The sequence below is a fragment of the Schistocerca piceifrons genome, chromosome 9, assembly GCF_021461385.2.
Source record: "Schistocerca piceifrons isolate TAMUIC-IGC-003096 chromosome 9, iqSchPice1.1, whole genome shotgun sequence".
NCBI lineage: Eukaryota > Metazoa > Arthropoda > Insecta > Orthoptera > Acrididae > Schistocerca > Schistocerca piceifrons.
In genome coordinates, this window is record NC_060146.1 from 197,711,788 (window position 1) to 197,783,876 (window position 72,089).

General features: G+C 41.9%; 1 protein-coding gene across 1 annotated transcript; it reads right to left on the minus strand.

The window, feature by feature from the left end:
- Positions 1 to 2,158: 2,158 nt before the first annotated feature.
- On the minus strand, positions 2,159 to 39,627 carry LOC124716851. Its single transcript, XM_047243404.1, has 3 exons — positions 39,431 to 39,627; positions 9,683 to 9,924; positions 2,159 to 2,728 (listed from the first exon to the last, which is right to left on the minus strand). The coding sequence occupies exons 1-3, from the start codon at positions 39,625 to 39,627 to the stop codon at positions 2,481 to 2,483; spliced, it is 687 nt and encodes a 228-aa protein (XP_047099360.1). The 3' UTR covers positions 2,159 to 2,480.
- Positions 39,628 to 72,089: the final 32,462 nt, after the last annotated feature.

Here is a 72,089-nt window from a genome sequence, read left to right on the forward strand (position 1 = left end):
CACTTGTGCCCAAATGGCCACTCCGAAAATTTTGAAACCACTTATAAACTGTTCTAATAAAAGGTGCAGAGTCACCGTAATGTTTATCAAGCTTCTCTTTAGTCTCCTGAGGCGTTTTGCCTTTCATAAAGTAATGTTTAATCACCACACGAAATTCTTCTTCGTCCATTTTTTGACAACCACTCGACTTCCTTGATTCACACGAATGCCAAACACAAACAAATAGAACAACATGGCTGAAACTTGGTGTGCGTTCTTTCCAAAGATGCTACTAACTAAACATAACCTCGATACATGCCGGTGGTGCCATCTCTCGGGCTTTGCACGGACTCTTCAAACGCCCCTCGTAACAGCTGCCAGGACTATGCTCCAGGGTATTAGCGCACGCAACAGCTGACGACGGAATACCTGCCTCGCTTCAGCAGGTTCTAGGTCGTTTGGAAGCCTGACGTGACGAACACATGCGTACATTTGGTAGCAGAAAGAGTTGAGCCAGATACAGCTGAGAAGTGTTAGGGCGCTATTAATCTGCACCATTGTAGGTAGGCTGGGGACGCCTGCCATACGATACATGACCTCAGAAAACAAGATCTGGATTACACTTGTTATCTAAGAGGCAAGAATATCTTGCCAGGAAAATTACGCAAATGTGGGAGGTACATATATACTCTGGCAGTCAGAAAGCGAAAGAAGATATTTATGGGGGGACGTTCATGAAATTGACCAAAAATGTCAATTTGCGATTTATTTTTTATTTGTTAGTACAACTCATGGACAATAAGTCCCAAAGTTCCAATGTTGAAATCGCATCCGACGTGCCTGAAAATTAATTGAAAGTGTGACGCAACCTCCCTGCCACGCCCACGTTTTGAAGCAGCACTTCAATACCAGCTCAGTGAACAACGATTCTGTGTATTACTTTCAACGAAACGTGTGCGGGATACATCTAAAAGGCCGTGATACATACTCTTTGGTTTTATAGGTCATTTTTGGCCGATCCTGCACTTCTCAAAAAGTGTGTTCATGGCGAAACCCAAAATCCAAACGAGTCTCTAAATTCACTCATATGGAAACGATGCCCTAAAACACATTTGCATCTGCTCCAGTTGTCAGAACTGCAACATATGATTCAGTTATCGTATTTAATGATGGGAACGTCGGGAGGATGAAGGTATTAGAAAGAACTGGCGTCAAGATAGGAAATTTTACTCAAGACATCACGAGAAAAAATGCAGCTGAAAAGTCAGGACCTGGTAAAGGAAAGAAGACAGTCAACAAGAAACTAGAAGAGAAGCCTTGACGGGAAAGACGACCCAGAGTACAAATGTGGTACCTTCTGAAGAAGTGACGTAAGGAAAAAAGTTAGGTTGAACTTTAAATTGCGTTTCCTGAAAAGTTTGTTTTTTAAAGTTTATGTCCCTTTTCCTCAGATTCTGTGACTGCTAGAGTTGTGAAATTTTGCACACATATTTCTGTAAACAAAAAATGTTCATGTGTGTGTGAAATCTTATGGGACTTAACTGCTAAGGTCATCAGTTCCAAAGCTTACACACTACTTAACCTAAATTATCCTAAGGACAAACACACACACACCCATGCCCGACGGAGGACTCGAACCTCCGCCGGGACCAGCCGCACAGTCCATGACTGCAGCGCCTGAGACCGCTCGGCTAATCCTGCGCGGCTTTCTGTAAACCTAATAAGAGCAAATTTTAAATTCTGATTTAAGCTGGGATATGGGGCAAAGTGCTTGGAAATTTGCATGAATTTAAAATTACTTGTCGAATTATAATTAAAAAATTATGAAAATTCTCCTATTTGACCTATTCCAAAAACCTCATGAGAGGAGCTTACAACATGTAAAGAGATGAAACAGAGAAATTTTTTGTGTAAATCTCATGAATACTTTCTGAGAAAAAGGAATATACATTATTTTTTAAATAAAACTTCAAATATGATTAAAAAGAGTTGAATATATATAATCAAAGTATTTTATGTGTAAATGTTTTACTTTCATGTATAGCGTGGTGCAAAATTTCATTTCCATACCTCTATTTCCATACCTCCATTTTTGAGATAGTGTGTGTTTTTCATCAACGTCCGCCCCCCCCCCCCCCTAAAGATATAAATGAGATTTCTGAAAGTTTTAAGCTCTCGATTTTAAAATCCCTGTATTTCAATGTGGCACTGTTTAAACTGTGATTGTTGGTCAGTAATCTTTCTGTTGGCTTTACGTTCTACTGCCAGTCAGCTCCCACTGTAGGTGAGTACCATCCATGGTGGTCCATGAGGGCGATCTTCAGAAGAAAAATGGCGACACTTCAGCAGAAGAATAGCTCTGGAAACAGAGTGGATAGCATCTGTAGCGTTCGATTCCAGACAATATTGGTCGTCAGGACTATAGAAAAGGCAGCGGGCATCGCGCACAGACTGAATCATACTAAAGGGGACGTCCTGGCAAATGCTGATCGAGTTGATAGTCATCCAGGCGAAGAGGCAGAGGTTGACGTTGGCCCTCTGCGTGTAGGCCAGGTAGCTGGTGACGGGTATGTGGGGCGACCCCTGTGACAGGTCGTGCCACAGCTGCACACGGCACTGCTCGCGCCGCTTAGTGGTTTCCGGAGGCAGGTCTTCCAGTGGGCACGTGGGGTGATCCAGGGCGTTGGCCAACAGCTGCATGCAGCCAGTGTCCACGGAGAGCTCCTATCCTCCATCTGCCACTCCTCTTCTGCGAAATAGTCACAGTAAGTAGGTGAGGATGGTGCTCATACACAAAAGATACCCAGACTCTCCTCAGGACAATAAGGTTGAGTTTCGTTTAACTAAATCTCTTCTACGTTCGGTAGTGATGGAAGCTGGGGAGATGAACTAAAATTTGTACCACTGCCGGGACTTGAACCCAGGTGTTCTTGCTTACTAGCCAAAAACGCTAATCATTACACCACCACAACACTATCGTTCCTCAAATGAATTTTATCCATAGTGAATGTTGTCGAACTCCGTGACTGTTCCTTTATGGGGTTGTAGAAAAATATCCGCTACCAGTCACAATAAAAGGTTGTTTATTTGTCACACGACCTTCTTCAGGTGTTTATACGTTCATGTACATGTTTGTACTGTTGGAAATCACTGTATAAATACAAAAAAAAAAACTTAATTTCTGGTGACTACACAGATACAAGTGGGCCAATTGTAAGTGGTAAGGCAGCATTTGACGAAAATATATCTGTACTTACAAAAAGATGAAGCACCATTATTACAGTTATGCTGTGGTGATAGTTTTTCCACTTAGTTACACACTTACGGTCATTTTCACGTCCATGTATCAGTATTATATTGACGTGAAAAGAAGACTGGGTTCAAGTTCCGGCCATGGCACAAATTTTAATTCGTTTCTCCAGCTTCCATCATTATCGTAGATAAAGATGAGAATAAAATGTCTCGGAGAAAATTAAATTATAAAATATATATGACTTTCGTATTTGATTTCTTATTTTACACGTCTAGTTGAGAAATGAATCTTCGTGGTCGTAGAACGAGTCAGTGCATGAAATTACATCAGGAAAGTTAATAACAAATAAAAAATTACGTGAATCCCATGCAGACAACAAACTGCTGAGTATATACTAGCCTAATCAATAGTACAACACAGAAATTTGGTCTGTATGCCAGCTCTCATCTCCGAGATCGCCGTCTCCTTACACTCCAACACTTGACTCATCTGCTTCCTTCGCTGTCTTACCAGCCCAAAATTCGTTGAGTCTACTGTCCGGCACAGCTAGACTACGCGAGCGTAGAAAGGAGAGCGAGTACAGGAGTTAGCAAGTAGAACACTGCTACCGTATGCACAACTACTGAAAATGGCGATTCTTATTTACCAACACATTGACTGATTAGTTACGGTACATATTGTGTGTTTTATATATATATATATATATATATATATATATATATATATATATATATATATATATATATATATTGTTCTTGTGGTCTTCAGTCCGAAGATTGGTTTGATGCAGCTCTCCGTGCTACTCTATCCTGTGCAAATCTCTTCATCTTCGAATAACTACCGTAACCTACCTCCTTCTAAATCTGCTTACTGTATCCATCTCTTGGTTTCACTCTATGATTTTTACCTCCACACTTCCCTACAGTACTAAACTGATGGTCCCTTAATGTCTCATAATGTGTTCTGCTAACCAATCCCTTCTGCTAGTCAGGTCGTCCCACAAATATCTTATCTCCCCCATTCTATTCAGTTCCTCCTCGTTAGTTACGTGATCTACCCATCTAATATTCAGCATTCTTTTGAATCAGCACATTTCAAAATCTCTCTTCTCGTCCAAATCGTTTATCGCCCACGTTCATTCCACCAGACATGGCTGCACTCCGTACAAATACTTTGATTAAAGAGGTCCTGTCACTGTAGACAAATTTCTCTTCTTTAGAAACGCTTTCCTCGCCATTGACAGTTCACATTTTATACCCTCTCTACTTCGACCACCATCAGTTATTTTGCTCTCCAAATAGCAAAACTCATCTAGTACTTTAAGTGCCTCATTTCCTAATCCAATTCCCTCAGTTTCACCTGACTTATTGTGACTACGGTACATTACGCTCGTTTTACTTCTGTTGATGTTCATCCTATATCCGCCTTTCAAGACACTGTCCGTTCTGTTCAAATGCTTTTCCAGGCCATTTACTGTCTCTGAGAGAATTACAATATCATCAGCATACTTCAAAGTTTTTATTTCTTCCACCTGGACTTTGATTATTACTGCAAATTTTTCTTTTGTTTCCTTTACTGCTTGCTCAATATATAAATTGATTAACTTCTGGGATATGCTACAGCTCTGTCTCACTCCCTTTTCAACCACAGTTTCCCTTTACTACCCCTAGATTCTCACAACTGCCATCTGGTTTCTGTACAAATTGTAAATAGCCTTTCGCTCCCTGTAATTTACCCCTGCCACCTTTAGAATTTGAAAGAGAGTATTCCAGGCAACATCGTCAAGAGCTTTCCCTAAGTCTACAAATGCTGTAAACTTAGGTTTGCCTTTCCTTACCCTATTTTCTATGAGAAGTCGTAGGGACAGTACTGTCTCGTGAGTTCCTACATTTCTTCGGAATCCAAACTTAGTTTCCCATAAGTCAGCTTCTATCAGTTTTTCTATTGTTCTGTAATGGATTCGTGGTAGTATTTTTCAACAGTGACTTACTTAACTGATAGTTCGGTTATTTTCAGGCCATTCAGTACCTGCTCTCTTTGGAACTGGAATTATTATATTCTTCTTGAAATCATAGTATTTCGCCTGTCTCACACATCTTGCTCACCAGACGGAAGACTTTTGTCATAGCTGGCTCTCTCAAGGCTATCAGTAGTTCTAACGGAATGTTGTCTACTCCCAGGGGTTATTTCGACTTTGGTCTTTCAGCGCCATGTCAGATTCTTCACGCAGTATCATATCTCCCATCTCATTTTCATCTACGTTCTCTTCCATTTCCATAACATTGCCCTGAAGTACATCCCCCTTGTACAGACCCGCTACATACTCCTTTCACCTTGCAGCTTTCTCTTCTTTGGTTAGGCCTCGCTCCATCTGAGATCTTGATAATCGTACAGGTGGTCCTCTTTTCTCCAAACATCTCTTTAATTTTCGTGAAGGAGGCATCTGTCTTACCCCTAATGAGATATGCCTCTAAATCCTTACATTTGTCCTCTAGTCATTGCTGCTAAGCCATTTTGCACTTCCTGTTGATCTCATTTTTGAGACATTTGTATTGCCTCCCGCATGCTTTATTTTCTGCACTTTTATATTTTCTCCTTTTATCAATTAATTCAGTATCTCAAGTGTTACCCAAGGATTTCTACTAGTCCTCGTCTTTTTACTCAATCTTCTGCTGCCTTCATTGTCTCACCTCTAAGCTACCCACTCTTCTTCTACGGTATTCCTTTCGCCTGTACTTGTCAATCGTTGCCCAGTGCCCCTCTGAAACTCTCTACAACCTGTGCTTCTTTCAGTTCGTCCCATCTCCTTAAATTACTACAATTTCCCACTTTATTCACTTTTAATGTCCAGCTCATAACCAACAAATTGTGGTTAGAGTCCACATCTGCCCCTGGAAATGTCTTACAATTTAAAACCTGGTTCCTAAATCTCTGTCTTACCATTATAAAATCTATCTGAAACCTTCCAGTGTTTCCAGGCCTCTTTCATGTATACAACCTTATTTCACGATTCTTAAGCCAAGTGTTAGCTATGATTAAGTTATGCTCTGTGCAGAATTCAACCAGGTGGCTTCTCCTTTCATTCCTAACCCCCACTCCATATTCACCTACTACTTTTCCTTCCCTTCCATTTTTTAAAACTGCATTATGACTACTTGGGCCTGCCATCCTATTACTTTATGCTGCCTGTAGTGCTCCACCCAGATCTTTAGCCAATACCCATGGCCACCACCAAGCAATAAAATTGTGCTATGCAGTTGAGGCCAAAGGCCCACAGGCATTTTGCCCATGCAGTACCACATGGAAATCTGACTGCATGGATTTCTTTCGTCTGCACATTGCTGTTATCTTTTGTTATCTTACAGCAATTACACTTACTTTTTAAAGAAAAATACAGGAATTTGGAAGTCGGAAATTATAAATTCATGGTATGATTTAAGACAAGAATAAAGGAAGACGGGAAAGAGTAGATGTAGATATACCTTGACCAACGCAATCTGGGGAAGGGGCCTTGGAACTGAACTTCATGTACAGCGCCCACATGAACATCCCTCTTTGGAAAAACTCACTTTGTTCAGTCCATGTGGATCTGATCTATGTCGGTGTTGTATGTTAGATGTTGATGTTTGTTAGATTACATAAAAACTCATACTACTGGCTTGTCTACTAAACAAATTCTGCGTGGCTTTGGAACAATATCCTAACTCAGTGTAATCTAATTAAGTTGTATAGTGTTCCTGCATAGCTGTAGGAGAAATGACAAGCCACCACCAACCTATAATTAATCTTGTAAATACATTTTGTAGAATAAAACTAGACTTTTGTGAGTAATGGACCCATTAATTTTGTATAATTGCGTAATATGCATGATCATTTTGTTTTGTATTTACATTCTTTGATTTTGATGGCAGACGCTCTATCCATCTGAGCCACCGCGGGCACAGAGGATAGTGCGTCTGCAGGGACTTATCCCTTGCACGCTCCCCGTGAAATCCACATTCCCAACATGTCCACACCACTACATTCGTAGTGCGCCTAATAGATGTTTGCCCATCATACTCATGTAAGCAGGAGATCCCGGGTACGAGTCCCGGTCGGGGCACACATTTTCAACATGTCCCCAATGAAGTACATCAACGCCTGTTTGCAGCTAGGGTGTCCATTTAATTATCATTTCATTTCTAGCAAAGCTGCATGGTCATCCACGGTAACTGTTCTTTCGGGAACAGATACTACCGTCATATATATTACATTCATATTACTACATTTACAATGATAACAATTGCCAAGTGAAACAGAATCTCAGTGAGAATTGCTTTATTGATTTGTAATGAATATTTTAGTTGATTTCCTTGTGAGTGATGATTAAGCCACATAGTATTCTTCACTGTACGTCTCTGTAAAGCTTCAGAATGTCATAAATTGACTCAATGTATTTTACAACTCCTACAGTTGGCTATGAAATCATTTATGTATGAAGAATTTTTCTTGACTGTAACTGGTTTGGACCTCAATAAAATCTTGATGATATGGTGGCACTTTCTCCTAATTTTAACTGAGACACGATTTCCTCCTAATTAATTTTGCAGAGTGCCAGAGGGAATTTTTAACGCCCGTCTGCCACATTTGAAGTAACAATTCAGGTAATTTCTGTTACTAGTTTTAAGCAAATAAACGTAGTCTACAAGACTGATCTTATAGCCACTACCCGTTTGCTGGATGCTTCATTTGGGTGTCCCTTAATCCCAGTGTGTAAAGTTTTCTGTTGACTGACACCTCCCATCATTTCTTTATTTGAATAATAACTGGTACAATAGCTGTTGAGCATGATAAAGGATGTTAGACACTAGTCAGTGCATAGTTTGTACATCTTCCTGCTTATCTCTACTAGGTTTCGTCTTGTTACCACATGTGGTAGTACATTCACACTTTGCAGTAGTTACAGTGATCACTGTGTATTTCGGCATGCCACTCTGAATGCGAAGTTGTTTCATGATATGAAATCACATGCAATGAAGCCTTCCTGCTACCTCATAGTGTGACACAACTTCTTATATCCAAAGAAATCTGAACCAGGAATCAGTGTTGATAATTGTGTATATTTACACGAATCAACAGAACCTGTAAATGAACTGGAGACAGAAATTCTTAATGGTGTAACGAAATTTTGTGCGGTTAAAGAATCAAGTGTTGCTACTGAATTCGTAGAATAATCTCTCCCTCTTTCCACTCAATGCATAAATTTTGAGTAATTAATAATAGCTCAGAGAAGTGGGTAAATTAACAGTTTAAAGAAACCTAATTCAAACTAATAATGGGACATGACCTGTTACTAGTTTGTCGATACGAACAATTCCCTACCGCCTTTGTACTGACTTGCACTGGTTAATGATAACTCGTGGGAGTGTTATCAGTTGCGTATTTAATTATTGAGAGTATGAAACTCATTTTGTATCAGTAATTAATTAGTCAAATCAAGCCAATTTTAGTAAATTACCCTGGTATCAAAAGCCTCAGCAAGCACTGAGGGGTTATTTTAAATAATAGAAATAAACAATAATCAGAAATTAGAAGCAAATATGCTCAGAAAGAGTTATATCGGATCATGTACCACAGTTCCAACCAAATAATCGAGCAAGAGGAAAGGTTACAGACTGTGATAAAACTGCCTATATAAAATTTTTGAGTGTTTCGAAGAGATAAAAAGAGACACTTCCTTTACGCGCCAAAAATTTCACAGGTGTTCGTTTTTCCATTAGCGATCCATGGAGGTTTGGACGTCATTGATGTTGAAAGAGCTGTTGATGAATATTACTTTAGATGTGTTGCTGATCTCCTATGAGTTTCTTTTTATGGCAAGATACGAAGCTTTTGGCGTGTGAGATAAAGATATACACTCCAGAAGAGCTTGTTGCGCGTTTTTCTGAATCTGTAGCCTTTTTTCGTGAATCGTCTACGTCTTTTGAGCATGTTAGACAATCATGTCAATTGGACACTGATGTAAACTGACGACATTTTCAGCAACAAACACGCCACAATGTACATGATACGGAAATTTGAACACACTCTGGGAACATCAGTTGCGTCAGAACCTTCATGGACCCCTAGTGGAGAAGCACTGAAATTTTCATCACATAGAAAAGTTTTTCTTTGATCTCCCCTACAACAACCAAAATTTAGTATAGGTATTTTTTTACATACAGAATGGAGAAGGAGTCAATAACAGTTTGAAATGAAGTAGTTAGCTTGTAACAGATCCCTATGGAGAGAAGCTAGCCAGACAAAAATTGAGAACAAACGCTAAAAATTATGTAGCGAGACACAGACAATCTCGGAAAAACTGAACCTGGATATGCAGAGGAGTTTTTGAACCTCACTGTCACAGTTAAATACAATCGACAGTCGTAAGTGTATAAACTTACAGTGAATGGGGCTGACTATTAAACTTACTTATAATGACAAGATGGCGTCGTTGTGGGAGTAACTCGCCATACACTCCATATTTATAATAAGGGAAGTACGTCCGCAGTTCCTCGGACCAGTGGCGACGATAGAATGCGTACAGCGCGTCGGCGAGACCGAACATTACTGATGGCTCTGGCTGTTGCTTCTCACATTGTGCACTAAATTCGTCGCAGAAGGCGATGTACTGTCCCTGATAGGACAGCAGGCGATCATTCAGCAGTGGAAGCCTGCAAAATACAAGCCGATAGGTTAAAAGTTAAAAGCCAGTAAAATCAGAGTGCCAAAACACGTACAGCGTATCCAAGAATAAAAGAATCATATTATGCAACGTCATTTTTCACACAGCAGCAGAGTGTGCATTGATTTGAAACTTAATGGCATACAAAAACAGTGTGCCAGACAGGAACGTCTTTTAACAAAAAAAGCTTTATTGCAATGGATTATGGAAAACTACAGTGTCAGACAGATATTGATGCAAAGGTTTAACACTAGTAACAGAGATTTCGGGTTATTTACACAAAGTAAGAAACAGTTAATAGCACTGTACATTTTGTATCCACAAGAATATACTGTATATAAACTAGATGGTTAAAATTACAATACATTACTCTGAGAGGCCCAGTCTGGGCTGTAATAAAGGTATAGCTGTGAAACATGATAGATATTCACATGCATTAATGCAGAACCGGTTTACGCTGAAAAAAATGTGTGCTAATATGACAACCAGGTGCAGCTTTGGCTCTGAGAAAGCAAGAGAGACATATAGAAATTTTTCCATGTGTAGTGGATTAGCAACAGGACGTGGGCGAAAACAAGGTCAAGCAAGTGAGAAAGGCATGAAGTTGATGTTGTTATTAATCGCCATTTACATAATTTGTTCAGTATGAGCATCGACGACGTCGATGATTTTTTTGTAAAGCTCCATATTTACACTGAGTGTCCAAAATTTGAATTAATTTTTTTGCAGAAAAAAATCGATTCCGCATTAACACATTATCATATCTACTAAGTCTCGCTTCCATACGATAATGACATCCCCCACTGTGAAGAGCTGCACCTTAACTACAACCACCTTGTATGTATGTATATGCATATCTCTGTTATGTGCTCATACATAGTTTGGTTTTAGATGCAGTTTAAAGAAATTAAACAGCAGAGTTTCAACAACTAAGAAAGAATTCATGTTATCTTTAAGTAAGATATTCACATGTGTTGTCAAAAAGTGTATATGCGGTATTTATGTTAACTATAACAGTGATTTTTTCGAATTAGTTACAGGTGAAGGTAATGTGTCCGAACTATCGTTAAGTAAAATGTATACATAATAAAATTAAGACATGAAATACAAGACAGGCATGACACACAACCTACCCACACAGTTTTACTTCCACCAGGACTTTTTAATATTTATGGCTGATTATTCTGGTGCAAATTGTAATGTTGTACAATAGTTCATCACCAAACAAATGGAAATGTGTAGCAGCTTCTAGTTGTGACTGCACCAGCAATTGTGATAAGTGCTTTATCAAGCATTGCAATCACTGAATAAATTCCCGGCATCCCATAAAAATTATGCGCGTACTACTGGAACGTAGACCTGCACAATCCTGTAATAGATTAACAGAGTCAAATCATCAATGTAGCCACAACCATGCGAGAAATTCTCCAGGAAGTACAAAACTTTAGAACAGGGACAGCCAAGAGCAGTGGTTGTTAATGCATTCCATAACTCTCTAGCCTGGTTGCACACCCCTATCACCACACTTGCTGTCTGTGTGTGGGGAAGAGGGAGAGAGGAAAACTGCTACTATACTGGATTTAGATGGCAGTTCAGCGGCACTGCGTGTGATTTGGTTTTATATTTCAAACTTCTCAACAACATAGATTACCAACAAAACAAATTTTCAGTATTATTCAATTATTTTTGGCGCACTGAAGTCATAATATAATTTTTATCTAGTACTAACTGTAGGTATAAACAAGAGATTCAGATAACTTCACAGACTTTCGCACTCAAGTTGCCGTCTAATAGTGACTTATTTAGTTTCGTGGATGGAGGAAGTGTTTCACACATATATGTTGAATGAAATATTTTATCACGTTTAAAACCGCATTATGGAGACTAGTAAACTCTTTCAGAGGAAAACAATGTAGAACTCATCTACAGTTTCAACGTAAAAGAATTTGTCTTTTCCACGGGAATTACACTGAAGATCGATCAGTTCGACCTGCTTACCCGCAGGTGTGCTTTCAACTGAAACACAGAATGGCCTCGAAAGTAGATGTAAGATCGGTAGTGTCCTACAATCGTTTAGAAAACTGTCCTTGTAATTCTTTTAAGGCCACAATGAATTCTGGAAACCTTGCGTTTTCTTCAATGCCAGTGAGCATAGGGAAGTGAACAGAGCTTGTTGGAATGCGTCCCTTCTACAATGCATCCACACCATCAAAAAAATAAGTTGGTTCACACCTCGCAGTGACTTACTGTGGAGAGTGTGCAGTGAAGTCCACTTCAAATGCGAGATCTGCAATCCATTCCGAATGTTGCAATTTTCAATCCTGTTTCCTTTTCCCTTCGCAAACTCAAAAATAGCCGGTTTCCACTCTCAGTATCTTCCTATGCATGCCCCTTTGTTCAACCATCGTGCCATGGAGTAATATACAGGGTGTAAATTTTACGTTGACAAACCGGAATAAATGGAAAAATAAGCTCCACACGACAAAATGTGTAGAATCCAAAGTTGAGCCCTCTGGGGTTGGAGCGGGAGGCAACTTTAAAATTACAAATGGGAACCCCTACTTTATATTGCAGAATCAGATTCTACATAAAAATATGTACGTTTTGTCTTAAACATTTGTTTTGATTCTTGCTAGTTGGCGCTGTACTTCAAGAAAATGAATGTTCTCATTTTTGCGTGGAAAATGGTTATGGGTAAATAAAAAATACTTATTTACTTCATAAATTTTGATTCGCTGAAACTAAAACTCTCTCTCTCTCTCCCCATAGGGTGAGGTTTGAGAGAGAGGACTTAGAGTTTTACAAATGTTGACCCACATATTAATTTTTTCAGCAGATTCGGTCAACATTTCTAAAACTCTAATTCTTCTCTCTCAAACCTCACCCTATGGGGAGAGAGAGGGAGAGTTTTAGTTTTAGCGAATCAAAATTTACGAAGTAAATAAGTATTTTTTATTTATCTGTAACCATTTTCCATGCAAAAATGAGAACATTCAATTTCTTGAATTACAGCGCCAACTACCAAGAATCAAAACAAATGTATAAGACAAAATGTATGTATTTTTTATGTAGAATCTGATTCTGCAATAAAAAGTGGGGGTTCCCATATGAAATTTTAAAGTTTCCTCCCACCCCACCCCCAGGGGGCTGGGGTGGCGAGCGAATTTTAGCACCATCAGATGTCCCCTCGAAAATAATCAACTTTTGTTTCCACAGATTTTTTCGTGTGAAGCTTATTATTCGAGTTATTCTGCTTTGTCAACTTAAAATTTACAACCTACCTAAAGTCTTCACTGTCTTCGTTCAGCTCCATTGCAAAACCGTTGTAACTTACGGGAATAATGCGTCCTACTACAAAAAATTAATTTCATGAAGTGTCTCATGCCCGCAAACTTAGGACAAATTGTTTCTTGGTGAACAGAACAATGAATCAGTCATTGCAAGTTTTTGCTCTTTCATCATCAATTAAATCTTAAAAATTCTCTGTCCAGAGTGCTGCAATGTCGTGTTGTAATGATTAACAGCAAATTTGTGGTATCCGTCGATTATGCGACTGCGTAATAGATGCTGATAATTCTCCACCTCTTCTGCCATTCCATTTCATTTTTATAGGCTTGTGAAGATAGTTTGGTAGATTGCCTCTTTTAATGCGCTCACTGAACATGTGAAATTCTTTTATACCACGAACAACTCGCAAAGAGTGAATAGCGCTGACATCACGATTTTACCGAACTGAACAGTGTTATGCTGACAGAAGAATGCCGCACCGGAACCCTACATCAAATGTTGTGCTTTACCGAGTACTACCGAAAAGAACCGAAAAAAGCCGAGGTTCTCGAGCCTCGAACCACACACGTGCAAGTCGCTGTGCTTGCGTGCGTTTTGGCACGCCCTGGCCGACACTTTCTTAGAGCACGTAAGTTGAGCAAACAGAACCTTAGCGTTGTGTGCCTGACGTTTATGTGTCCACCTGCAACGCCCATACGAAATGTCAGGTTGTTACAAACAGCAACACCCTGACGTTCTTGAGATGTTGCAGCATGTTCTCCTGAATACCAAACATCACATAAGTTCTCCTGTATACGGTACATCGAGGGACTGGCATTCATGGGAGAATAGATACTGCCAAAAAATTCCCTATAGGATTGTTTCCTGAATGAATTTTTCACTCTGTAGCCGAGTGTGCACAGACTTGAAACATCTGGGATCGAGTACTACTTCAGGGCACATAGTTAAACCACCAGGAATTTTCGTATCTGGATTAACCGATGGGACATATGTAATAGTTCTGTGAAATCTTGTTTCGCAGGACAGAGCCGATCAGGTTGTGGAAAGGGGCCAAGGTTAATTACTGTTAGTTATACAAGAACACACACAACTTTATTCCTCAAACCAATGCACAGTTTTCTCTTTAAAACAACAAAGATCAATACACGGCTGAGGGCCCAAGTAACTTCTGCAGAATAATATAATTGCGTAGGCTTCCGCGGCCAGAGTCAGTAGACATAAAAGTTTTCTGGGTTTGGTTCCGCGTCATAATGTAAAAACTATTGCTGCTATAGGAAAGCTAACGTTTCGGCCACGGTTGCAGCGGCCTTCTTCTGTGTCCAAACCCAGAAAACTTTCTGCAGAATAAGTTGAAATGATTCCTTTTAAAACAGCAGGATTTAGAGTAACGGCTGAAGGCCTTATTTAAGTATAATTGCAATATCTTCTGGGCTAAAGGCCGGAGTAATATTTCAGATCAGCTAAGGAAATCCTTTAGAAGCCAAGCATTTACAAATTTCGGCTAATTCCATATTAAGGAAAATTCAAATTAATTCTTCGGCTGAAAGCCCAATAAAAAGATTTTTGCATAATAAAAGAGAGGCTTTAAAGATAAGCTTTTACCCAGTACAACAGGAAAACATCTTAAGAAAACTTCCTGGCAGATTAAAACTGTGTGCCGGACCGAGTCTCGAACTCGAGACCTATGCCTTTCGCGGGCATGTGCTCTACCAACTGAGCTACCCAAGCACGACTCACGCCCCGTCCTCACAGCTTCAATTCCGCCAGTACCTCGTCTCCTACCTTCCAAACTTAACAGAAGCTCTTCTGCGAACCTGAGCTTCTGTTAAGTTTGGAAGGTAGGAGACGAGGTACTGTCAGAAGTAAAGCTGTGAGGATCGGGCGTGAGTCGTGCTTGGGTAGCTCAGTTGGTAGAGCACTTGCCCGCGAAAGGCAAAGGTCCCGAGATCGAGTCTCGGTCCGGCACACAGTTTTAATCTGCCAGGAAGTTTCATATCAGCGCACACTCCGCTGTTGAGTGAAAATCTCATTCTGGAAATCTTAAGAAAACTTGAAGCATTTTGTCGGCTGAAGGCCCAAACAATTAGTCACGAATGATTAAAGACCACCTTGAGATAAACTTTTACAGAACACGGCTGAAGGCCGTTTCAAGAATTCAAGATAATTAAAGAGAAACCTTACAGACGACGAGTTACATATTAAAATCACAGATCCTGCAACAAATGCGGCGGAAGGTTTAAAAACAGAGCAAGAAGAAATTTAAGTAAAACACAGCTGAAGGCCTAATCTTTAAAATAGTTGTCATAAAGTTCGGCTGAAGGCCATATACTAAACGTAAAACAGACAATAGCGGTTGAAGGCCTGGCACAGTACCTGCGACCAAATAGAATGACAATCTCAAACAACAAACCGTCTTTCGCATTGAGTGTCGCATGCAATGACTGAGGTGCGGCAATGGTGGCGTTATGTACTTGGAGAGGAATTCGGCAATCGCTGCCACAGAGAGGCTGAAGACTTGGATGGAGGCAACGTCAACTCGATGGTATGAACCACGGCTAACGCGGCCATGCAATGAGTGGAAATGCCCTGATTCTTCGAGCCCACAGAGCGTGCGCCGTGAACCAGTTGGTTCCAATGCGATGGGTACTGTGGTTTACGGTATCCATGGGTTAATCCTACATAATGTTGTACTGCAGCGGAAGATGGTTACTGCAGTTTAAAGCGTTTCGTATTATCATTTCTCTTTCTGGCCCAATTTTTGTTAAATTGGTAATGTAATGTATAATAGTAAAGGCTTATCTCATTTGTAATAGATATGTTAGTGAAAAACTTAACGGCTGTACACTGACGTGACAAAAATCAAGTGATACCTCTTAATATGGTGTCGGACCTCCTCTTGCTCGGCGTACTGCAGCAGCTCCACGTGGCGTTGACTCAACAAGAGTTTGGAAGTCCCCTGCAGAAATACAGAGGCATGCTACTCCTACAGCCGTCCACAATTTTGAAAGTGTCGTCGGTGCAGGGTTTTGTGCACGAACTGACCTCATGATTATGTCACACAAATTTTCGATGGGATCCACGTCGGTCGATGTGGGTGGCCAAATCATTCTCTCGAACTGTTAAGAGTGTTCTTCAAAACAGTTGTGGTCCGGTGACGTGGTACATCGTTGTTCGGCAACATGAAGTCCATGAACGACTGCAAACGGTCTCCGGGTAACCGAACACAACCATTTGCAGTCAACGATCGGTTCGGTTGGACCAGAGGACCCACTCCAAACAATGTAATCACAGCCCAAAGCTCCATAAGGAGCCACCACCAGCTTGCACAGTGCCCTGTTGACAACTTGAGTCCATGACTTCGTGGTTTCTGGGCCACACTCGAACCTTACTATCAGTTCTTAACAACTGACACCCAGACTCATCTGGCAAGGCCACGAATTTCCAGTCGTCTAGGGTCCAGCTGATACTGTCACGAACCGAGGAGAGAGGCTGCAGGTGATGTCGTACTGCTAGCAATGGCGCTTGCTTTGGTCGTTGCTGTCATAGCACATTAACACTAGATTTCGCAGCACTGTCGTAACGCATACGTTCATTGTACGTCCCACATTGATTCATGCGGTTATTTCACGCAGTGTTGCTTGTGTGTTAGCACCGACAACTCTACTCAAAGCGCCGCTGCTCTTGGTTGAGGGGACTTACGACCTAAGATGTTGAGTCCCATAGTGCTCAGAGCCATTTTGCTCTTGGTTGATAAATGAAGACTGTCGGCCTCCGTGTTGTGGATGGTGGAGCTTTTTTTCTTTTTTTTTTTTTTTTTTTTTGAGTCTTAAGCCTTCTGACTGGTTTGATGCGAACAGCCACGAATTCCTCTCCTGTGCTCACTCTTCATCTCAGGGTAGCACTTTTTGCAACCTTCGTCCTCAATTATTTGCTGGATGTATTCCAATCTCTGTCTTTCCCTACAGTTTTTGCCCTCTGCAGCTCCCTCTAGTACCATGTACCATCTCTTAATAGATGTCCTATCATCCTGTCCCTTCTCATTATTACGGTTACCGGCGCAGTATTTTGTGCACCAACAGACGATTATGTCGCACAAATTTTCGATGGGATTGAGGTCGGGCAATGTGAGTGGCCAAATCATTCGCTCAAACTGTCTCGAATGTTCTTGAAACCGAACAACTATAGCCTAGTGGTATGGGGCATTGTCATCCAGAAAAATTCCATCGTTTCTTGGGAACATGATATCCATGAATGGCTGCAAATTGTCTCCCAGTAGCTGAACATAACCATTTACAGTCAGCAATAGGTCCAGTTGGATTGGAGGACCCAGTCCACTCTCTATGAACACACCCTACACAATTATGGAGCACCACTAGCTTTAACAGCACGTTGTCGACAACTTGGGTTCATGGCTTCCTGGGGTCTGTGCCACACTCAAACCCTGCCATCAGCTCCGAAATCTGACCAGGACTCGATTTTCTAGTCGTCTATGGTCCAACAGATATGGTCAAGAGCCCGGGAGAGGCGTTGCAGGAGATCTCGTGCTGTTAGCAAAGGCACTCGTTTCTATCATCTGCTGCCAAGGCATATTAACGCCAAATCTCGGCACACTGTGTAAGCGAAATGCAGATCTAATAAGTAAATCACAAGTGCGCATCAAGGTTGAAAAAGCCAAGGGTGGCGTACGCAACATGATGGCCACAGGAATTTCCGTTCTAGGGAGGTGGCTGGCCTGCTGTGAGGCCTGTCCCTTCAGAGGGATGGGTCAAGAACACACCTACTTCAGCTGGAACGAGCGCCCAGAGAGAGGACAGCTTTTGCCAGAGTGAAGGGATAACAACCCCCGTGTTTGACTTAAAAGCAAATTCCGCCACATTGTGTGCGAGCGTCCAGAAGACGCATTTTTCGATGGACCGACTGCATAGTTACGGAGTTCTCACAGGAGGACAGTATACGCCTAATGGAGATGTTTCATCTTTCCGCATTGGTCGACTTAAACGAAATATCATTCTCCCATTTAAAATAGCAACGCTGACTGGCGGAATATTTCTGATGTAAAGAGCCAGAGGAGTGAGGGAAGACAGCGAATGATATACCCGTGCAACTTTTCCACAAAAAGGGGCCGTTCCGTTGTCGCTCTTGGAGTGGGAACACGTAACGAGAGCGAGTGCACTTGTACATGTACACAAAGACCGAGGAACAAAGTCTATCCTCAGTACTTCACTGGGAGAGCACCTCTGTCCTTAGTGAATCGGAGTAATAATCTATATTGAGTCGCTCACGATTAAGCCGTTGTTCACTGTGTTGGCTGTCACACTTACTGTGCGGTGCGAATATGGTGAGAGTACCAGTTAAACGCCTGCGAGCGAATATTTAGTGGCATCACACTGGACTGGATATGTGTCCGGTGTATCACGCCAATAGTTAGCCTAGGGGTGGATAGGAGTCCTTGACTTCATGAAGGCGCAGGGAGAGTTTGATTTGCGAAGGTCAATCCAGGCAGAAAGAGATAGTTTTGTTGTTTGTCAGCAGGGAGCGACGCAGGCAGCAGTCGTCGCAGCTCATGGTATTGTCCGCAAACAGTGTATGTCAGCCCCATCTGTCCTCCATAACAGTACACTCCATTACATTTCTCACGCGACAGCCTTGACTGTACCTAGAAAATTTATTCAAATTGTGTAGGCGCAGCTCTCAGCCATTCTTCCGAGTAAATAACATTCATAAAGAAAAGGGAGAAAAGAGCCTTTCTGTACTTTGTAAATTAATAGCATTCCTATCCATAAGAGACAATCTACTATTCCGAAAAGGACGCAGAAATTTATTAATTTATAACAAAAAGTTTCTCTTTATTTCTCAGAATTTTTTTGCAATAAATGATATTTTCCGTTCGTTTAATGTTTTTCTTACACTAACTAGCAATACTCCAGTACCCAAGTATTCCACTAGTTACGTAAGAAAATAGCATATTTTTATGTCTTTTCCTTACAGTGGACGACTCCAGAAGATATTTGTTGCTGAATGTTTTTCAAGCATTTCTTGTTGGTACATTAGGAGCGTCTGTCTGACTTCTGTACTAGTGTGAGGTGGAAATTGTTTCTTGCAGGAGCCAAAGGGTAGTTGTTGGATCAATCCATTGCGCAACTTGAAAAAATAAAACCAACACACTCACAACTGTCCGAAGGGATACGTTTGTCGTATGTCGCACGTCTAGTTCTGCGGTTACTTCACGCAGTGTTGCTTGTCTCTTATCACTGACAACTCTTCACAAATGCCGCTGCTCTCGCTCGTTAAGTGAAGTCCGTTAGTCACTGCATTGTCTGTAGTGAGACGTAATGCCCGAAATTTGGCATTCTTGGTACACTCTTGACACTTTGGATCTCGAAATATTGAACTCCCTAACGATTTCCAAACTGGACTGTCCCTTGTGTCTACCTCCAACTATCATTCTGCGTTCAAAGCCTGTTAATTCCCGTCGTTCAGTCATAATTACGTAGGAAACCTTTCCACATGAACCACTTGCCCTCTTATACCCTGAATACACAATACCACCATCCTCTGTATATTTGTATATCTCTATCCAATGACTTTCGTCACCTCAATGTAAGTTCAGAGACTGCTTTAAACGTACCAAAACTTCCCGAAGTTCTAAAAGTGGTGACTGCAAAGCTACTTAGAATAAATGAAGGAGCTCTGGTCTTTCATGTTCTTTCTGTGTCATCGCCTTTCGTCATTTGGACCTCAAACTGCGTAGATGTAAGTTTCGTAGTTTTCAATATATTTGATCGATAAAGATTATTTAAATCTTCGTGTTGTGTCAGTACCGTTATTGGATCAAGCCACTACCTTGTCTCTTAATCATTCACGTTGCGATTACGACAGGTTGCAGCATAACGTAGGTGAGGTTTGCAACGGGCAGGAGTAATTAAAGCCCATTCGTCAATTACTTTTCAATTAAGGGTCCGTAACCCCCTGAGATATTTATTCCGGCCATATTTCGGATGCATACAATGTTTTCCAATTAAAACTGAGCCGATCTGATTGGTTTCCATTTACGAACAATGACGTCTGCCAGCCAGCTCGCTGGCCTAAAACCACGCAGATATGGAAATAAACTACACAAGGTTAGATTTCTATCAGGTAAATTGTTGCATAAAAGCAGGAAACTTTTCTGGGACCCACCACACTGTGCGCTTCTTAATAAAAATATTATCCATCCTCAATGGGTGTTATCTCCTGTCGCAGCTGTTTTGTTATACTGGTTAGCACTGTTTGCAGACTGATAAATTCTCGTGCACCTTTGAGTAACCTTTAACCTTTTTAAGTCTCATTCTGAGACAAGAGGGTAAAGCCTCATATTTATTGGGACATCACCTTCACCCCGCCGTGAGAAGAAAGTGACGGCAACTTCCGATACTGCATCCCACCATCCTCCATGTCGAAGCACCACGCTACACGGGGAACCCAATGCAGGAGCTCCTGTGTACTTGAGGATGGGAGATAATGGAACATCCACCGCTTCACCCAATATGAGTTGTCATGATTAAAACCTGTTCCCCAAATTGAAGGAACTTCTTTGTAGCACTTGGTGCAACAGAAGAGATGTGGTATCATGTATCGATACCACCCCATGGGCGTCATAGCAACGGAAATGCAGGTTTTCATAGGACGCCACTAGCGGTCGTGCAAGATCCAGCGGACCCAGTGGGCTAAGTACCTCCAGCACCCTCTGAATTCGCGATATAGCACAGCTGGGCAGTGACTCAGCTCGCTCGGGTTCGTAGCCACTTCACCACAGGAAGCCATGCAGATGCCACCTAGTGATGGCTCTGTCACGATAATCGTTGCTGTTGTAATAGCTGGACTCTGTTTCTTTATGCCGTCTTTGTACTGAGTCTTCGTATGGCTGGAGAAACGCGAGTTAAGGGGAGGTAGGACGTAAAACGGGCCGACTGGGAGCAGCAGAGGCACCACAGGACATTTTAATTTCCACTGTCTATACTTTCTTTTACAAAAACGTTAGTAAAACTTTGTCAGTGTGACCAGGAAGGATTCAGGACTCGCACTCATAGCAATGGAAGTTCAAAAACATAAGAAAATAATTTTTTTACACGTGAAATTTCATCAGTTTTTCACTTACTGTTGGCTGCATTTGTTGCTATAGGTACACTTATCGTCATAAGCAAGAGAGATTCTTCCATGAATTTTGTACAGCATACAAACCATACTTACAGGTGTACGAAACTCTAGAAATTTCCAAATACACTAAAAACTGTGGCAAAAATTGAGATAAGTAACTATAAAGTTAGAGGTTTTTTCTAAATATTAAGTTTAAAATGTAACAGCTCATTCATTTTTTTATAAATTAAATAAATTCTAGAGTTCCATACACCTGTAAATATAGTTTGTATGCTGTGCAAAGTTCATCGAAGAATCTCTCGTGGTTATGGAGAAAAGTGTACGTATAGCAACAAGTGCAGCCAAGTGTACGTATAGCAACAATGGCAGCCAACAGCAAGTGAAAAAATGATGAAATTTCACATGTAAAAAATATTTATTTTGTTATGTTTTTGGACTTCCACTGCTGTGAGTTGAATCCCTCCTGGTCATCCTGACAGTTTTATGAATTTATTTGTAAAGTTGTAGGCAGTGGAAATAAAAATGCCCTGTGGTGCCTCTCTTGCTCTAATTTGACGTCCTACCCTGCTTAACTAAATTTTCTGTTTGATGTGTTACTTGTTCACTAATCATATCTCCTCCTATCCAGCTTTCCCAAGACTACAGTTAACTCACCACTCTGTAGCCCTTACTATCGTGTTTGAAGTGGTACAGAACAAAATGATGATAATGACGATGACATTTTTTGTGGGGTGCTCAACTGTGCGGTTATCAGCGCGCGTATAAATTCCCAACCTTTTCATGCAGCCTCGCCACTTTCCCGAATGATGATGAAATGATGAGGACAACACAAACACCCAGAAAATCCCCAATCCAGCCAGGGATCGAACCTGGTACCCCATGATCTAGAGGCAGCAAGGCTAGCAACTAAACCACGAGCTGCAGATTACACAACAAGAGACGACATCAGCTGTGTCATAGTGCGGTCTTTAAGAGACATAATCAAACATGACATGCTGACGGTGTACGACGCCTTCCGTCTTTCTGAGAGAATCTGATCCAGGTGCAGAACGATTATATTGAGGTCATGAAATACTGTGAACGTCCGTCAATAACGTCTGGTGCGAATTATAACATGTTGCGACTACTTTTTATCCAACCCTATTATTTTATATCAGTAGAACGCGTGCTATCAGTATAACTTGCATTTATGCTATTTCTTCGCTGTTTAACTGAAACAAAATGTGGGTGTGCCTGGGTTGGGGAAAGCTACTAAATTTACATAAAATTACAAAAGCTGCGATGGATAAGAATCCTCTTCGCACCATCCATACCAACGCACAAAAATTTATTCGCCTGATACAAAATTAAAAATGGTAATAACCCTGAGCCGAACGATAGTTCACACTTCCCCCTCTCCTACCCCATCTGAGAGTAAAAGGTTCCAAAAAAGCAAATTCGTATACGGTGAGATAAAATACCGAGCCATTAGAATCTAGACCCACCTCCACTGAATGTGCAGCCAAGAGAGGCTCGTAAAATAGGATCTGATATGAAATTTCACAAATATGTCAAGGAATTTCTGAGAAATTGTTAAAAAAAATAGATACACACCACTTTCTTACCAATGCTTGCCTGTTCGGAGTCTATGTTGTCTCTTTAACTATCCCACAATGATGGCAGGCATGGTGGGCCAGAAGTCTTACAGGAAATTAACTTTACAATCGGACAGTCAAAGATAACGACAGTGCGATTCAGATAAATTGGGAACTGACTGTCAGAAATAAGCACTTAGGCGACACAGTGTGTGATTTCCTTACCTCATATAGTAACGACATATTAGTTTTTCCTTGTTTTTCCCGTGTTAGTAAAACTTTTTTCGGGAATAAACATAATGAACTAATTATGACGCTCTTAATTTAGCGCCATCTTCAATGCGTGACGTTTTTAGTAGTGTCCACAACGAAACTACGTCTCGAAATCTGGTAGAAAATCCAAAGAGATCCTGGTCGTATGTAAAGTACACCAGCGGAAGTACACATTCTATACCCTGACTCGCCGGCCGCTGTGGCCGAGCGGTTCTAGGTGCTTCAGTCCGGAACCGCGCTGCTGCTACGGTCGCAGGTTCGAACCCTGCCTCGGGCATGGATGTGTGTGATGTCCTTAGGTTAGTTGGATTTAAGTAGTTCTAAGTCTAGCGAACTGATGACCTCAGATGTTAAGTCCCATAGTGCTTAGAGCCATTTGAACCATACCCTCACCGTGCGATAACAATGGTGATGTTACAGATGGCAGTGGCACTAAAGCAGAGTTACTAAACACAGTTTTCCGTAATTCCTTTATCAAAGAAGACGAAGTAAATTTTCCAGAGTTCGAACCACGAACCACTGCCAACATGGGAAAATTAGTAGTATACATCCTCGGTATAGCGAAGCAGCTTAAATCACTTAATAAAAGCAACGCCTCTGGTCCAGATAGTATACCAGTCAGGTTCATTTCAGAGTATGCTGAAAAATAGCTCCATACTTAGGAATCCATATACAACTGCTCGCTCACTGAAAGATCCGTACTTAAGACTGGAGAGTTGCAGAACCAAAGAAAGGTAACAGGTGTAATCCGCTGAACTACTAATCCATATCGCTAGCGTCTATTTGCAGTAGGATTTTGGAACACATAATGTGTTCGAATATTTCGAGTTAACTCTACAAAACGGTTTATTGAGAAACAGTCAATAAGGGTTCCGAAAATATTTTTCTTGTGAAACATAACTAGGTCTTTATTCTCATGATTAATGAATCGTATCGAATATGGATTGTTGTCTCTGTAGTGTGAATGAATTCGTGGTTTCCTGTGAGGAAGCTCACAGTTTATACTAACTAATAGAAAGATATCGAAGAAATCAGAAGTAATAAGTGGTGTTCCCCGAGAAAGTGTTATGCGATCACTGTTTTCCTGAACTACAGACAATCTGAAGAGTTAACGCTGCCATTAACAGTTATGTTTAAGTCATCAAACGATCAAAACAAACTGCAAAATTATTTAGACAATATATATGTCTGGTGCGAAAAGTGGTAATTGAGTCTAAATAATGAAAAGTGTGAAATTATCCACTTCAGTACTAAAAGGGATCCGCTAAAATTCGGTTACATGATAAATCACACAAATATAAAGGCTGTGAATTCAACTGAACACTTAGGGATCAGATTACGAGTAATTTAATTTGGAACTATGACATAGATAATGTTGTGGGGAATACGAACCAAAGACTGCAATTCATTGGCAGAACAATTAGCAAATGTAACAGGTCTGTTAAAGAGGTTGCTTACACTACCCTTGTCCTCCCTATTGTGGAGTACTGCTGGACGATAAGGGATTTGCATCAGATAGTACTGACGGGGGACATTGAAAGCGTTCAAAGACGGGAAGCTCGTTCTGTATTATCGCAAAATAGGGAAGAGAGTGCCACAGATATGACACACGAATTGGGGTGGCGATCACTAAAACAAGGGCGTTTTTCGTTATGGCAAGATCTTCTCATGAAATTTCAATCACCAACTTTGTCCTCAGAGTGTGGAGATATTTTTTTGGCGCCCACCTCATCATAATAAAATAAATGAAATCAGAGCTCGCACGGAAAAATTAAAACGGTTTTTCCTGTGTAGTTTTCGAGAGTGGAACGTTTGAGAAATATCTTGAAGATGGTTCCACAGATTATCTTCCAGGCGTTTAATTAACAACTGCAGAGTAATCGTGTAGATGCAGATGTAGAACTGAGCCATTGTTGATAAAGAAGAGAGTCTTATACACTCCTGGAAATTGAAATAAGAACACCGTGAATTCATTGTCCCAGGAAGGGGAAACTTTATTGACACATTCCTGGGGTCAGATACATCATATGATCACACTGACAGAACCACAGGCACATAGACACAGGCAACAGAGCATGCACAATGTCGGCACTAGTACAGTGTATATCCACCTTTCGCAGCAATGCAGGCTGCTATTCTCCCATGGAGACGATCGTAGAGATGCTGGATGTAGTCCTGTGGAACGGCTTGCCATGCCATTTCCACCTGGCGCCTCAGTTGGACCAGCGTTCGTGCTGGACGTGCAGACCGCGTGAGACGACGCTTCATCCAGTCCCAAACATGCTCAATGGGGGACAGATCCGGAGATCTTGCTGGCCAGGGTAGTTGACTTACACCTTCTACAGCACGTTGGGTGGCACGGGATACATGCGGACGTGCATTGTCCTGTTGGAACAGCAAGTTCCCTTGCCGGTCTAGGAATGGTAGAACGATGGGTTCGATGACGGTTTGGATGTACCGTGCACTATTCAGTGTCCCCTCGACGATCACCAGTGGTGTACGGCCAGTGTAGGAGATCGCTCCCCACACCATGATGCCGGGTGTTGGCCCTGTGTGCCTCGGTCGTATGCAGTCTTGATTGTGGCGCTCACCTGCACGGCGCCAAACACGCATACGACCATCATTGGCACCAAGGCAGAAGCGACTCTCATCGCTGAAGACGACACGTCTCCATTCGTCCCTCCATTCACGCCTGTCGCGACACCACTGGAGGCGGGCTGCACGATGTTGGGGCGTGAGCGGAAGACGGCCTAACGGTGTGCGGGACCGTAGCCCAGCTTCATGGAGACGGTTGCGAATGGTCCTCGCCGATACCGCAGGAGCAACAGTGTCCTTAATTTGCTGGGAAGTGGCGGTGCGGTCCCCTACGGCACTGCGTAGGATCCTACGGTCTTGGCGTGCATCCGTGCGTCGCTGCGGTCCGGTCCCAGGTCGACGGGCACGTGCACCTTCCGCCGACCACTGGCGACAACATCGATGTACTGTGGAGACCTCACGCCCCACGTGTTGAGCAATTCGGCGGTACGTCCACCCGGCCTCCCGCATGCCCACTATACGCCCTCGCTCAAAGTCCGTCAACTGCACATACGGTTCACGTCCACGCTGTCGCGGCATGCTACCAGTGTTAAAGACTGCGATGGAGCTCCGTATGCCACGGCAAACTGGCTGACACCGACGGCGGCGGTGCACAAATGCTGCGCAGCTAGCGCCATTCGACGGCCAACACCGCGGTTCCTGGTGTGTCCGCTGTGCCGTGCGTGTGATCATTGCTTGTACAGCCCTCTCGCAGTGTCCGGAGCAAGTATGGTGGGTCTGACACACCGGTGTCAATGTGTTCTTTTTTCCATTTCCAGGAGTGTATATGAAACATGAATCCATAATGTTTTAAATGCGGAAAAATGAGTCCCAGTTACCATGCCTTTGCGAGGCAATCTTTTTTATGACTTTCTTTTTTTGTTACGTGTTTCATTACCTTACCTCCTCCTGACCTTTATCTGTTAACACTTATAAATCAGTGTTATGAGTGAGAATAAAAACTTATTTTCGTTCGATTAGTGATTCACGTTCTATTATTTGATACTAGTAATCCCTTTAACATAATATTGACACGTTTCCAAGGGGAAGCATGGGTGAGTCTGGCTGTGTGAATGGGAACAATTGGCTTGGGCGATATCTGTTTAGGTGCCATTGCAGCCATCTCAACGAGATAACTACGAATTGCAGTAATTACTTAGAGCCTTCCTGTCATTAAATTCTTGAAGTCCGACTGCTCAGTGTGGATAAAAGTGACTCACTTTAGATATTCCAGACTTCTACCAAAACAAGAAGCCAAGCAAATTATTCAGGGAGGGCAATACGTTTAGTGTCATGAAACTTCAGTATGAAGACTTTTTGTCAGTTTAACTAACCCGCGAAAAAGAGAGAGAGTTAATACACAAAAAAATGGGTTACCATGAGTTGGAATGCAAGGGAACTAGCGATTCTGAGAGTTGCGTCACACTAAGCGAGAATAACTGCACTGAGTCACGCCAGTAGTTGTATAGGTGTTCCTGGAAGTTCAGCGCTTCGGCCTGGAATTCTGGAGAGTAAAACAATGCCATACTAATGAACAACCTAACAGATCAGATTCCTGTAAAAACAGAGCTTTCAGTTCCTGCACTCAGCAGCTTGCAGAATGTGTGAAAGTAGAATTTACTTTCTGAAAGTGCAGTAGTATACTTTGTTGGAAATGGTAAGAGTTACGACATGGACACCTCACTGAATGTTGCCGAACTCATAGGCCAATATCTTAATGCCCTCATGTCTTAACAGATGTCCTATCATCCTTGCTACTGTTTTCCACATATTCGTTTCCTCACCAATTCTGCGCAGAACCTCAGTCCTTACCTTATCAGGCCACCAAATTTTCAATATTCGTCTGTAACACCACATCTCAGACGCTTCGATTTTCTTATGTTCCGGTCTTCCCATAGTCCATTTTTCACTAGCCTACAACGCTGTGTTCCAAACGTACATTCTCAGAACTTCTTTCCACAAATTAAGGAATGCCGTTTTTGCCAGTGCTAGTTTCCCCCCCCCCCCCCCCCCCCCCCCATGAACCATGGACCTTGCCGTTGGTGGGGAGGCTTGCGTGCCTCAGCGATACAGATAGCCGTACCGTAGGTGCAACCACAACGGAGGGGTATCTGTTGAGAGGCCAGACAAACGTGTGGTTCCTGAAGAGGGGCAGCAGCCTTTTCAGTAGTTGCAAGGGCAACAGTCTGGATGATTGACTGATCTGGCCTTGTAACAATAACCAAAACGGCCTTGCTGTGCTGGTACTGCGAACGGCTGAAAGCAAGGGGAAACTACAGCCGTAATTTTTCCCGAGGGCATGCAGCTTTACTGTATGATTAAATGATGATGGCGTCCTCTTGGGTAAAATATTCCGGAGGTAAAATAGTCTCCCATTCGGATCTCCGGGCGGGGACTACTCAAGAGGATGTCGTTATCAGGAGAAAGAAAACTGGCGTTCTACGGATCGGAGCGTGGAATGTCAGATCCCTTAATCGGGCAGGTAGGTTAGAAAATTAGAAAGGGAAATGGATAGGTTGAAGTTAGATATAGTGGGAATTAGTGAAGTTCCGTGGCAGGAGGAACAAGACTTCTGGTCAGGTGACTACAGGGTTATAAACACAAAATCAAATAGTGGTAATGCAGGAGTAGGTTTAATAATGAATAGGAAAATAGGAATGCGGGTAAGCTACTACAAACAGCATAGTGAACGCATTATTGTGGCCAAGATAGATACGAAGCCCACACCTACTACAGTAGTACAAGTTTATATGCCAACTAGCTCTGCAGATGACGAAGAAATTGAAGAAATGTATGATGAAATAAAAGAAATTATTCAGATTGTGAAGGGAGACGAAAATTTAATAGTCATGGGTGACTGGAATTCGAGTGTGGGAAAAGGGAGAGAAGGAAACATAGTAGGTGAATATGGATTGGGGGACAGAAATGAAAGAGGAAGCCGCCTGGTAGAATTTTGCACAGAGCACAACATAATCATAACTAACACTTGGTTTAAGAATCATGAAAGAAGGTTGTATACATGGAAGAACCCTGGAGATACTAAAAGGTATCAGATAGATTATATAATGGTAAGACAGAGATTTTGGAACCAGGTTTTAAATTGTAAGACATTTCCAGGGGCAGATGTGGACTCTGACCACAATCTATTGGTTATGACCTGTAGATTAAAACTGAAGAAACTGCAAAAAGGTGGGAATTTAAGGAGATGGGACCTGGATAAACTAAAAGAACCAGAGGTTGTACAGAGATTCAGGGAGAGCATAAGGGAGCAATTGACAGGAATGGGGAAAATAAATACAGTAGAAGAAGAATGGGTAGCTTTGAGGGATGAAGTAGTGAAGGCAGCAGAGGATCAAGTAGGTAAAAAGACGAGGGCTAGTAGAAATCCTTGGGTAACAGAAGAAATATTGAATTTAATTGATGAAAGGAGAAAATATAAAAATGCAGTAAGTGAAACAGGCAAAAAGGAATACAAACGTCTCAAAAATGAGATCGACAGGAAGTGCAAAATGGCTAAGCAGGGATGGCTAGAGGACAAATGTAAGGATGTAGAGGCCTATCTCACTAGGGGTAAGATAGATACCGCCTACAGGAAAATTAAAGAGACCTTTGGAGATAAGAGAACGACTTGTATGAATATCAAGAGCTCAGATGGAAACCCAGTTCTAAGCAAAGAAGGGAAAGCAGAAAGGTGGAAGGAGTATATAGAGGGTCTATACAAGGGCGATGTACTTGAGGACAATATTATGGAAATGGAAGAGGACGTAGATGAAGATGAAATGGGAGATACGATACTGCGTGAAGAGTTTGACAGAGCACTGAAAGACCTGAGTCGAAACAAGGCCCCCGGAGTAGACAATATTCCATTGGAACTACTGACGGCCGTGGGAGAGCCAGTCCTGACAAAACTCTACCATCTGGTGAGCAAGATGTATGAAACAGGCAAAATACCCTCAGACTTCAAGAAGAATATAATAATTCCAATCCCAAAGAAAGCAGGTGTCGACAGATGTGAAAATTACCGAACTATCAGCTTAATAAGTCACAGCTGCAAAATACTATCACGAATTCTTTACAGACGAATGGAAAAACTAGTAGAAGCCAACCTCGGGGAAGATCAGTTTGGATTCCGTAGAAACACTGGAACACGTGAGGCAATACTGACCTTACGACTTATCTTAGAAGAAAGATTAAGGAAAGGCAAACCTACGTTTCTAGCATTTGTAGACTTAGAGAAAGTTTTTGACAATGTTGACTGGAATACTCTCTTTCAAATTCTGAAGGTGGCAGGGGTAAAATACAGGGAGCGAAAGGCTATTTACAATTTGTACAGAAACCAGATGGCAGTTATAAGAGTCGAGGGACATGAAAGGGAAGCAGTGGTTGGGAAGGGAGTAAGACAGGGTTGTAGCCTGTCCCCGATGTTGTTCAATCTGTATATTGAGCAAGCAGTAAAGGAAACAAAAGAAAAATTCGGAGTAGGTATTAAAATTCATGGAGAAGAAATAAAAACTTTGAGGTTCGCCGATGACATTGTAATTCTGTCAGAGACAGCAAAGGACTTGCAAGAGCAGTTGAATGGAATGGACAGTGTCTTGAAAGGAGGATATAAGATGAACATCAACAAAAGCAAAACAAGGATAATGGAATGTAGTCGAATTAAGTCGGGTGATGCTGAGGGAATTAGATTAGGAAATGAGGCACTTAAAGTAGTAAAGGAGTTTTACTGTTTGGGGAGCAAAATAACTGATGATGGTCGAAGTAGAGAGGATATAAAATGTAGGCTGGCAATGGCAAGGAAAGCGTTTCTGAAGAAGAGAAATTTGTTAACATCCAGTATTGATTTAAGCGTCAGGAAGTCATTTCTGAAAGTATTCGTATAGAGTGTAGCCATGTATGGAAGTGAAGCATGGACGATAAATAGTTTGGACAAGAAGAGAATAGAAGCTTTCGAAATGTGGTGCTACAGAAGAATGCTGAAGATTAGATGGGTAGATCACATAACTAATGAGGAAGTATTGAATAGGATTGGGGAGAAGAGAAGTTTGTGGCACAACTTGACCAGAAGAAGGGATCGGTTGGTAGGACATGTTCTGAGGCATCAAGGGATCACCAATTTAGTATTAGAGGGCAGCGTGGAGGGTAAAAATCGTAGGGGGAGACCAAGAGATGAATACACTAAGCAGATTCAGAAGGATGTAGGTTGCAGTAGGTACTGGGAGATGAAAAAGCTTGCACAGGATAGAGTAGCATGGAGAGCTGCATTATACCAGTCTCAGGACTGAAGACCACAACAACAACAGTTTGATTTTGATGCCATCCTTCCTCCATCCCTCACTGGTTATTTTGCTGCCTAGGTAGTATGTTTCTCGCTGTTTTCATTTCTGCTACTTCTCATTACTTTCGTCTTTCTTCGGATTTCTCTCAATCCATATTCTGTTCTCAGCAGATGATGTTATTCTTCTTCATTTTCACTGAGAACAGCAATGTCTTCAGCGGATCGTAATCACTGATATCCTTTCACCATCTTAGTTCCACTCCAGAACCTTTCCTTTATTTCCATCATTGTTTCTTCGTTGTATAGACTGAACAGTAGGGGTGAAAGACTACACGCCTGTCTTACAACCTTTTTAATCCGAGCACTTCGTTCTTGGCCATCCACTCTTATTAATTAACTATAAAAATACAGCGTCCAGAAACTTTTTTTAATGGGTATTATTTTTGCCAATATGCATTTCGGGTTTGCACCCATCTTCAGCTGCCAAATTACAAGTATCTTCAGTATCTACAATGGTACAATATCGACAGCAGTTTGGATGCTGCAGCTGGCCTGTACAAAAGCAACGATTCCAATCGTTCACTTCAATTTCTGAGTTTAAAGTTACGCACTATCAGTTGTTCATTTTGCTTACATTCTCCTCTCCTCGTTTTTCCTTGACTTTTCTTCTATTTTGCAACAGCACAAACACTTTATGTCATGTATTTTACATAGGCGCACTGCGTTATCCGCCATATTGTCGACTAACGGTTTTGTTTACATACAAGCAGTTTATCTATGGACAGAGTTATATTTTACGAAAGTTTTGAGGTTCTAGCTAAGTTACTGTTTACTAAACATGGACTTGGGTGATAGAAGTATTCTAAGTACGATGTATACTAAGTTTTTTTTGTTACTTAGGCAGTATTGAAGATAATAAACTAACATAACACATTTATACATAGCAGTAATTCATACATTTAAAATGTAACATAGATAGAATTAAGATTTTTATGTTGTATATTATTACATGCATTTGTCGGGTTTATATTAGATTATGTTATTTCTTGATTGTGCTTAGTAGGTGGTTTGATAAGTAGAGTGTGGAAGTTTTTCAGAAATTTTAGGTTTGGTAACTCTGTTTGGTCGTTAAGTATGTCAGAAGGGGATGCATGTTTATGTGAATAAATTTCGATTTCTTCTAGGAGGTTCAGTCTTTTTCCTTTGTTGGCTAGGTGGAGAACTTGTAGGCTATGGGATATGTCTGTTACTTGATGTTCTTCTTCTGCTACATGTTGGGCGAATGTGGATTTATTTAAGATTTTTAAACGAAGAGCATCCATGTGTTCTCGAAACCGTATGCTGAAGTTTCTCCCTGTTTGGCCTACGTATGTTTTTGGACATGAGTTGCAGTTAAGTTTGTATATTCCTGATTGATTGATTGGTATTATTTTTTATGTAATGGATAGCTTTGTCCTTTATTTTGTTATTTGTATAGTAGCTGATTCTGATATCTGTTCCTCGGAACAGGTTTGCTATTTTATATGCCAGTTTTCCTACAAACGGTAAGCTTCCATATTTTTTTTTGACTTTGTTGTGATATTCTTTAATGCTGTTTTGTTATTGTATTTGGTTATTTGTGGATTTGTCTTAGAGTTTAGTTCATCTATTAATTTTGGATTGTAACCATTATTGTAAGCAATTCCTTTGATGGTGTTTAGTTCTTCTATTTGGTCAGCTGGTTCTAATGGTATTTTGTACATTCTGTTTAGCATTGTTCTGTATGAAGCCATCTTATGTTCATCCGGATGTCAGGATGATTTATTAATTGTGTTATCTGTGTATGTTGGTTTCCTGTATACTTGAAATTTGTGTTTGTTGTTGGAGCCACTTATGTAGAGATCCAGAAAATTTAAACCTACTTCTGTTTGGTGTTCTACAGTGAAGATGATGTTCTGATGCATTTTATTCATTTCTTTTGCAAGGTTATCAATTTCTTCTGCTGTGCCATCAAATTTTTATAGTAAAATGTCATTATCCACGGCCTCGGAGCTCAACAGTCCAAATAAAATGGACAAATTGTTACTGTTATTATTCTCTGTTAGTTCTTGAACATGTTACATATCACTCGTCTCTCCCTATAGCTTACCCCTGTTTTCCTCTGAGTTTCGAGCATCTTGAACAATTTCACATTGTCGAACACTTTCTCCAGGTTGACAAATCCTATGAACGTGTATTAGTTTTTCCTTAGTTTTGCCTTTGTTATCAACCACAGCCACATAATTGCCTCTCCGCTGCCTTTGCCTTAACTAAAGCCAAACTGATCCTTTGTCTAACGGATCCTCAATTTCCTTTTCCGTTCTTCTGTATATCATTCTTGTAAGCAACTTAGATGCATGAGCTATTAAGCTGATTGCGCGATAATTCTCGCACTTGTCAGCTCTTGCAGTCTCTGGAAATGTGTAGATGATATTTTTCCAGAAGTCAGATGGTATATCGCGAGACATACATTCTTCACACCAACGTGAATAGTCGTATACTGCCACTTCCCCCAATGTTTTTAAAAATTCCGATTAAATGTTATCTGCAGCTTTTGCCTTATTTGTTCTTAAGTCTTCCAAAGCTCTTGTAAATTCTGATTCTAATACTGGATCGCCTATCTCTTCTAAATCGACTCCTGTTTTTCCTTCTATTGAATCAGACAAATATTGCTCCTCGAGAGGCCTTCAATGTACTCGTTCCACCTATACGCCCTCACCTCTGCATTTAACAGTAGAATTCCCGTTGCACTCTTAATGTTACTACCTATGCTTTCTTTTGACTTTCCTAAATGCTGAATCAGTCTTTCCAACAGCCACTTCCTTTTCGATAATTCAAAAACAGTCTTAATCGCATTTATTATTATTATTATACCGCCAACCGGTTTCAAAGCGACGTAGGGGTCATCTTCTGGGCATTTACACCATTGGCCGACTGCTGGTGGTGTCACTCCTGTCTACATACCGGCCGTTATTGATTAAGCATACTAATCGCTGCTTCTCTCCACAAACATGTTGTCCAAAAATTTCTTTTTCGACTTCCTCACATTTTTCATGCAGCCATTTCGTCTTCGCTTTCCTGCATTTCCTACTTATTTCATTCCTCAGCGATTCGTATTTCTGTATTCCTGAACTTCCCCTGAACATTTTTGTACTTCCTTCTTTCATTGATCAACTGAGGGATTTCTTCTGTCACCCGTGGTTTCTGCGCAGTTAACTTCTTTGTCCCAATGTTGCTCTTCAGCTGCACTGCCTACTCAGCTTTTCCTTATTGCAGTATTTACAGCTTCAGAGAACTTCAAGCGCACCTCTTTATTCCTTAGTACTTCCATATCTCACTTGTTTGCGTATTGATTCTTCCTGAAAAATCTCTTAAACTCCAGCCTACCCTTCATCACTGCTACTTTGTGGTCTGAGTATACATGTCTGCTATCGGGTACGCCTTACAATCCAGCATCTGATTTCGTAATCTCTGTCTGAGCATGATGTGATATAACTGAAATCTTCCCATATCTCTCGGCCTTTTCCAAGTATACTTCCTCCTCTTGTGAATCTTGAATAGTGTATTTACTACAGAACTCAATTAGTCTCTCTCTCCCCTCTCATTCCTTGTACCAAGCCCAAAATTTCCAGTAACTTTTTGTACTGCTTCTTTCCGCACAACTGCATTCGAGTCCCACATGACAATTAGATTTTCAATCTGCCCTTACGTACTGTATTACTAGTTCATTATCCTCATATACTTTCTCCGTCTTCATCTTCAGCTTGCAACGTCGACATGTATAACTGGACTGTCGTTGTCGGTCTGCTGTCGATTCTGATAAGAATAATCCTACCGCTGTACTGTTTACAGTAACACACTCTCTTCCCTACCTTCCTATTCACAGTGAATATGTAGGAACACATTCCTCAGATTCCACCGGAACCGCCGCGCGCTTCCGCTGAAATGAAATGAGCGTATGGGATTGTTGGCCTGGAGGCTCCATCTGGGGAAGTTCGGCCGCCAAGGGCAAGTCTTATTTAAGTCGACGCCAATTTGCGCGACTTGTGCGTCGGTGATGAGGATGAAATGATGAGGAGGACAACACAACACCGAGTCTCCGAGGGGAGAAAATCACCAACCAGTCCAGGAATCGAACCCGGGCCCGCTTGCATGGGAGGCGAGCACTTTACCACCCAGCTAAGCAGGCGAACGCTTCCTCTGGTCATGTCATTTTACAGATGCAGCATCTAGTTGAAATCTCCAGCGCTCATAATGAACAAATTTTGTAAGCTGCTGTTCATAATAAAATCAATATTATGCGTTTTTCATTTGTTTGACGTTTTCAGCCCATATCTCGTTCCCAATCCATTACAGATGGAAGGTCTTTCTCACATTCATAGTGCCGTATATGCACCTCGTGGCTAAAATTGGAACTAAGTTTTTGCTAGCGTAAACCGGTTCTGCTTTAAAACATTAAAATATCTACCTAATATCGCTGCCATACGATAATTACAGCCGACATTGGACCTCCGTGAGCAGGTGCACTTTAATTATAACCATCCTGCAGTATCACTACTGTGGTGTCACCGCCAGACACCACACTTGCTAGGTGGTAGCTTTAAATCGGCCGCGGTCCATTAGTACATGTCGGAGGCGAGGTACTGGCAGAAGTGAAGCTGTGAGGACGGGTCGTGAGTCGTGCTTGGGTAGCTCAGATGGTAGAGCACTTGCCCGCGAAAGGCAAAGGTCCGCAGTTCGAGTCTCGGTCCGGCAAACGGTTTTAATCTGCCAGGAAGTTTTATATCAGCGCACACTCCACTGTAGAGTGAAAATTTCTTTCTGAATAATTCTTCACTGTCAGATTGAGATGTTTTATATTGCTTCATAACAACATATGTAAGGATTTAGAGGCATATGTCACTAGAGAAAAAATAGACACTGCCTAAAGAAAAATTCGAGCAGCTGTACGAATATCAAGAACTCAGATGGAATACCAGTCTTAAGTAAAGAAGGAAATGCCGAGGAGTATATAGAGCGTCTGTACAAGGTAGATAGAATATTATAGAGAGGACGTAGATGAAGATGAGATTTCAGATACGATACTGACAGAAAAATTTGATAGACCAGTGAAATATCTTAGTCGAAACAAGGTCATGGAAGTTGCCAACATTCCGTCAGAACCACTGATAGCCTTGAGAGAGGCAGCCATGATAAAATTCTTCCGACTGGTGTGCAAGATGTATGGCACAGACGAAATACCCTCACACTCCAGGAAGAATATAGTAATTCCAATTACAAAAAAGATAGGTGCTGACAGGCGTGGAGTTTACCGTAATGCCAGTTTAATAAGTCACGATTGCAAAATGCTAACACGAGTTCTTTACAGAAGAATGGAAAAACTGGAAAAGCCAGCGTCGCGGAAGATGAGTTTGGATTCCGTACAACTGTAGTAACGCACGAGGCAATACTGACCCTACGACTTCTCTTAGAAGATAGGTTAAGGAAAAGCAAACTTATGTTTAATAGAATTTATGGACTTAGAGAAAGCTTTTAATAATGCTTACTGGAGTAATCTCTTTGAGACTCTGAAACTATCAGGGGCAAAACACAGGTAGCAAAAGGCTATTTACAACTTGTACACAAACCAGAAGGCACTCATATGGGTCGAGGGTCGTGAAAGGAAATCAGTGGTCGAGAAGTGAGTTAGGCAGGATTGTAGCCTAGCCCCGATGTTATTCAATCTGTGCTTTGAACAAGCAGTAGAAGAAGCCATAGAAAAATTTGGATTAGCAATTATAGTTCAGGGAGAGGAAATAAAAACTTTGAGGTTTGCTGACGGTATTGTAATTATGTCGGAGATGGCAAAGGCCTTGGAAGAGTAGTTGAATGGAATGCAATGTGTCTTGAGAGAAGGACATAAGGGGAATATCAACAAAATCAAAACAGGGATAGTGGAATGTAGTCGAAATAAATCAGGTGAGGCATGTAACACCCGCGAGATAAATTTTAGCTGCAGTGCGACGAGAAGAAATTATGCCTCTAACAGTTATAAACATTATCTATCCGAGATATAGAAAAGCAGTGAAATAAAACAAAACGATGATAAATACTAATTATTTATATAATATTTTATGATGTAATTGGACATATCGATATCATACAAAGACAATGATAATTGAAAATTCCTATTATGATCTGCGTTTGTCTTCCTTTGTTTTTACCTTTTTTTGGTTGGCTTTTGTAGATTGCGGACGGAAGGCGCATATCAAACTAAGGTCTGTTATGAAATTATTATTTGTTAATTATTACTTGAGAGTAGAGTTCATTATTATTATAAATATGAGTGAATTATTATTTGTAACTTTAATTCCTCTCTCAATAACCATTACCTGTGTTGATTATTTCTTTCTGCTGCAAGGAGCGCAGTCATTGATGATATCCATTTTTATCGCATTTTTATCTGCGTTTCTTACGAAAGTATCAAAGGTTTTCTTGATGAAAATTAGTCTAAATGGTGCACAGTATAAAAGTAAAGTTTAATAAGCATTAATTCTAATACTTATCCTGTTGAAAAGAAATTTGCTCTAACAGTAGAAAGTCTCTGTCAATCGTCTGCCGCCATCTTAACAATTATCTCAGCGGCAAATTCAAATTACGCAAGTCTGCAGACATAAATGCCGAAGGTAATAAAAATGTGTGCAAATAAATGTGCACCGGTGGTCCCGAACTCATTTTAATAAAAATAATTCCAATCGGATTGGTTCTTTAAAAACAGTGCTAATAGCACGATTCATATAACAAACTTTTTCTTGCTGATGTATGGAGCCGAAATTAATTACGCACAAGTTGCGAAGAATATTGTTTCAGGTAACATACGTCAGTATTGTGTGCGGCTGATATTCGGTGGCTTTAATGGTCATTTTGCTGAAGATAACTGTTTCCATCATAATCAATAGTTGTATAGAATCTGTTGTATGAACTGTGATTTACTGACACACAACTTACAGACAACACTTTAACACAACGCTAACTTGGATTTCTTTAGCAACTTGACCAAATCTTTAGCCGGGAGAAAAAAATTATTTTGTAATTACTCACTGTAATGAAATAACATTATTATTTTCATTTACAAATTAGGTAAATACCAATACCAATAACACAGCGAACGCCACAGGCTGAAGGAATTAGATTAGGAAACGAGATACTGAAAGTAGAAGATGAGATGTGTTATTTAAGTAGAAAAACACCTGATGATGGCCGAAGTAGAGAGTATATAAAATGTAGACAGGCAATGGCAAGAAAGGAGAGAAATTTGCTAATTTCGAATTGAGATTTAAGTGTTAGATAGTCTTTTCTGAAAGTGTTTATACCGCGTTTGGCCATCTATGGGAGTGGAACATGGACGATTAACAGCTGAGACAAAAATGATGAGGTTAGATGGGTAGATTACGTAACTGATGAGGAGATACTGGATAGAACTAGGGAGGAAAGAAATTTGCGGTGCAACCTGACAAGAAGGGATCGGTTGGTGGAACACATTCTGAGACATCACGGAATCAACAGTTTTGAATTAGAGGGAAGTATGGGAGGTAAAAATCGTATCGACAGACAACGAGATAAATACAGTAAGCACATTCAGAAGGATCATGTCCATTATAATTATCCGGGGTGTTATGCCGTGGTCTGTTGATGAATTCTGTGCCAATTTCCAACGTTTCGTCTCCGACTGCGGGAGACATCTTCAAGAGGGTCCGTAGCTCGGTGGAAGGTCCAACACACCCACTGGTTCACTACTGACATCGAGCTACGGACCCCCTTGAAAATGTCTCCCGCAGTCGGAGACGAAACGTTGGGAATTCACACAGAATTCATCAACCGACCACGGCATAACAGCCCGGATAATTATAATGGACATGTTATTTCCGGCCGTGAAAGTCTACATTTTAGTATTCAGAAGGATGTTGGCTGTAGTAGTTATTCGGAGATAAAGAGCCTTGCACAGGATAGAGTAGTATCGAGAGCTGCATCAAACCAGCCTTCGGACTGCGGACCGCTGCGCGGGATTAGCCGAGCGGTCTCAGGCGCTGCAGTCATGGACTGTGCGGCTGCTCCCGGCGGAGGTTCGAGTCCTCCCTCGGGTATGGGTGTGTGTGATTGTCCTTAGGATAATTTCGGTTACGTATTGTGTGTAAGCTTAGGAACTGATGACCTTAGCAGTTAAGTCCCATGAGATTTCAGACACATTTGAACATTTTGGACTGAGGACCACAACAACAACAACAACACAATGTGAGCCAAGCCGCCTCTCAGTAGTTCAAAACCGCAAGGTAGGTAACGTAGTGCGAAACCGTACTGTACGAAATAATACTCACTGAACTGCTGGCAGTAGGTACTCTTTATCCAATTTTAACGGCCGTGCACATCGAAGGAGCTGCGGACTGGCAAGCAGACACAGTCGAGCGCCGAAGTGCCGTTCGCCGCCAGCAGAGCCAGCAACGGAGCAGCTACCCCCAGTGGATGCATTGTCAGCTGTTGTTGAGACCGAGAGGGAATCACACGCAGTGAGCATCGCAGGCACCGCGGGCCCACTATAAGGATTCTCGTAGCGGAAGTCTTTCCGCAGGATGGGAAAACCACAGGAAGGACGACGACTTCCGTGCGGATCCTTTTCCGTGTCAGAGTGACCATCTGCCAGTCGTTACAGAAAAATATTCCTTCGTTTTATGTGCACGTCTGCCACTCGATCATACAATGAAGGCTTTCACGACCGGATGTTTCAGCTGCCGAGAATTCTTCCGGGTTGTATGGCCGTGGTCCATGGAACTATTCTAACCCTGACGTTTCGCCCAAAGCTACGTTGGACATCTTCAGAAGTGCCCCTGGTTCTGCTGAGTCTAGCCGACTAACGCGTCGGACGTCGAAGAACGGCCTAAATGCCGTGGAAAATGGGAGTGGTCTGGATTTCACGTGACAGCAGAGATAAACCTTGTCAAGGATAAAACATAATTATCGATCATAGTACGTCCAGTGGTAGTATGAGTTTTATGAGTAGGTTGATGGTGTGGCCATGGGTAACCCATTAAGTCCTACGATCGCCAATTTTTACACGGAAAAATTCGAACAATTAGCTCTGGAAAAAGCCAATAAGAAACCATGTCGATAGTATCGATACGTGGATGATACGTTTGTGGTTTGGTCACATGGCAAAAAAGCTTTACAGGAATTCCAGTGCAATATCCTTACTGGGTGTCTTCGTTATGAGACAGATTGATGGAAGCTTGAAACATAAAGTCTTTCGGAAGGTTACACATACCGACAGATACTTGCATAAGGATTCCAATCATCATCTACAACAGAAAAGAGGTGTAATTAAAAGTCTAGTGGACAGGGCTAAAAGGATTTGTTCGCCGCAATACCTGGACGCCGAGTTAAAACATCTGAAGCAGGCTTTTGAGAAGAATGGGTACTCTAGTAAGGAAATAAATAGAGTTTTGCGACCGAATAACAGGAGGTCTAAGGACAACGATAGGACAATGTCTACAATTCCTTTGCGCCTGAAACGCTTCGATTCTCTCCTGTTCAGATTTTTCCCGCTGTCCGTGATAACCTTGCATGCGACGCTGTCCTAGGAACGTACATTCTCAGAAATTAAGGACTGTGTTTGATACTATTGACTTCTATAGTGTGGGAACGTCCTCTTTGACTGCGCTACTTTGCTTTTTATGTCCTCCTTGCTTCGTCACTCATGGAATATTTTGCTTCCAAGCAGAACTCTTTAACTTCGTTTACTTCGTAATAACAAATTTTGATGTTAAATTTCTCGCTATTCTCATTTCTATTACATCTCATTACCTTTGTCTTTTTTTCCGATTTAGTCTCAATTCGCATTCTGTAATCACTGGACTGTTCAGTCCATTCAGCAGATCCTGTATTTCTTCTTCACATTCACTGTGGATAGCAGTGTCATCGGCGAATCTTGAGATTCTTTCACCCTGAACGTCAATCGAACTCTTGATTATTCCCGTCGTTGCTTCCTCGCTGTACCAGTTGCACAGTGGAGGCGAAAGACTGTATCTCTGTATTATATCATTTTTAATTCGACCACTTCGTCTTATTTTTCTCTCTTGGTTCTTGTACATATTGCATATTACCCGCATTTCCTTGTAGCTTACCACTATTCTACTCAGATTTTCGAATGTCTTGCGCCATTTAAGACTAACACTTTTTCAAGTTGTATGTCCGCCTGCTTAACTGAGTGGTAACATGTTTGCCTACCATGCAGCTGGCCCGGTTTCTATTCCCGGCCAGGCAGGAAATTTTCTCCCCTCGTCAACTGGGTCTTGTCTTCATCATCATTTCATCATCAACGCGTAAGTCGCCCAATGGGGCGTCACCTGAGATAAGACGCGTGGTACCTCCCGGCCAACAATGGCACACGAGCATTTCACTTCATTTCTAATTCGACGAATCCTATGAAGGTGTCTTGATTTTTCTTCTGCCTTGCTTCCATTATCAAGGGCAACGTAAGGACAGCAACAAAAATTTTTGGCTATTTGCCCAATAACATAATATGTCTGACAAGTACACAACTGGCCATTAAAACTGCTACGCCACGAAGATGACGTGCTTTCAGACCATTCCCACAAGTTTGACGCCGGTGGTGACACCTACAACGTGCTGACACGAGGAAAGTTTCCAACCGATTTCTCATACACAATCAGCACTTGACCGGCGTTGCCTGTTGAAACGTTGTTGTGATGCCTCGTGTAAGGAGGAGAAATGCGTACCATCACGTTTCAGACTTTGATAAAGGTCGGATTGTAGACTATCGCGATTGCGGTTTATCGTATCGCGACATTGCTGGTCGCGTTGGTCGAGATCCAATGACTGTTAGCAGAATATGGAATCGGTGGGTGCAGAAGGGGAATACGGAACGCCGTTCTGGATCCCAACGGCCTCGTATCACTAGCAGTCGAGATGACACGCATCTTATCCGCATCGCTGTAACGAATCGTGCAGCCACGTCTCGATCCCTGAGTCAAGAGATGGGGACGTTTGCAAGACAACAAAAATCTGCACGAACAGTTCGACGACGTTTGCGGCAGCATGGACTATCAGCTCGGGGACCGTGGCTGCGGTTACCCTTGACGCTGCATCACAGACAGGAGCGCCTGCGATGGTGTACTCACGGACGAACCTGGGTGCACGAATGGCAAAACGTCATTTTTCGGATGAATCCAGGTTCTCTTTACGGCATCATGATGGTCGCATCCGTGATTGGCAACATCGCGGTGAACGCACATTGGAAGCGTGTATTCGTCATCGCCATACTGGCGTATCACCCGGTGTGATGGTATTGGGTGCCATTGGTTACACGTCTCGGTCACCTCTTGTTCGGATTGACGGCACTTTGAACAGTGGACGTTATATTTCAGATGTGTTACGACCCGTGGCTCTACCCATCATTCGATCCCTGCGAAGCCCTACATTTCAGCAGGATAATGCACGACCACATGTTGCAGGTCCTTTCTGGATACAGTAAATGTTCGACTGGTGCCCTGGCCAGCACATTCTGCAGATCTCTAACCAATGGAAAACGTCTGGTCAATGGTGGCCGAGTAACTGGCTCGTCACAATACGCTAGTCACTACTCTTGATGAACTGTGGTATCGTTTTGAAATTACATGGGCAGCTGTACCTGTACACGCCATCCAAGCTCTGTTTGACTCAACTCCCAGGAGTCTAGGCCGTTATTACGGCTAGAGGTGGTTGTTCTGGGTACTGATTTCTCAGGATCTATGCACCCAAATTGCGTGAAAATGTAATCACATGTCTGTTTATAATGTTCGTCCAATAAATACCCATTTATCATCTGCATTTCGTCTTGGTGTAGCAATTTTAATGGCCATTGGTGTAGAAGCGACTAAAGCGTCCCGCCTATCCCTAGTCGTGACGAGGGGCAGATAAATTTTGTTCAAATGGAAGAAGACAATCCCGACGCGTGTAACTTTCCAACGTCATTATTTTCAGGTGGTGTGGCATTGTCAGTCCCTGTCTGAATAAACGAACCCATGATTTCACTAACCCGTATATAAAGATAGGAATTGGTTGGTAGTGGCAAACAGAGGTTATTTATTGGTTGAGTCACATCACAACATCTTCAAAGTAATGATGAATTTTTCTGTTGCGCAGTATATGTACCAGTGTCTGTTTAAACACGCTTGGGTTAAGTCAGATGTCGATAGATACGATTACTAGATGAGCACACTTAACTATTAACAGACGCCGTAGAGTACCTTATGCAGAAATTACGACATTGTAATTTGCTATGTTTTTAAGATCTTTAGACTATTATACATGTTGAGAATTCATTCTTCTCTACTTCATATGTTTTATTCCGTGCTTGATACCTTTTGTAGGTACTTGTTATTGAAACCGCAGTCGTTGTTGCGAAGTAGAACAACAAATAAAACGTACATTTAGATTCTACAACCTTCAACGTTTTCTTTTACGAAACGCATCAATTTATTAAACATAAACACTTTTAATACTGAAAAACTTTTTATGTCTAAGTCGCAATTTTTAGTATACAAATACAGCATGATGAGCAGTTCGTGTTGTTTTCTACAACCATCTTCAGATTCTTCAAATGGCAAAAAAGCTGTGAACATGCATTAAAAAGCAACATTATTAACTGTAGTCATACGGTGAAATGCAATCGTATTGTGGACCAACGAGTCCAAGGCAGTCCGCAGTTAAAAGCTTCATCATGAGAAAGTCATGTTGTAAACTGTATTGTGAATGTGAGGGTAATACAGAAGGAAAATTGCCAGTGGCATTAGTAAAACTTGCATCATATACGCGTGATTTCCAGTTGTACAGCAGGTATTATAGTGAGAACAGTATACGCAATGGTACAATGATAGTGCCGGCCGCTGTGGAGAGCGGTTCTAGGCGTTTCAGTCAGGAACCGCGCTGCTGCTACGGTCACAGGTTCGAATCTTGCCTCGGGCATGGATGTGTGTGGTGTCATTAGGTTAGTTAGGTTTAAGTAGTCCTAAGTCTAGGTTACTGATGACCTCAAATGTCAAGTCCCATAGTGCTTAGAACCATTTGAACAATGATTGTCAGCTGTTCCATAGCCTGGTTTACCAAGTAGTTATCCGGCATGGCGTAGAAAATAATCATCTCTATAAAATGTGCAGAAGCTGAAGATTAAATATAAAATAGTGCAGGAAAAGTTACTTTTAACATGTCTTGCCAGGCAGGTTGGACTTTTGCCGTTTTACTCTTAATCTCCAACTCTTGCACATTTTATAGAGATGACTATTTTATACCCATGCTGGATAACTTCTTTGTAAGCCATACTACGGAACAGCTGACAATTCTTGCACAGTTTCATATACTCTTCCTACTATAATACTTGCTGTAAAACTGCAAATTATGGCCGTGTGATACAAGTTATGCTAAAACAACTGGCAACTTTCCTTCCTTAATTACCGTCATCTTGCGAAACTATATTTGCAACCTTGTTGACTCGTGATGTTCTTAACTACATATTATCGTAGTCTTATCGGTTCACAATACGAATGCATGTCATTGCTTCACTACAGCTAATGATAATGTTTTTCACTGCATGTTCATTGATGTTTTACGACCTGAACTACCTGAAAAAGCAGCCGAAGCTATTCATAGGGCTGTAACTGTATACATAACATTGCGGTCTAGGTACAAAAAGTTTTTGCAATCAAAAAAGTTATTGAATAAATTATTTTGAGACCACCGTCTCCTCGCTGACAAAGGCAGGCTTCACTAAGAAACACATCGGGGCTGTGTGAATCCACATACAAACAAGTTTAATCAAAAGCGAATTTATCAGCATAAAAGGAAGTCGTTTTATTATTAAATATTTTCAACATTTCCCGGCCCTGTCAGCAACTGTATAAGTATTAATTTTAATTTTAAAAAACAACAGCCTCAGTTGCAAAGTTTACCTAGATTTACCTAGGTTTCAGTTGGCATAATCCAACCTTCTTCAGAATAAAAGTAACTACCATTTGTCCATAGTGGACATCGTCAAGTTAAAACTACAAATCCACTACCACGTTATAGAATATACGTACTACCACATACTCCATCAATATGACGGATTTTGGTCATTATTGTGTGTATATGATAGCAATGATGCCATCACCTAGTCATACACAACTTTTTATTAACATAATTAATGGCAGTCATATCCATATAAGTATCACAGGAGGGTGACGTCACCTTGCCACAATCTACTGGCTACCAAGTTTTGGTTCAGACTAGCCGGATCATTTTGAATTGTTCTTACTCAATGACGTTTAACCATTTTCCCGTCATACTCCCATAGTTTAGAGTAGTTCTTTAAGTACATGTTGACCTTTGTCGGTCAATTATTTTAAGTGTGTTGACTGGAGCGATGTTCGCCAAGTCACACTTTAGCTTCGAGCATAATTGACTTCTGTCGGACAGTAGCTTTAAGTGTGTTGACCAGAGCGATGTTCGCCAAGTCACACTTTAGCTTTAAATATAATTCCGCGGTCACTCCCTAAGTTCAATGGCAGTGGTCACCAGGCCCGAATTATGACGTCAGTGTTCCACACACAGTTTTTACAGTATGTGTGTGGATCATCTCCATGAAGGCAAATTGAGTACCCCATTGCCGCCACATTATCCCCTACTTTAGTGTTTTCTGTAACGATAACTTCCTCATGAAGCTCAGTCAGGCACATGCATTAGTTTATTTTGACTTGATTCTAGACCATTTCAGGTCAAATATACTAATCTTGAATAATGACCATCTATTTTATATGGACCGTATTGCCGGATGTTACAGATTAGATGTAGACTTGTTTCTAAGTTCATTCATGACATTTGTGTGCTAAGTCAATAAGATGTTAAAGCTTTGTAAACATAGCTATGCAAGTGCTTTTACGTCTCAAAAAATTTTTAGACCTAGTCATAACAATGACGATGTTGGCTTTATATTATCCTTCCCACTCCTAAGTTCTTTTTAGGTGATTAAACTTCGTGCTTAAGCACAACAATTTCCTAGACAGGCCATACGTTGTAAGCACGTGATGTCTTTCACATATCATGACCAACGAATACTCCATAAACGTTAAGACAGTCGATCTAAGTACGTTCTGCACAGGATAATATATGGGCCCTTTTCCTCAGCTGTACCTTTCTTTTATTTCACTTTACTAGTGAAAAATGGTTCAAATGGCTCTGAGCACTATGGGACTTAACTTACGAGGTCTTCAGTCCCCCAGAACTTAGAACTACTTAAACCTGACTAACCTAAGGACATCACACACATCCATGCCCGAGGCAGGATTCGAACCTGCGACCTTTACTAGTAAATTCAAGGTCAGGAGTTAGGTTCGCGTCTCGTCCCAACAAGTACCCATCACGCAGTTTACGCGCAGACGCAAGGTATTGTGTCCGCCTAGGCGGGCCTCATGACGTTATGGTCAATTCCAGTACATCACTCGTGGCTGCCGCATCGCGGTCGCGAAGTGGTGCCGAGGCAGGTTCAGATAAGTTTTTACAGTCTGACGATAATTTATGGATTTGTAGTTTTAGCTTGACGATGTCCACTAAGGACAAACGATAGTAACTTTTATTCTGAAGAACGTTGGGTTATTCCTACTGAAACCTAGGTAAATCTAGGCAAACTTTGCAACTGAGGCTGTTAGTTTTTAAAATTAAAATTAACGTTTTATTATTGCCCTTAGTCTGCTCATTCTTGTACATACAGAACATAGAAGGCACTTCAAAAACTAAAACATCTGCTACAAGTCCTGTGTGGCCAAAATAGAAGTCACGTCTCGTGCGTACAGGAGACACGCAGAAGCTGTGAAATGTGCAGATCAAAAATAAACAGTATGCGTCTGACTGTCGGAAGGCCCCACTATAGTGAAAGATGGAGGACAGCAACAAGCTGATGACTTTAGAAAACACATAGTGGTTACTGTACAGCTCTCGACTGTCACCGAGCTGCAGGTAGGTCTTATTGGCCGGCGCTGTGACATAGAGACCTCTGCGTGCCCCTGAAAGCTCAGCCAAGACAAAGGACGCAGGGAAAGTTTGTGAGCGGAAAGCTACCAGGAGCTGCTCCGTATCCCCTGTCGCTACCGATGCTTCACACAGAGTACCAGGGCTGTCTGCCTTTTTACAGTATTCAGAGACAGTGGCAACCTAACGACTATTCAGGTTCGTGTGGAGAAACTGTGAGACTGGACAACTACCATCAGACTTCCGTAAGAATACCACCCACACAATTCAGAAGACAATAAGAGCGGGTCATTGGGAGACCTATTCCAGCTGCTGACAAGTATAATAAACTGCAGAATGCAAAAAGAATCTGAGCGTCTTCTAGATGACGATCAGTTTGATTTTAGGCGCCGCAGAAGCAGTTCTGATGCTGCGGTTGATAACGGAAGTTAGACGAAGAAAAATCTAGACACCTTCCTAAGATTTGTCGATCTGGTACAAGCGTTGGGCAGTGTATCGAGATGTGCTCAGAAAAGATGCCTCAGAATTTTTTTTTTTTTTTTGCAGCAGGAATTTAGAACATATATTGTGTTCGAACATAATGAATTACCTCGAAGAAAACGGTCTATTGACACACAGTCAACATGGGTTTAGAAAACGTCGTTCTTGTGAAACACAACTAGCTCTTTATTCACATGAAGTGCTGAGTGCTGTTGACAAGGGATTTCAGATCGATTCCGTATTCCTCGATTCCCGGACGAGTTTTGACACTGTACCACACAAGCGGCTCGTGGTGAAATATCGTGCTTATGGAATATCGTCTCAGTTATGTGACTGGATCTGTGATTTCCTGTCTGAGAGGTCACAGTTCGTTGTAATTGACAGAAAGTCATCGAGTGTGATTTCTGGCGCTCCCCAAGGTAGTGTTATAGGCTCTTTGCTGTTCCTTATCTATATAAATCATTTGGGAGACAAATCTGAGCAGCCGTCTTCGGTTGTTTGCAGATGACGCTGTCGTTTATCGACTAATAAAGTCATCATAAGACCAAAACAAACTGCAAAACGATTTAGAAAAGATATCTGAATGGTACGAAACGTGGCAGTTGCCCTTAAATAACGAAAAGTGTAAGGTCATCCAGATGAGTGCTAAAAGGAACGCGTTAAACTTCGGTTACACGATAAATCAGTCTAATTTAAAAGCCATAAATTCAACTAAATACCTAGGTATTACAATTACGAACAACGTAAATTGGAAGGAACACATAGGAAATGTAACAGACCTACTAAGGAGATTGCCTACACTACGCTTGTCCGTCCTCTTTTAGAATACTGTTGCCCGGTGTGGGATCCATACCAGATAGGACTGACTGAGTACATCGAAAAGGTTCAAAGAAAGTCAGCACGTTTTGTATTATCGCGAGATATGGGAGAGAGTGTCACAGAAATGATACAGGATTTGGGATGGACATCATTAAAAAATAGGCGCTTTTCGTTGCGACGGAATCTTCTCACGAAATTCCAATCACCAACTTTCTCCTCCAAATGCGAAAATATTTTGTTGACACCGACTTACATACGGAGGAATGATCACCAAGATAAAATAAGGGAAATTAGAGCTCGGACGGAAAGATATAGGTGTTCATTCCTCCCGCGCGCTATACGAGATTGGAATAATGGAGAATTGTGAAGGTGGTTCGATGAACACCCTGCCAGGCACTTAAATGTGATTTTCAGAGTATCCATGTAGATGTAGATGTAGATATGTGAAAACGCATAAAGCATTTTCGATAAAACTAACGTTATTAATATTCTATACCTTTATTCTTTACTTCTACATATTTACTGCACTCTACCACTCGATGGTTCGGAATTGTAGCGTGTAACGTAGCTATGTCGGTGCTTGAGAAACAGCGTGATGCAATCGAGTTAGAATTCGAAGAATTCGTCGACACGGAGCACCCTCTCGTTTAGCATGACAATGCAAGACCAGACACGAGCGCTGCGTATGCAACAATCCCACGTCTTAGTTTATCTGTCGATCATCCTCCATGCAGTCCCGACTAAGCCCCATCCGATTTTCATGTGAGTGCAAAACTTAAAGAAGACCTTAGAGAACTTCACTTTGACAGCGGTGAAGCGGTGCATGAAGAGGTGCGATTACGGCTTCGTCAAGAAACTCACTCTTCAGTGACGGTATCAACAAACTCGTCCCTCGTTGAGAGAATTGTGTTCGTCGCCAGAGTAGCTGTGTTGAGAAATCAATATGTAGACATGAAAAATTACGATGTAGAACGTTAAAAACTTACGCTTTATTTAAAAGGCTAGTCTTCTCACACAAAAAAATTCGGTTGCTTTACTTTTCCGCACACCCTCGTAGTGTTCGAGATGTTAGAAATTCCGGGGAAAATAGTAGTAATCGCTAGGGTAAGACAGGTAATGCGATTTACAATATGTTTAAATGATTCAAATGGCTCTAAACACTATGGGACTTAACATCAAAGGTCATCTGTCTCCTAGCCGTAGACCTACTTAAACCTAATTAACGTAAGGGCATCACACGCATCCATGCCCGAGGCAGGATTCGAACCTGCGACTGGAGCAGCAGCGCGGTTCCTGACTGAAGCGGCTAGAGCCGCTCGACCACAGCGGCCTGCTGACGTTATTGAATCTGCATATTGAGCAGGCAGTAAAGGAAACGAACGAAAAATTTGGAGTAGGACTCAAAATCCACGGAGGAGAAATAAAAACTTTGAGTTCTGCCAATGACACTGTAATTCTGTCAGAGACAGCAAAGGACCTGGAGGAGCAGTCGAATGGAATAGACAGTGTCTTGAAAGGCGGATATAAGATGAACATGAACAAAATCAGAACGTGGATAATGAAACGAAGTCGAATTACATCAGGTGATGGTGAGGGAATTAGTTTAGGAAATGAGACACTTAAAGTAGTAGATGAGTTTTGTTATTTGGGCGAAAATAACTGATGATGGTCGAAGTAGTGAGGATATAAAATGTAGACTGGCAATGACAAGCAAAGCGTTTCTGAAGAAGAGAAATTTGTTAACATCGAGTATAGATTTATGTGTCAGGAAGTCGTTTCTGAAAGTATTTGTACGGAGTGTAGCCATGTATGTAAGTGAAACTTGGACAATAAATAGTTTAGACAAGAAGAGAAGAGAAGCTTTCGAAATGTGATGCTACAGAAGAGTGCTGAAGATTAGATGGGTACATCACGTAACCAATGAGGAAGTACTGAATAGGTTTGGGAGAAGATGAATTGACAACTTGACTAGAAGAAATGATCGGTTGGTAGCACATGTTCTGAAGCATCAAGGGATCACCAATTTAGCATTGGAAGGCAGTGTGGAGGGTAAAAATCGTAGAGGGAGACCAAGAGATGAATACACTAAGCAGATTCAAAAGGATGTAGGGTGCAGTAGTTAATTGCAGATGAAGAAGCTTGCACAGGATAGAGTAGCATGGAGAGCTGCATCAAACCAGTCTCTGGACTTAAGACCACAACACCAACAACAACCTTGACCATATTTTCTACGCGACCTCCTTTTTGACAGCTCCTGCCTTATCTATGACTGGGTCTGTGTTATCATTCAATTTCAGCTACTACAATTTGTTGTACACTCAGCTTTTATCAGTTGACAGGTACCAATTGTTAGAGTGTGTTAGGATAGTGGGCAGTAAGTTGCGCAAGCCGGTGGGGTGAGGTGGGGGGAGGAGGAGCAGTAGTGGTGGGGATAGCGGGCAGGCCAGCACACTGTCGGGGAAATGCCCAGCACCGGCTAGGAAGTGCCGTTCTAAAATGAAGCCTACGGTTACGTTTTTGGTAAATATTAAGAGCAGCCTCTCCATGCCCACACTTGCATGGTGACCATTCTAAGAGATCTATTACCACCTCCCGGCATTTAGATGGGTGACCAACCAGGCCACCACGCGCAGTTGCCATTTTCAGGGTGCAATCAGCCTCGTGATGCCAATTGAGGAGCTACTCCAGCGAATAGTAGCGGCTCCGGTCAAAGTATACCGTTATAACAGGACCGGGAGTGTGGTGTGCTGACCACACGCCCCTCCTATCTGCATCCTCAGCTGAGGATGATAGGGCAGTCGGATGGTCCCGATGTTCCACTTGTGGCCTGAAGACGGAGTACTTTTTATTATCACCTCTGCTTTGGTGATATCTAAAAAGAATCCCTCCGAAAATGCAACAAAAGCTGCAACTTATTTGCGCCTCACCTGTATTACAGACAGGTAGGTTTAAACTATGAGCGCTAATGGTATTAGAGGGAGAGAAAGAGAAAAGTGACTGAAGTACAAGTAATGAAAACACAAGAGAAGAAAGTGACGAAACAGCCTGTGAAATTAAAACAGAAAGAAGCGAAACAGGGGGGGAGATGGCGATATTTGCTTTGCTGATTGTCGCAGGGAAATCTGAGCAAACATAGGAAAATGTACCTTCTTCTCTACCAACTAAACTTTCACGCAGCCTCCTTGTCTGCAGGTTGAAACGTCATAACAACGAGAAGTTAGCAACAATGGAGCCGAAACTCAGATAGAACAGGTGCGAGAGAAAATAGTGTCCTTCTGAAAGGAACGCTCCCAGCATTCCTCTTAGCTGTTTACAGAAACCACAGAAAATCTAAACCCAGTCAGAACAAAGGCCTTTTTCAAGTGTGATTCTACATTAAGCAAATACCAAAATTTTTTACAATGTAGTTGGCCTATAAATTAGTTTTTATGCACTATCTGATCAAAAGTGTCTGCACACCCTAACGTATTGCGAAGTTGACCACTAGATGTCATGAGAGGCAGACATGCAGCCATAAAAGGAGGTGGGGAGCATCTTCAGCGGAAAAGAAGTAACAGCAATGACGTGGACTAGCCACAGGATATCGCCTGAGTAACAAATCTATCAGAAACATTACAAACCTTCCAAAGCTGGTGTGATTTTGAATTGAAAATGCGAAGGATCAATCACAGCTGAACCAAGACAAGGCAAACCTGATTACAGTTGCCAGGATCTTACCTCTACACTGGATCGCACGCCTTTAGAACCAATACGATGCGCATAGAGAAATTATTGGCAAAGTTTAAACAGACTGTAAATCCTGCTCTGGATAAGTATGTCCCTAGTAAGTGGATTAAAGACGGAAAAGACCCAACGTGGTCTAGCAACGAAATTTGGAATATGCTGCGGAAGCAAAGGCTATTGCACACTCCGTTCTGAAGAGAACGCGCAAATGACGACAGGCAAATGTTAGAAGAGATTCGTGCGTCCTTGAAAAGATCTAGGCGCGAAGCATTCAACAACTATCACCATCGGATTTGATCAAAGATGTGATCAAATATTCCGTCAAATATATTTGACAAAGATCTTTGACGTAGCGCTATAGGGGGTATTACGCTGTCATAATATTTTTCGTCAAAGTTCAAGATGGCTGACAACAACAACTTGTTATTAACCGCAGCAGTTGCATGTACCACAATTCACTGTTTGCACATGCGGAAGAGAAGCGGGGAAAAGAAGGAAACGTACCTCGATGAAGCCGTGGGGTTTACGACGACACGATAAAAGCATTCAACAAAACTTGTTACGTGAGCTTATAGTGGAGGACGTCAAGTCGTACATCAATTACTTAAGAATAGATGAGCATACATTTCTGTATGTGCTCAATGAAGTGTATCCTCATATCACAAAGCACAATATTCACTTAAGAACTGCTACATCTGCAGAAGACAGGCTCACTCAGATTCCTTGCTGCAGGAGAGGGTTAGGTTAGGTTAGGTTAGGTTAGGTTAGATTAGGTCAGGTCTTCAATCTTCGTAATCTGTTCTTGTATTCAGCGTGCCTCACATTGTAAAGCGCCTCATCAGCTTCATACATCTCTATTAATTTTATAGTTGTCGGCACACACCAATTGTATTTACCGGCAATGTTTATAAAAACACTACAGGCGACAGAACGCTCCATGTGGTAACACGTCACATTGCAGTGAACAGAAGACTAGCGACTTCTTTGATCAAATCTACAGCGAGGCCCTAGATTTGATCAAATATTGGACGACATTTGACAAAGTTCCCATAACACCATCAAACATCTTTGACAAAGATATTGGACAAAGATATTGGACAAAGATATTTGACAAAGAAATTTGATAGTGTAATACCGTCCTTAGCAAAAGATGTGCCCAAGAACACCTAGAAAATTCTGGTCCTATGTAAAATCGCTAAGCGGGTCTAAGGACTCATCTGCTCCGTCACTGGTCCAGTGTGGTAGTTGAAGGTAGCAAAACAAAAGCCGAAGTTTCAAATTCTATATCTAAGAAATCATTGACGCAGAAGAATCGTAGAAACATACCATCGTTTGAGCATCGCAGAGAGTGCCGTATGGATCACATAGTAATAAGCATTCCTGGTGTAGAGAAACAACCGAAAGAGTTGGAAACAAATAAGTCGCCATGTCTGGATGGAATCCCAGTTGGGTACTTTATGGCATTGGCTCCTCACTTAGCTTACATTTATTGTGAATCTCTCGCCCAACGCAAAGTCCCAAACGACTGCGAAAAAGCCCAGATGACTCCATCATATAAATAGGGTAAAAGAACTGACCCGCAAAAATACAGAGCAATATCCTTAGTATCGGTTTTCTGTAGAATTATAAGATGTAATCTGAGTTCGAATATAATAAATTTCTTAAAGACCGGAAAGCTATATGTTCAGCAATAACCCCATTTCTCACATGATATACTGTGAACTGTATGAGGGCAACTATCACATTTCATATTCCTACTTTCCCGAAAAGCATTTGACCCGGTTCTCCACAGCAAATTGTTAACGAAGAAACGACCATGCGAATGGCTCGAAGATTCTTAAGTAAGAGAAACCAGTATGCTGTCCTAGTTGGCGAGTGTTCATTTGACACAAAGGGTATAGTCAGCGATACCTCGTAGGAACCGCACCATTGTTGCTTGTATTCTGCTCAGATCTTCCCTTGTCCAAGTCCAACATTCTGATCCATAGGTCAAAATGGGCAGACAACGTGACTTGTACAACATGAACTTTGCTTTTGCTGGTATTTTCCAATTTCTAATCATGTTCGAGACACAATAACAAAATTCCGAATAGTTCTCTATTTCATCTGAAATTTCATCCTTGATATTTGCTTTCTCGGTTAATTTGGTCACTAGATACCTGACAGCATCTACTTCTTTAACAATTTTTCCATTGCAGGTTACAGCCTTCATTTTGCTTTTAGTTTTCCCACTGATTTTTATTACTTCACTTTTTGTTAAGCTTATTTCCATGCTTACTTGTTCAATTACTCTCGCTTGTTATTTAGTTGTTCTTCCAATTTTTGCACATTTTCTTCTCAGATCATCACATTATGTTCATATCCTATGATTTTCATATATCTGCTGTTGACCCGTCGCGGGATCTACTTATGATGTTGTCGATGGCTATAGTGAAAAGCACCGGTGAGAGCACACTTTCTTGCTGAAACCGTCTGTCCGTTATAAACCACTCTCATCTTTTGCCATCTGTTACAACACAATTAAGGCATTTTTTGTGTATGTTTCTAATTCTCGGTTGCATTCCTTTTGAAAACTACCATCTATTCAGACTTTGCCCTACGTCTTCCCTTCTAACAACCTCATGAGCCTTTTTTTACGTTTATGAATGCAAAGGCGATGTCTTTCCAAATTGCAGTTACTTCCTTATAACCTGTCTGGTTGTAAGCAAGGCATCTATAGTCGATCTTGCAGATATAAATCCTTGTTGTTCTTCAGTTAATTTTGATTTTGTCTTATTCCTGATTTCTGTAAAACTATCTTCTTTTATATCTTCATACAGTGGCACAGTAGTGTTATTCCTCTGAAATTCAAAAATTGTTAAAAATAGGTACAACAATTGTCTTTCTCCAATCATCATCAAGCTTTCCATATGTTCATACTATCCATAGTACTCTATACAGCCACTAAATTGCGACAGATCCTGCGGTTTTGATCTTTTCCACTGCGATGTCACGTACACGAGAATATCTGTCATTTTTCATTTCTAATACAGCCTTTTCTACGTCCAATATCTGCAGATCTTCTCTTTCAATTTCCTTAGCATTTTTCTGTACCGACCCATTTCAAAAGTTTCTATTCTCTTTTTGTCCAAAATGGTTATCACCCATGTTTCGCTTAAATACGAGATTTCTTTTCTTCAGTAACGCTTTCCTTACCATTGGCAAGCTACACTTTATATCTTCTCTACCTCGTTGATCATCAGTTATTTTGCTGGCCAAATAGCAAAATTCATTTACTACTTTAAGAGTCTCGTTTCCTATTCTATTTCCCTCATTGTCACCTGATCTAATTCGACTACATTCCACTATCCTTGTTTTACTTTTGTTAATGTTCATCTTATATCCTCCTTTCAGGGCATCGTCCATTTCGTTCAATTGCTTTACTGTCTCTGACAGAATTACCTCAAAGCTTTTATTTCTCCTCCCTGAACTGCAAGGCCTACTCCAAACTTTTCTTTGGTTTCATTTCACAGCTTGCTCAATGTACAGACTGGATAACAGCGAGGATAGGCTACAACCCGGTCTGACTCCCTTCCCAACCACTGCTTCCCTTTCACGACTCTTGTAACAGCACAATAAGTAAAATTTCGTAATTTGCAATCCTTCCTGCTGTTTCGGTTTAATGGCCGGCGGTATATGTGTTTTTCACACAGTCGTTGTAGAATAGATCAATTAGTATAATACGTTCTAGTCAGCATCATTCAGCTGTGTACAGGAGACACTTTGATTCCAATCAACCGTATCTGTGGTTTCGCCTGCACAGTCGACTGATGCCTACCTAAAGAATATTACTTCGTATTCGCTACCAATGCTGCCGCCTGGCAGTTGTCATTGAACTGATCTGTATTTATAAAGTGTGTAACTAAATTCCCTCTAGAGACTTTGAGGACAGGTTCCTTATAGAAAAACGGGAAAAAATTTCACTGTAGCTGTAGCCAAACTGTGTAAGTAGGCTCTTTAGGTTTTTGTGTTGGTAACGCCACGTAGCGCTTTGTATGAAAATCACTGACTGTGCTATGTGCAGTCTATGCCTGGTTGGACTCATTGTTGGAATATTCGCTTGTGCAATGTAATTACTACAGTGACGAATGATCAGAATTGTCTTTATCAGAACAGTTTTTGCTTTTGACCAACATTGTATCAATAAATGTGTGCAATTGATATATCTGTTATCGTTAATATAAAAAAATTAGCATATAATTATTGAGAACTGCCCAAAACAATTTGTAAAATTTTTTGTTGGGAGCATAGGGGCTATGTAAGTAGGCTGTTTAGGTTTTTATGTTGGTAACGCCACGTAGCGCTCTGTATGAAAATCACTGACTATGCTGTGTGCAGTCTGTGCCTGGTTGGACTCATTGTTGGAATATTCGCTTGTGTACTGTTGGGTCGTTGGATGTGGACAGCACGTAGCTTTGGGCAGTTGGAGGTGAGCCGCCAGCAGCGATGGATGTGAAGAGAGAGAGATGAGAGAGTTTTGAGAGGTTACTATAAGCGGACGATCTGTACGTGTGTCCGCCAGACAAAGGAAATTTGTTAAGATGTAGGACATTAGGACATGAATTGATATATATATGTTCAGATGTGCTAACAAAACTAACGGGGTTCCATTTAAAAAAACGTAGGTTTGTGTTGAAAAACATACTTCCGTGCAAATTTTTATGGTTTGCATTAACCAATTGCACTAGCCCCTCTCCTCACGTTCGATCTGTGGAATCGGTTCGTCAGAATTTGATGTGGTTTACGAAATATATCCAGCGGTAACGTTAGGTGACTCACCCTGTATTTGTTATCGTTAATATAAAAAAATTTAGCATATAATTATTGGGCACTGCCCAAAACAAATTGTAAAATTTTTATTGGGAGCATGGGGGCTATGTAAGTAGGCTGTTTAGGTTTTTATGTTGGTAACGCCATGTAGCGCTCTGTATGAAAATCACTAACTGTGCTGTGTGCAGTCTGTGCCTGGTTGGATTCATTGTTGGAATATTCGCTTGTTTAGTGTTGGGTCGTTGTATGTGGACAGCACGTAGCGTTGGGCAGTTGGAGGTGAGTCGCCATCAGTGGTGGATGTGGAGAGAGAGATGAGAGAGTTTTGAGAGGTTACTATAAGCGGACGATCTGTACGTGTGTCCGCCAGAAAAAGGAAATTTGTTAAGATGGAGGACATGAATTGATATATATATATATATATATATATATATACACACTCCTGGAAATGGAAAAAAGAACACATTGACACCGGTGTGTCAGACCCACCATACTTGCTCCGGACACTGCGAGAGGGCTGTACAAGCAATGATCACACGCACGGCACAGCGGACACACCAGGAACCGCGGTGTTGGCCGTCGAATGGCGCTAGCTGCGCAGCATTTGTGCACCGCCGCCGTCAGTGTCAGCCAGTTTGCCGTGGCATACGGAGCTCCATCGCAGTCTTTAACACTGGTAGCATGCCGCGACAGCGTGGACGTGAACCGTATGTGCAGTTGACGGACTTTGAGCGAGGGCGTATAGTGGGCATGCGGGAGGCCGGGTGGACGTACCGCCGAATTGCTCAACACGTGGGGCGTGAGGTCTCCACAGTACATCGATGTTGTCGCCAGTGGTCGGCGGAAGGTGCACGTGCCCGTCGACCTGGGACCGGACCGCAGCGACGCACGGATGCACGCCAAGACCGTAGGATCCTACACAGTGCCGTAGGGGACCGCACCGCCACTTCCCAGCAAATTAGGGACACTGTTGCTCCTGGGGTATCGGCGAGGACCATTCGCAACCGTCTCCATGAAGCTGGGCTACGGTCCCGCACACCGTTAGGCCGTCTTCCGCTCACGCCCCAACATCGTGCAGCCCGCCTCCAGTGGTGTCGCGACAGGCGTGAATGGAGGGACGAATGGAGACGTGTCGTCTTCAGCGATGAGAGTCGCTTCTGCCTTGGTGCCAATGATGGTCGTATGCGTGTTTGGCGCCGTGCAGGTGAGCGCCACAATCAGGACTGCATACGACCGAGGCACACAGGGCCAACACCCGGCATCATGGTGTGGGGAGCGATCTCCTACACTGGCCGTACACCACTGGCGATCGTCGAGGGGACACTGAATAGTGCACGGTACATCCAAACCGTCATCGAACCCATCGTTCTACCATTCCTAGACCGGCAAGGGAACTTGCTGTTCCAACAGGACAATGCACGTCCGCATGTATCCCGTGCCACCCAACGTGCTCTGGAAGGTGTAAGTCAACTACCCTGGCCAGCAAGATCTCCGGATCTGTCCCCCATTGAGCATGTTTGTGACTGGATGAAGCGTCGTCTCATGCGGTCTGCACATCCAGCACGAACGCTGGTCCAACTGAGGCGCCAGGTGGAAATGGCATGGCAAGCCGTTCCACAGGACTACATCCAGCATCTCTACGATCGTCTCCATGGGAGAATGGCAGCCTGCATTGCTGCGAAAGGTGGATATACACTGTACTAGTGCCGACATTGTGCATGCTCTGTTGCCTGTGTCTATGTGCCTGTGGTTCTGTCAGTGTGATCATGTGATGTATCTGACCCCAGGAATGTGTCAATAAAGTTTCCCCTTCCTGGGACAATGAATTCACGGTGTTCTTATTTCAATTTCCAGGAGTGTATATATATGATGACATTTGAACATTATTAAGGTAAATGCAGTTTGTTCTCCATCAAAGTCTTTCATTTGCTAACTGTGCCCATCAGTAGTTAGTGCCTTCAGTAGTTAGACTCTTTTATTTAGCTGGCAGTATTGGCGCTCGCTGTATTGCAGTAGTTCGAATAACGAAGATTTTTGTGAGGTGAGTCATTCGTGAAAGGTATAGGTTATTGTTAGTCAGAGCCATTCTCTTGTAGGGATTATTGAAAGTCAGATTGCGTTGCGCTAAAAGTATTGTGTGTCAGTTTAGTGATGATCACAATAAGTAAAGAGAGAAATGTCTGAGTACGTTCAGTTTTGCTCAGCTGTTTGAAAATCAAATAAAGTAAGAGGTTTTCCAGCACTGTGATTCATAATTTTTCTAAAGGGACGTTTCAGCTGAACAAGTGCTCATAATCCTTAAGGTATGCGTTTTACAGCCGACATTTACTGTACACATTTTCTTGCTCTTGTCCGTACTACTTCCCCCTAAAATGTGGAAAGCAAAGACACTACATTAGAAGAGATTTGTGTCACAGTATCGAAGATGTGACCACAGATCACAGCTCTTAAGGAGCACATTTTGGAGCAGTGGGTCGTGAGTGGGAAACCGACCCGCTCGACTAGACCTTCAGTCACACCTCGAGCAGTTGGGCGTGGTCGCGCCTGGTTTCGCAAAGAAGCGTCAGGTTACACTTAGCGTCAGACGTGCTTGCATAAGCCTGCCCCGCTTGCGGGCAGCTTGTGCTGGCGACATAAACAGCAGGACGTTCCAGACACTGTCCGCTGCCACCGCGGTATCCTCTTCAAGTGCGGGCCTGTAAACTTCGGAAATGTAGAAGACATGCACCTCTATAAAATTAGTGTCACACATTCGCCAATGTGCAATTATGACAGTGACGATAAACCTATTTAAATCACATAATACTAGCATCCTCTAAATACACAGAAACAAAATTATACCGCAAGTTGAATCAGCTGTTGGTTTTTTTTATTTGAATTTATTATTGTCTCTTTAAGTGCGAATAATATAAAAGCAAATAATATAAAAGCTGTGAGGACGGGGCGTGAGTCGTGCTTGGGCAGCTCAGTTGGTAGAGCACTTGCCCGCGAAAGGCAAAGGTCCCGAATTCGAGTCTCGGTCCGGCACACAGTTTTAATCTGCCAGGAAGTTTCATATCAGCGCATACTCCGCTGTAGAGTGAAAATTTCATTCTGGTAATAGAAGTATACATCACATGCTATGGATCTGCCTGAATGACTCAAAAAACAATTCGTGGGGTGGATAAAAATGTGTGAACCGTAAAATTACTACTGGTTCACCAAACGTTATTAATCTCAATCAGTACACAAAATGTAAAGTGGAAGTAAGTGCCAAGGAATAACTGGTGAAATAAGACTTTGAGTAACACTCTTTATTCAAATTTGGTGCAAGACTTTACGATATTTTTTTTAAAAAAAACAACAATCATTTAACAAATAAGTCACAATTTACGATAGGAAAGGACTTTTAAATTATTAAATTATTATAAAAAAATTTCACGCCAGTAAAAGGCAAGTACAGGCAAGCAATTTAACGTATACAATGCGACGCTGTACAATATTTCGAGCTCAGCTAAATTACAGGTGAATTTCATTCCATTCATTAAATGCCGCAGAATGGAACTTGTCTGCAACATATAAAGACAATCCTGTTTACAAAAGTTCTCAAAATATAAAAACCAAAATGCATGAGTCATGCACACGGGGGGACATCACAGTTAATAACATTAACATTTCCAAAATATATAAAAAAAACAAATTTTCCAAATTTCTGCCAGTTAACTTACGCAAACACACGCGCTCACCAGGTAGGATTTGCGAACTTTTACAATGTTCGCCTTTCAACGCAACAATTAATACCCACAATGAAATGGCAAGCTTTTTCATGGCACGAAAACACACTAATAACCAACTACTTGTATAAAACACATACGCACGTTGAATAAAAGCCTTAAAGGGGGTAGGACGTCAAACGGGCCGACTTGGAGCAGGAGAGTCACTGCAGGACATTTTAATTTCTACTGTCGATACTTTTACAAATAAATTCATAAAACTTTGTCAGCATGACCAGGAAGGATTGAGGACTCACACTCATTGCAGTGGAAGTTCAAAAACGTAGCAAAATACCTTTTTTTACATGTGAAAGTTCATCATTTTTTCACTTACTACTGGCTGCTTTTGCTGCTATAGGCACACTTTTCTTCCTAAGCTTACGCTGATGCCGCGGTCTGCGTGCTGTCCCTCTAGCACCGGCAGAGGAGTCGCTTCTTGATGCCCCGACTGCCAGCTCTCCACGAGAGCCCATGCAGCCACTTCTTAAACCCACGCGAACAGCCCACTTTTGCCGGCCGCGGTGGTCTAGCGGTTCTAGGCGCTCGGTCCGGAACCGCGCGACTGCTACGGTCGCAGGTTCGAATCCTGCCTCGGGCATGGATGTGTGTGATGTCCTTAGGTTAGTTAGGTTTAGGTAGTTCTAAGTTCTAGGGGACTGATGACCACAGATGTTAAGTCCCATAGTGCTCAGAACCATTTTTGAACAGCCCACTTTTCCCCTTTCCCGCTAGAGGGAGACACCGAAGCCTTCAATTGCGACAACGGCGCCACCGCCAGAAAACGGAGGGCGACTGCTTCACGCTACGCACTGCGGCTCTCTTTTCAAAGCTAACTTTACTATGGCTCAATGTGAACAAACTAAAAGACATTACCATGCCTATTACGTTTTAGATAAACCGTTGACATTCAAAAAATCTCCCACACGTCTCGGGATGGATAAAAACAGGTTCTATATGGCTTTTCGGGAAATGTCGTACCAAATAGTGGCAAGTTTATGGTTCAAATGGCTCTGAGCACTATGGGACTCAACTTCTCAGGTCATTAGTCCCCTAGAATTAGAACTACTTAAACCTAACTAACCTAAGGACATCACATACATCCAAGCCCGAGGCAGCATTCGAACCTGCGACCGTAGCGGTCGCGCAGTTCCAGACTGAAGCGCCTAGAACCGCTCGGTCACAGCGGCCGGCACGTCACTGGGAACAAACCTTGTACCATAGTGTGGCTGATCAGCCTAAATGGCCACATAATCACTGGAAGTAATGCGGCCTTGATTAATACCGATGGGGCCCACGGTATATCTCTATGTGTCTGCCCAAATCATGATGAACCCTCGTAACGTTTCACTCCTGGGACATGAACTCGGCCAGAAGTTGGGGATAGCGTGAAACATCCGACCAAAACACTTTCTTCCATTCTTCCATAGTCTAGGTTTTACGGCTAAGGCACCACGTTGTCCAGTTACGGGCATTTCTATCAGTGATGGGAGGTTTTGGAATTCTAGCTTGTCCTACAATTCCCTGCTTATGGTGCTCCATTCGGCTTCTTTGGGTGCTGGCAGAGTCTGGGAGTGCAACGTTCAGTTTTCCAGTGTCTTTTGCAGCTATCGCCCTCTTTGTTTTTCGTCAATATCCTCTTCAATCTCCGTATGTCAGTGTCACTAAACACAACTGTGACGTATCTACATCTACATCCATACTCCGCAAGCCACCTGACGGTGTCTGGCGGAGGATACTTTGAGTACCTCTATCGGTTCTCCCTTCTATTCCAGTCCCGTGTTGTTCGTGGAAAGAAAGGTTGTCGGTATGCCTCTGACTTTATCCTCATGGTCTCTTCGCAAGATATACGTAGGATGGAGCAATATACCGCTTGACTCCTCCGTGAAGATATGTTCTCGAAACTTCAACAAAAGCCCCTACCGAGCTACTGAGCGTCTCTCCTGCAGAGTCTTCCACTGGAGTTTATCTATCATCTCCGTAACGCTTTCGCGATTTCCTGTAATGAAGCGCGCTGCTCTCCGTTGTATCTTCTCTATCTCTTCCATCAACCCTATCTGGTACGGATCCCACACCGGTGAGCAGTATTCAAACAGTGGGCGAACAAGTGTACTGTAACCTACTTCCTTTGTTTTCGGATTGCATATCCTTAGGATTCTTCCTATGAATCTCAGTCTGGCATCCGCTTTACCGACGATCAACTTTATATGATCATTCCATTTTAAATCACTCCTAATGCCTACTCCCAGATAATTTATGGAATTTACCGCTTCCAGTTGCTGACCTGCTATGTTGTAGCTAAATGATAAGGGATCTTTTTTTCTATGTATTCGCAGCACATTACACATGTCTACATTGAGATTCAGTTGCCATTCCCTGCCCCAGGCGTCAATTCGCTGCAGATCCTCCTGCATTTCAATACAATTTTCCATTGTTACAACCTCTCGATATACTACAGCATCATACGCAAATAGCCTCAGTGAACTTCAGATGTCATCCACCAGGTCATTTATGTATATTGTGAATAGCAACGGTCCTACGACACTCCCCTGCGGCACACCTGAAATCACTCTTACTTCGGAAGACTTCTCTCCATTGAAAATGACATGCTGCGTTCTGATGATTGACGTAGCTGATGATTGAAACTGTATTCAAACATTATGAATCACCTAGAAGGGAACGATCTATTGATACGTAATCAGCATGGTTTCAGAAAACATCGTTCTTGTGCAACGCAGCTAGATCTTTATTCGCACGAAGTAATGGCCGCTATCGACAGGGGATCTCAAGTTGATTCCGTATTTCTAGATTTCCGGAAAGCTTTTGACACCGTTCCTCACAAGCGACTTCTAATCAAGCTGCGGGCCTACGGGGAATCGTCTCCGTTGTGCGACTGGATTCGTGATTTCCTGTCAGGAAGGTCGTAGTTCGTAGTAATACACGGCAAATCATCGAGTAAAACTGAAGTGATATCAGGTGTTCCACAGGGAAGCGGCCTGGGACCTCTGCTGTTCCTGATCTATATAAATGACCTGGGTGACAATCTGATCAGTTCTCTAAGTTTGTTCGTAGGTGATGCTGTAATTTACCGTCTAGTAAGGTCATCCGAAGACCAGTATCAGTTGCAAAGCGATTTAGAAAAGATTGCTGTATGGTGTGGCAGGTGGCAGTTGACGCTAAATAACGAAAAGCGTGAGGTGAGTCACATGAGTTCCAAAAGAAATCCGTTGCAATTCGATTACTCGATAAATAGTACAATACTCAAGGCTGTCAATTCAACTAAGTACCTGGGTGTTAAAATTACGAACAACTTCAGTTGAAAAGACCACACAGATAATATTGTGGGGAAGGCGAGCCAAAGGTTGCGTTTCATTGGCAGGATACTTAGAAGATGCAACAAGTCCACTAAAGAGACAGCTTACACTACACTCGTTCGTCCTCTGTTAGAATATTGGTGCGCGGTGTGGGATCCTTACCATGTGGGATTGACGGAGGACATCGAAAGGGTGCAAAAAATGGCAGCTCGTTTTGTATTATCACGTATTGGGGAGAGAGTGTGTCAGATATGATACGCGAGTTGGGATGGAAGTCATTAAAGCATAGACGTTGTTCGTTTTTCCCGCACGCTGTTCGGGAGTGGAATGGTAGAGACATAGTATGATTGTGGTTCGATGAAGCCTCTGCCAAGCACTTAAATGTGAATTGCAGAGTAGTCATGTAGATGTAGATATAGAAACACCAGCCATATCGACTACCTTGGTTATGGAAGCACAAACTATACAGAAGCATCCACCATTCGAACACCACGTTGGGATTCACTTAGCTCCAACATAACGAATTCAAACACACGGAAAATTGGTGTGACCACGACTGGTACACTGGAACGTACCTCAGATCGTTGCACAGCAGCCGTTAGTGGCAAAATACAACAACACAGTGTGCAGGCTTGTCTGGGATCTGCATTTATGTTCAAGCATGCATTTCAATTAACGGTAGAAGAAATCAAAATCTGGCAGAAAAACCAAAGAAATTCTGGTCGTATGTGAAGTATGTTAGCGGCAAGAAACAATCAATGCCTTCTCTGCTCGATAGCAATGCAGATACTATAGAACACAGTGCTGCCAAAGCAGAGTTACTAAAGTCTTCCGAAACGCCGTCACAAAAGAAGACGAAGTAAATATTCCAGAATTGGAATCGAGAACAGCTGCCAACATGAGTAACGTAGCAGTAAATATCCTCGGAGTAGTGAAGCAACTTAAATCACTTAATAAAAGCAAGTCTTCTGGTCCAGACTGTACACCAATTACGTTCCTCTCGGAGTATGCTGATGCATTAGCTCCATACTTAACAATAATATACAACCGTTCGCTGGACGAAAGATCCGTACCCAAAGACTGGAAAGTTGCACAGATCACACCAATATTCAAGAAAGGTAGTAGGAGTAATCCACTAAATTACAGGCCCATATCGTTAACGTCGAAATGTAGAGGGGTTTTAGAACATATTTTGTGTTCGAACGTAATGAACTACCTCAAAGAAAACGATCTATTGATACATAGTCGCCGGCCGAAGTGGCCGAGCGGTTCTACGCGCTACAATCTGGAATTGCGCGACAGCTACGGTCGCAGGTTCCAATCCTGCCTTGGGCATGGATGTGTGTGGTGTCCATAGGTTAGTTAGGTTTGAGTAGTTCTAAGTTCTAGGGGACTGATGACCTCAGAAGTTAAGTCCCATAGTGCTCAGAGCAATTTGAACCATTTTTGATACACAGTCAACATGGGTTTAGAAAATATCGTTCTTGTGAAACACAACTAAGCCTTTGTTCACATGAAGTGCCGAGTGCTGTTGACAAGGGATTTCAGATCGGTTCAGTATTTCTGGATTTCCGGAAGGCTTTTGACGCTGTACCACACAAGCGGCTCGTAGTGAAATCGCTTGCTTATGGAATATTGTCTCAGTTATGTGACTGGGTCTGCGATTTCCTGTCAGAGAGATCACAATTCGTTGTAATTGACGGAAAGTCATCGAGTAAAACACAAGTGATTTCTGCCGTTCCCCAAGATAGTGTTATACGCTCTTCGCTGTTCCTTATCTATACAAACGATTTGGGAGACAATCTGAGCAGCCGTCTTCGACTGTTTGCAGATGAAGCTGTGGTTTATCGACTAATAAAGTTACCAGAAGGTCAAAACAAACTGCAAAACGATTTAGAAGAAATATCGGAATGGTGCGAAAAGTGGCAGTTGACCTTAAATAACGAAAAGTGTGAGGCCATCCACATGAGTGCTAAAAGGAACTCGTTAAACTTCGGTTACACGATAAATCAGTCTAATCTAAAAGCCGTAAATTCAACGAAATACCTTGGAAGTACAATTACGAACAATTTAAATTGGAAGGAACACACAGAAAATGTTGTGGGGAAGGCTAACCAAAGACAGCGTTTCATTCGCAGGACACTTAGAAAATGTAACAGACCTACAAAGGAGACTGCCTACACCACGCTTGTCCATCCTCTTTTAGAATACTGTTGCGCGGTGTGGGATCCTTACCAGATAGGACTGACGGAGTAGATCGAAAAAATTCTAAGAAAGGCAGCACATTTTGTATTATCGCGAAACATGGAAGAGAGTGTCACAGAAATGATACAGGATTTGGGATGGACTTCATTGAAAGAAAGGCGTTTTCCGTTGGGACGGAATCGTCTCCCAAAATTCCAATCACGAACTTTCTCCTCCGAATGCGAAAATATCTTGTTAACACCGACTTATATAGGGAGGAACGATCACAACGATAAAATAAGGGAAATCAGAGCTCGTTCGGAAAGATATAGGTGTTCATTCTTCCCGCGCGCTATACGAGATTGGAATAATAGAGAATTGTGAAGGTGGTTCGATGAACCCTCTGCCAGGCACTTAGATGTGATTTGCAGATTATCATTGTAGAGGTAGATGTAGATGCAGATCAGTATCCCTCAATTAGCCCATATTTTCCCAAAGATACTTAGAGATATGAATTTTCTTCGGCTGCAGCCGTTGTGAAAGACATGAAATGTATTCGCAATTGCGAATATGGACCACCTTCAGCTGTACAACGGAATGACGATAGTGAACGTTTGCGTCGGAACGGGACTTGAACCTGGAAATCCCGTTAAGCGTGATCGGTAGCCTTATCATTCCGCTATCCGAACACGACTCACTGCCAGACCCCAAATTTCTGTATATCGTGAACAGCCTCTTCTCGTACATCCATTATGTATATTCCCGTACAGGGGAGACATTTTACTTGAAAGTCACTTGCCCGGTCTCGCCGGATAAATACGATACTGCAGTACCCGTGTTATTCCGAATTGCGACGCAAAGTTCCTTCGGACATGCACTCCAATATCGTATTGTAAGTAATGCACCTGAAAATTTTGTTTTTCAAATCTAATCATATTCTACCCTGGCAGGGGTAAAATACAGGGAGCGAATGGCTATTTACAATTTGTACAGAAACCAGATGGCAATTATAAGACTCGAGGGACATGAAAGGGAAGCAGTGATTGGGAAGGGAGTGAGACAGGGTTGTAGCCTCTCCCCGATGTTATTCAATCTGTATATTGAGCAAGCGGTAAAGGGAACAAAAGAAAAATTCGGAGTAGGAATTAAAATCGATGGAGAAGAAATAAAAACTTTGAGGTTCGCCGATGACATTGCAATTCTGTCTAAGACAGCAAAGGACTTGGAAGAGCAGTTGAACGGAATGGACAGTGTCTTGAAAGGAGGATATAAGATGAACATCAACAAAAGCAAAACGAGGATCATGCAATGTAGTCGAATTAAGTGGGGTGATGCTGAGGTAATTAGATTAGGAAATGACATACTTAATGTAGTAAATGAGTTTTGCTATTTGGGGAGAAAAATAACTGATGATGGTCGAAGTAGAGAGGATATAAAATGTAGACTGGCAATGGCAAGGAAAGCGTTTCTGAAGAAGAGAAATTTGTTAACATCGAGTATAGATTTTAATGTCAGGAAGTCGTTTCTGAAAGTATTTGTATGGAGTGTAGCCATGTATGGAAGTGAAATGTGGACGATAAATAGTTTAGACAAGAAGAGAATAGAAGCTTTCGAAATGTGGTGCTACAGAAGAGTGCTGAAGATTAGATGGGTAGATCATATAACTAATGAGGAGGTATTGAACAGAATTGGGGAGAAGAATTTGTTGCACAACTTGACTAGAAGAAGGGATGGTTGGTAGGACATGTTCTGAGGCATCAAGGAATCACCATTTTAGTACTGGAGGGCAGCGTGGAGGGTAAAAATCGTAGAGGGAGACCAGGAGATGAATACACTAAGCAGATTCAGAAAGATGTAGGCTGCAGTACGTACTGAGAGATGAAGAAGCTCGCACAGGATAGAGTAGCATGGAGAGCTGCATGAAACCAGTCTCAGGACTTAAGACGACAACAACAACAACAACAACCCTGCACTTTACTATCCATATGACTTATTGGTTTCAGTTTTTATAATTGCCCTTAACAGTGGAACTATAGCTGAAATTGCGGTAGTGAAATGACTAACCAGTGAAAACTTACAGTCAAAAGTTGGTAGAGCACTTTGCAGCGAAAGGCAAAGTCGGTCCGGCACACAGTTTTAATCTGGCGTGAAGTTGCATACCAGAGCACACTCGGTTCCAGAGTGAAAATTTCATTCTGGAAACATCCCACAATCTGTGGCTAAGCCGTGTAACTGCAGTATTATTTCTCCCAGAAATGTTAGTCCTGCAACTTTCGCATGAGAACTTGTGTGAAGTTTGATTTGTAATGAAGGAGACGAGATACTGGCGTATTTAACGCTGCGAGGACAGGTGGTGAGTCGCGCTTCGATAGCTCAGTCCAGTCGGTAGAGCTCTTGCCTGCGAAAGGCAAACGTCCTGACTTCGAGTCCGGCACGCAGTTTCACGCTGACAGAAGTTTCATATTAGCACACACATTCCGCTTTAGAGTGAAAATTTCTTTCTCGAAACTTGGACACGTGTTTTGTCAGTCTGTCATGTAATATGCGTAAATTTCCAAAAAAAGACCATCAGGCTTCATTTTCAAATTTTTTGTATTATTTTTTTCTGTATTTTGATATATTTCATCACTGGCTCTTAACTTCCAGGACTGTTAACTTCTTATGTCAGTCTGTCATTTAATGTGTATAAATTTCCAAAAAAAGATCATCAGGCTTAATTTTTTCTGTATTTTGAAATATTTCATTACTGGCTATTAACTTCCAGGACCGCTAACTTCTTATAGAATCTAAAATCTTCCTCATGATTCTTCTAATATTTCTAGTTTGATTATCCATACGTCAGAGCTGGACACAGACTTGCATAGACCAACCTGCTTTCAGTAATATGTTGTAATTGTCTTTCTTGATAGAAGTATGTTCTTCTCATGGTAAATATCTTTTATTATTCCGTGTTGCCTTCCCCTTTTTTGTATCCATTCAATTATCATAGATTATTATGACTTATTTTCTTGAATTATCTGTCCAAGATAATTGAAATTTTCGACATTTTCTATTTGACTAATGCGTGTAAAATGTTTGGTGCATTTATTATATTGTATACGAATCTGGTTTTCTCCACAGACGTAATGGTTATCTGTTCCAAGAGATTCACTTGTACTCCTGGGTCTACTTGATTTTCAAACAGTGCTGAAGAAAAGTCTGCATGTGCCAGCCAGTTTACGTCAGTACGCTGTCTCTTTCTTTCCAGTGTTATTGGTGAGATTTAATGTTCTTTCAGATTTTCATTACAAATTCTTACTTTGTTTTAAGTAGACATTTCAACAGCAATGCAAGTAGCCCATCACCTTTCTAGCACCGTGATTGCTGTGTGTGGCCGGCCGCTGTGGCCGAGCGGTTCTAGGCGCTTCAGTCCGGAACCGCGCGCCTGCTACGGTCACAGGTTCGAACCTGTGATGTCTTTAGGTTAGTTAGATTTAAGTAGTTTCTAAGTCTAGGGAACTGATGACCTCAGATGTTAAGTCCCATAGTGCTTCGAGCCATTTGATTAGCTTTGTGCGTCTGTACAAATAAGAGAAGGTTAATTTCATACATAGTGAAGCTACAGTAACTCCCTGTAGCGGTGGTCCTACAGCTGTTGTCAAGAGCTCGCCATTCTTCCTCATCCTCTTCTATTCTTCTTTTCTCGATCGCTTCCTGGATACGGCTTAGCCACCGTTTACATCGTCTTCATGTATCTCCTTCCAGGAGATGGCCTCGAAAGTGCGGCATATCTTACTGGGGTTCATGTGTCCAGCGATTTGGCACGAATAGTGTAATTGTGCTGGAGTGGATTTCTTTTCCTACGTACACACAATGTGTTACACTTACTTACGTTCAGGGTCAACTGCCAGAGCCTGCACCGTGGCTCAGTCCTCTGCAGGTCATTCTACTAATCGATACTGCTTCTAGGCGTTCCTACTTCCTTACAGACAACCGCGCCATGTGCAAACAGCCTTAAAGCAGCTTCCGGCGTTTTCTTCTAAATAACTGAGGGGCTGAGAGTAGAAATGGTACAAGTGATATTTCCCAAAAAAATCGTTTCAGTGCAAGTTTGAAAAGGTAAAGTGCGGATCTCTTGTAAGTAAAAGAAGTACATGCGGTTTCCTACATAGTTCCGCACTCCGTGATGATAAATTGTAAGCTCTTAACCAAAGCCTGGACTACATTTAGAATACAACTAGTATAATTGAAATGGAGGGCAGAGAGAGAACTGTTGATATCTTTAATGAAGGTTCACATATGTAATTTTTTGAATGTATAGCAATATCCTAATGTGTACGCTTTAAAGAGTACTTATACTAATATTTAATGATTCTTTAAATATTTTGAAATAACGGTTTTAGATTTGAGGTAAAATCAGTATCTCGAGACAGGTCCTTGAAAATGGCCGTATATACAGGGCGCAAATTTTAGGTTGACAAACCACAATAACTCGAAAAATAAGCTTCACACGAAAAAATGTGTAGAATCCAAAGTTGATTATTTTCGAGGGGGATATCTACTGGTGTTGAAATTAGCCCGCCACCCCCAGCCCCGTGGGGGTGGGACGGGAATCAGCTTCAAAATTCCAAATGGGAACCCCAATTTTTTATTGCAGAATCAGATTCTACATAAAAAATTACGTACATTTTATCTTAAACATTTGTTTTGATTCTTGGTAGTTGGCGCTGTGATTCAAGAAAATTCTTGTTCTCATTTCTGCATGGAAAATGGTTACGGATCAATAAAAAATACTTATTTTCGTCGTAAATTTTGATTCGCTAAAACTAAAATTCTCCCTCTCTCCGCATAGTGTGGTGTTTGAGAGAGAGAGGAATTAGAGTTTTACAAATGTTGACACAAATATTAATTTATTCCGCAGATTCGGATTGGGTCAACATTTGTAAAACTCTAATTGCTCTCTCTCAAACCACACCCTTTGGGGAGAGAGGGAGAGTTTTAGTTTTAGCGAATCAAAATTTACGACGTAAATATTTTTTGTTCATCCGTGCGGGTGGCGAGCTAATTTCAGCACCAGCAGATCCGCCCCTCGAAAATAATCAACTTTGGATTCTACATATTTTTTCGTGTGAAGCTTATTTTTCAAGTTATTCTGATTTGTCAGCTTAAAATTTACACCTTGTATATGGAATCTGATGAAGAGTTTGGTCTCTCTCGAAACGCAAAGGAACATTTCAGACATGTACAAGGGGCGCTCAGTGAGTAATACAACAGTTCTTTTCTCAATCAATTTATGTCGAAATTGTGCGGAACTTGTTGCACGACATCAGGGAATGTTTCGTTTCGGCCTCTGTATTTTCATGAAGTTCCGATAGGTCGCAGCACTATACGTAGACTTCAAAATGGCGCCTGTAACAGAGCTACGTTCCAAGCGGAGAGCTCTCTTTGAGTTATTTTGTCAGAAAAACAAAACATCGCGGATATTTGCAGGCGCTTGCAGAATGTCTACGAACGCCTGGCAGTGAACAAAAGCACGGTGAGTCGTCGGGCGAGGCGTCTGTCATCATCGCAACAAGGCCGCGCAAATCTGTTAAAACTCCCGCGTGCCGGCTGGACGACACAGTTGTGGCCCTTGCAGTGTTGGAACGTGCGGACACTCATTCGAGGTGATAAACCGATGACAAACACCTCGCTGCGCCACTGGACGTCTGTGTTCGTAGCGCTGACACACTCTTCCACCAGTTTGGGTACTCAAATATGTGTGCCCGCTGGTTTCCTCGAAGATGATAAAAAGCAACCAAGGACCATCTGTACGAAATTGCTTGTGCTTTACCAGACTGATCGTGACAAAATCCAAGGAGAGAATCTGGTCGTATGTGAAGTATGTTAGCGGCAAGAAACAATCAATGTCTTCTCTGCACGATAGC

Bases quoted from the DNA above. Each gene is read 5' to 3' on its own strand.
- LOC124716851 (XM_047243404.1), bottom strand. From the start codon at position 39,627: ATGCTCACTGCGTGTGATTCCCTCTCGGTCTCAACAACAGCTGACAAT. The intron at 9,925-39,430 runs GTGAGTATTATT...TGTATTTTGCAG, and splicing joins TACCTACTGCCAGCAGTTCA to GCTTCCACTGCTGAATGATC. The intron at 2,729-9,682 runs GTAAGTTTAATA...ACTATTTCGCAG, and splicing joins ACGCCATCTTGTCATTATAA to AAGAGGAGTGGCAGATGGAG.